Source organism: Dasypus novemcinctus, chromosome 30, assembly GCF_030445035.2.
Source record: "Dasypus novemcinctus isolate mDasNov1 chromosome 30, mDasNov1.1.hap2, whole genome shotgun sequence".
In the NCBI taxonomy this organism is placed as follows: Eukaryota; Metazoa; Chordata; class Mammalia; order Cingulata; family Dasypodidae; genus Dasypus; species Dasypus novemcinctus.
In genome coordinates, this window is record NC_080702.1 from 27,325,907 (window position 1) to 27,393,428 (window position 67,522).

Genomic DNA, 67,522 nt, shown 5'->3' on the forward strand with positions numbered 1-67,522 from the left:
AAAAAGAAAAAGACCTCTATATTAATGCCACTGAATGATGCATTTACTGGTTAAGACGGCACATTTTATATTTACGGATATTTTATGACCATGCCATTTTCTTTTCCAGAGGGCATGGTGACACCTTCGTAAACGTTGCAACAACTCTCAGAACTTGCCCGACCTTGTCGACTTCCCCGAGGGGTTGCTTATTAGCTCATCCCCAACTCTGAACCCGTCTAGTAAAGAGAAGCAAGCATTCTTAGCTCCCCTTTACAAGTTGGAGAAAGGCTAATTTACTCGCCCCAGGACTGTCTGAGTCCACAGCGGTGGCTCTTCTCTGGCCCAACACTCTGCTGTGGATTCATGCCCATTTTTCTTTGAGGGTTCCCGTGTCCCCTTTTCTGCTGCTTCTCAGGGTTTCCCCCCAAAACCTGCTGAGAAGGTAATACTCCCTGCCCAGTGCGGTTCTCAACAACCCAAAGTATTGCATTTCACCCCTGGGGGGACCTGCTGAGCCTGGCAGGCCCTTTGAGGGGATTCAGGTAAGTTTCCTGCACGTGCTTTTTTTTTTTTGCAAGGGGCATCTGGTGCTTGGACCTTCAGGCTCAATAGTGAGACACCTGTTTTGGTTTTTTGTTTGTTTCCCATTTGTTTTGATTTCGCTCTGGGGGGAGGAAGCCGCCCTTCTGTGTGTCCAACTCCTTCTCTTAAAAGAATAAATCGATATTTACATCCAGACTCCGGGGATGGGGTCCATTGATTCCAGAGGTGTTTTTTTGTTTTTTTTTTTTGCTCACGATTGTCCCAGAGAACAAAATTCGGGCTGCGCTTTCCTGAAGATTCCGTTGAACCTTCTCATCGATTCTTGTTTAGCACCAACTGGACCCAACCAGACCCAAAACCTATAAAGAATTCCTGGAAAGGAAAAGGCCAGCGTAGACAGAGGCGGGCCTGGAGGGTGGGCAGGCCAGTTTCCATTTCTAAGTGTTTCCTTTTCTGAACCTGTCAGAGAATCATCTGGAAGGGAGGTCGCTCCCGGGGCACCGAAGAGAAACTCGGGGGGCGGGGGGGGAGGATCTCTCGGGAGGTGCATTTGGGGGAGTCGCTTCTTCGCCTGGCTGGGCAGACGCCAGCGACCGGGTCCCCCCCCCCCCCCCCCCCCCCCCGGGCAGGGCTGGAAGGCGAGGCAGGGCGGCACGGGTTAAAAAGCGGCGACCTCACCTCGGGCGTTGGAGACTCCGCCTCTCGCGGGGAGGCGAAGCGCTTGGAAAATCACCCCACTGCAAACCCCGCCCCGCTGCGGGCAGCCGCGCCTTGAAAGGCGCCCGGGGCCCCGGGCCCCGCGTGCAGTCGCCGACGCCGGGGTTCCCAGCTCACGCTCCGCGCGGAGGCTCGGGGGGCCGTGGGGGAGCTGCGAGCATGACACCCGCGGGCTGCGGGCTGCGCTGGGCCGTCGCCCTGCTCCTCGCCGCCGCGGCGGGGGCTGCAGGTAAGGCTGGCTCCAGGCGCCGCGCGCCAGGTCGGGGTGGGGCCCCGGGCTTGGGGAGCCCCCGAACCCCGGGAGCCCCTCAACTTTGGGAACCCTCAACTCGGGGGACCCCTTAACTCCGGGAGCCCCTGACCCCTGGGAACCCCAAAGTCGGGGAGCCCCCTTAACTCCGGGAGCCCCGAACTCGGCGAACCCGTGAACTCCGGGAGCCCAGGAACCTGGAGAACCCTAAACTCGGGGAGTCCCTTAATTCCGGGAGCCCCGAACTCGGGGAACCCGTGAAATCCGGGAGTCCCTGGACCTTGGGAACCCCAAACTCCGCGAGCCCCTGAACTTTGGGGACTGTAAACTCAGGGGAGCCCCTGAACTCGGGAGCCCCCGAAATCCGGGCGTCTCCGCACTCCGGGGGCCCTGAACTCGGGGAGCCCCCAAATTTGGGAAGCAGTCCCCCCCTCCCCCGCCCCGGTAACCAGCATCCGGCCCCTCCAAACATTTTGGGGGGCGTGGGTAGGAGAAAAACCCTTCCAGCCTTGGGAGACTTGTGGGAAAATGGCCCGAGGTCCTGCCCCAACGGTGGCAGGAAGCGCTGAAGGGCGCGCAGGTTTTAGGGGGGGCCCGGGCGCAGGTAACGGGGCGCAGCTGTCCCCGCAGCCTCCGCCCGCGGAGGGAACCCCTGGTTTTCCTCAGAGTTGGGGTTCTGAGGGACCCGCAAGGGGAGGAGCCGCCCTCAGGGGCATCCTAGGAGCGCGGGCGACCGGGGCACCCGAGACGGCCCGGGCTGGGGACCCCCAGGCGCCCGAGCGGGTTCCGCGCGGTCCCAGGACGCAGCGGTCTCTGCCCGCGCCGGGCGCGCTCCCCTGTCTCCGCCCCCCCAGGGCCCGCCCCCGACCTCCTATTGGACGCGGGTCGAACAGGCGCGTTCGAGCCACTCCCCTCGGCCAATGGGAAGCGCGCGCCGGGCGGGGCGGGGCCGGCGCACGCGCGGGGGCGGGGCCGGCGCGGCGCTCCGGGTGTGCGTCACGGGGGCGCCGCGGACGCCTGGCGCGCGCCGGGGGCTCCCGTCAGAGGCGGCGGCGCGTCCCCGGGGGCGCCTCCCGCGCCCGCGTCCTCGGGGCGCCGTCCCCACCCGCGCCCCGGCTCCTTCCTGGGCGTCCCGCGTAGCCTCGGGAAACTCTCTCCCTCCCTGCCTGGGCCCCGGGCTGGGAAGCGAACTTTCCAGAACCCCCCTCGGCCGGGGCGGGCCGAGGCCTGCGCAGACCCCTCGGGGGGGGGGGGGCCCTTGTCGGTGGCTCCTGGGGGCTTCGGGGGAGCTGCCCACGGGATGCTTTTCGAGTTCGGGGACGTTCAAGTTCAGAGCCGAGCCCGTTGGGGGCCAGATCGGGAATTCCTGTCCTCCCTGGGGTCCGCGGGGAGGGGGGGCGGTGCTTTAAATCCGCGCCTGAGAGGACCCCACCCCAGGCCGCGGGGAAACGGGCTTCTCCCTGCTGAGCGCCCCGGCGGGGTGGAGGGTTTTGATGATGAACAGGCTGGCGGGAACCTTTGGGGTTCGGCCGGGAGGCGGGGGAGGCAGGGTGCTGCCCTCCAGCCCCGGGGTGCTGGGAGCCACAGAAAGTTCTCCCTGGGGCATGAAGCCGGGTTTTGATCCAGAGGCCCCTGACAGAGTTGGGGCTCCCCCGGCGGCTGCACATCTTTTAAGAGAAAACGTTTCTGGGCGTTGGGTTTTCCTCTCCGGCTTGGGGTGGCCGAGGGGGTCTTATGTTCTCCGGGGCTGATGGTTTTTTCCCCACCTCTTGGGCCCTGGCTCGTTCCTTAGGTCTTTTCGGAGCCCTTCCAGGGAAACGTCGCCTCTGTTGCCTTAGGAAATGGAGGCAGGCAGTGCAGACTGCGTGTGCTTGAGCGTGTCAAAAGCGGTGAACGGTTGTGTGTACCTGAGTATCCAATCCCTTAGCCTCGCACCCAACTCTGAGAAAGTAGAGAATCCCCCCTGGGAGCTGTTTCTCCAGCACCATGCCCCAGAGGCAGCCGTGTGGCCTCGCCTGCCGTGCTTATCATACTTCTGGGGAACTCTGGTGCAAGATGGGCACAGCCTTTTTGAGACTGGAAACCTTGCAGGCCAATTGTGTGCCTCCTCCTGTCTTGCCAGGCTCTTCCTGTTTCTCTAGGATTCCTCCCCTGAGCCAATTCTAGATGCTTCTGTTACTCTTGTGTTTAGGCTCGAGAGTGCCCATCAGCTTTTTTTGCAGTCTTCTTTCATGTTCCAAATTAACCCCCTTGACGGCATCCACATGTGGCCCAGCTGTCAAGCGAGTGACCCCCTATTTCTGAGAGCCCCTGGAGGTAGCCCGCCGTGGACAGTGACAGTCCTTCGGGGGACAGGTTACCCCTTCCAGAAGGACTGGGGCCAAAAGTCTGGTCGACGAGACCACCCCCTGGAGAAAAGACCTTAGTGCCACCCAGTTTGGGAAAACGCCTTGGCAAGCTGATTTTTTTTTTTTTTAACTTTATTTTTAAAGAAGCTTTATAGATTAAGTTGATTGCTTATTCACTTTGGGCTGAGTCTGGTTAGTTTCTGATTTCCCTTTCCAGCAGTTTTCAGTGGCATGGGAAAGAAAACCTCGTAAGCGTTTCCTACCTCATTTGTATACTGCAGAAAAAAGCAGAAATGACTATTCTTCTTTCCTGTTTCGATAAGGTTGTTTCGGAGTTAATGACTCGTAACACCCATTCGTTTGTGTGTTTTTTGGAGGAGGGGTGGGGAGTGCAGTGCTCATTTAACTTTAGGCATCTCCAGGACAGGGGAGGTACAGAAGCAGGTGCTCTGGTTTGCTGTCGCCAGGATTCAAAACGACCGGATGTGGGAGACCCAAACCTTGCCTCGGTGGCAGTGGTGGCAGTGGGGAAGGACAGGCATGGCTGCTATTTCTCTGGGCTCTGGTATTGGGAACGGGACTAGACTTGTTCAGGAAAGTCTGGCCGGAGGTTGGGGCACCTGACTCCCCCCCCCCCTCAATCCCCATCCCCATTAGCAAGACTTATTTCCCAGCCTCCTGCTATCTGGCTGTGCCTGTGGCCATAAAATCCACTTTTTAAAACATTGCCTGGAGGATTGGCCAGCTGTCAGATCACCTGTCATGACAGGAATAGGTAGTGGTGGGCTCTTTCTGTTTGGGGGGGGGGGGGGTGTCTTTGGGCATCTATGGGGAAGCAAATGTTTGGAGAAATTGTCGTGGGGGGCAGGGGACAACTTGATGTCCAGAGAACACGCCTGAGTGTTCTTTTTCAAAGGGCCTGAAGGTGTTGGCTACCATTTCCAGTCCTTTCCGCTCTGTGAGTTGGGAAGTGAGCCCAGTGGGTTCAAGGTAACCGAAGCTGCTCACCGACTGAGCCTCCTCCTCCAAGGACTGCCCATCGCCTGAACTTCCTTTTCAGTTTTCTCTAGTGTCCTGGGATTCCAAGTGCTTTTCCCCGCCCCTCTACTCTGTGCATGAAGTGGAGGGAAGTGAGTCATTTCCTCCTTTGAGTCAGGAGGGTGTGGGGGTCTAGTAAAACCACCCTGAGTGAGACATCCTGTTCTGCTCAATAATTGGGCAATTGAATTATCAGCATCCGTGACCACAGCAGATTCCAAAGCTCAGCTCCTTCCCTCCCCACCCGTTCTCCCTGTCTCCTGGGCCCTAAACTGCGGCCACCTGGGCACTACCAAGTGCTGAATAATCCCTTACAGTACTCCCTCGTTACCACCTTCATCCTTTTTTCTGTTCTCGTCTCACCAGACCGGTTTCCCAACCTCTGGAAAGCACATTGGACTTCAACTTGGAAACCCCTGCCCGTTTACTTCCTTTTTAAGTTGAGGTCTCATTGACATACTATAAGGTGGACTGATAAGAAGCGAACAGCTGAGCGATTTTGACAAAGACCTGCATCCATGTAACCGAATATAGTGTAGTTTTATCCAGCCATCCTCTCCAGAAAGTTCCCTCACGCCCTTTTTCACTTGTCACCCCCCCTGCCCCCCCAGTATCAGTCATCCCCTGTTCTCATATCTGTCATATATTTGTCCATGTGGAATGTCACATAAATTCATCGAGTACGCACTTGAGCAAAAGGCATAACGTATTTTGGAGATTGACCAGTCATTGCGGGCATCAGTCGTTTGTCCCTCATTCCCGTGTAGCTTTCCGCTGGCCGGATGTGCCACCCACCTGTCGGCTCTAAGCTGACGTTTATTGTTCAGGGAGTGGCCGGGGCTGCTGCTTCTGCGTTCTGTCCTTCAGTCTTCACAGCAGTCTCTAGGAAATAAGAGACTGCAAACAGGGAAACTGAGGCACAGAAGGGGGATCTCATTTGCCCAAGTCATGTTAGTTAAATGGCCTAGAAAGCCATCTAGACTCCCTTCTGCCGGTCTAACTGCCTTAAGAGGGAATCTGCACGGCAATGCTGTGTGAACCATCCAGTAGGAAGGGGTAAAGGAGGATATCATCCCCCATAAGTCCTTTTGCCCAAAATACCAAATCAGATTTCTCGCTCTGCCCACACAAACTTCATATAACAACTGCAATAAATAATTTTTTAAAAAAATGGACCCTTACATTGGAATTGTTCTGCATGATTTTGCAGTGATGGGTACAGGCCATGATACGTTTTGTCAAACCTATAAAATTGCATGGTACAAAGTGTAATCCGTAATGTAAACTATAGGCCATGGTTAGTAGCAGTGCTTCAGTATTTATTCATCAACTGTAACAAATGTACCACATCCATGAAAGATGCTTTTTTTTGTTTTTTTTTTAAGTACCGGGGACGGGGATTGAAGCCAGGACCTCATATTTGGGAAGTGGCATTCAACCACTGAGCCACCTCAGCTTCCCTGAGTTGGTTTTGTCATTTGTTTTGCTTGTCGTTTGTTTTTTCAGGAGGCACTGGGATCTGAACCCAGGACTTCCGTGTGGGAGGCGAGTATTCAACTGCTTGAGTCACATCCACTCCCATGAAAGATGTTATTAATAGGGGAAAATGTGAGAGGGGGAGTAGGTGAGGTAAATGGAAATCCCCTATATATATTTTGAAATTTCTTCTCCTCCTGCTTTCCCCCATTGTCTGCTCTCTGTGCATTTGCTGTGTGTTCTTCTGTATCTGCTTGTCTTCTCATTAGGTGGCTCTGGGAACTGACCTTGGGACCTTGCGGAGTGGGGGAGAGGCAGTAATTCTCTCGCGCCACCTCAGCATCCTGTTCTGCTGCGTCTTCTTATTTTCTCTCCTCTGTGTCTCTTTTTTTTTTTTTAAATCTTACCTTTTTTTTTGAGGTTTTATTTATTTATTTAATTCCCCCCCCTCCCCCGGTTGTCTGTTCTCTGTGTCTATTTGCTGCGTCTTGTTTCTTTGTCCGCTTCTGTTGTCATCCGTGGCAGGGGGAGTGTGGGTGGCGCCACTCCTGGGCAGGCTGCACTTTCTTTTGCGCTGGGTGGCCCTCCTTACGGGGCGCACTCCTTGCGCGTGGGGCTCCCCTACGCGGGGGACACCCCTGCGTGGCAGGGCACTCCTTGCGCGCATCAGCACTGCGCATGGGCCAGCTCCACACGGGTCAAGGAGGCCCGGGGTTTGAACCGCGGACCTCCCATGTGGTAGACGGACGCCCTAACCACTGGGCCAAGTCCGCTTCCCATCCTCTGTGTCTCTTGTTGCATCATCTCGCTGTGCCAGCTCTCCATGTCAGCTGGCACTCCTGCGCAGGGCTGCACTCCCATGTGGGCCGGCACTCCATGTGGGCCAGCTCGCCCTCACCAGGAGGCCCTGGGCATCGAACCCTGGACCCCCCATATGGTAGACGGGAGCCCGGTTGTTTGAGCCACATCCATTTCTCTGAATCCCCTACTTTTTTGATAGAACTTTTCTGTAATTTGAAACTGCTTTAAAAATAAAGGGGAGAAGTGTAAAAAAAAAAAAAAAAAGGGAGGGGGTGGCCTTGAAAAAGTTACTTAGGGGAAATGGACTTTTTCCACACATCCTCTGGCAGTGCCAATACCCTGCCCTCGCTTGTCTAGGTATGGTGTACTCATCTGAGCCGTGAGACCGTTTATGTCCTGAACCAGAGGGTGGTTAATCAAGTACCACAACTCAGTCGTGTCGGGTTGTCCAGGAAGCTGGTTTTCAAACTGAGTCCCAGGTTCAAGGTTGGGTAGAATACTCAAGGACCTACAGAGGTCTCGGGCCTTATCTCTCACAGTTAGAAAGACCAAAGCCAACAGAGGGCATTTGGGGGAAGCAGACGTGGCTCAACGGATAGAGCATCCGCCTACCACATGGGAGGTCCGCGGTTCAAACCCCGGGCCTCCTTGACCCGTGTGGAGCTGGCCCATGCGCAGTGCTGATGTGCGCAAGGAGTGCCCTGCCACGCAGGGGTGTCCCCTGTATAGGGGAGCCCCACGCACAAGGAGTGCGCCCCATAAGGAGAGCCGCCCCATGCAAAAAAAGAACAGCCTGCCCGGGTGTGGTGCCGCACACAGGGAGAGCTGATGCAACAAAAAAAGCAACCTGGTTTCCCAGTGCTGCGTGACAAGAATGCAAGTGGACACAGAACACACAACAAATGCACACAGCGCAGACAACGGGGGGAAGGGGAATGAAAAAAAAAGTCATTCGGGAGGTCATAGCATCAGAAACTAACTTTAACTTTCTCCTTTCCTCCCTCCTTCCCTCCCTCTCTCCCTCTTTCCTTCTCTCTTTCTTTCTCTCCTTCTCTCCTCCTCTCTCTTCCTCTCTTTTTTCTTTCTTCCTCTCTCTCTCTCCCTCTCCTACTCCAGCATTCTTAAAAGAAAATCAAACCCCGAAGTAAAGAACAAAAGAAGCTCCCATGCCTCTATTTCCTTTGCAGAAGTCCTCATGTTTTTTTATACACCTTTTTTTTTTCCGCTATGTATTTTTATATAGATTCTTTATTATCTATTGCTACATTATCAAGTGACTCCAAAACTTAGCAACTTAAAACAACACGTGCTTATTGCCTCCCAGTTTTCTGGGGGTCAGGAATTTGGGAGCGGCAGGGCCGGGCGGTTTCTGGCACAGGGGCTCTCGCAGAGTTGCCGTCGAGATGCCAGAAGGGGAAAAACAAGCTAAAAAAGCATTGGCGGGGACCGCGACCCCCTGAAGGCTCGACTGGGGTGGGCGGCCCGACTTCCGATGGCCCCCCCAGATGGTGTGGGACTCCCCACCGCAGGGTGCTGTCCCCCGGGCTGCCGAGGGGGCCCTCATGGCGGGCAGCCGGCCTCGTCCAGAGCCAGCCCGGGCCTGGCCTTTTGTCAGAGGTCCTGGGTACACCCACGGCCCGGGCCCTCGGCTTCCCCTTTCGAAGGGAGAGTAGCCGGATTTGTGGCCTTGTTTTCAGTGGCCGCAGGTTTGTTTCCTCCTTTTTCTCTAGTCTGATCGAGGCTTGGCTGGTCGTTCTTTGTGCGTCCATCGTCGTGCACACGTGTTGGTATTTCCCTGGGGTCCCTAGAGTTGCGCACTTGCAATTTTTTTGACAGATTCTGCCCCGCTATGGCTCCCCAAAAGGTGACCCGGGAAAGAATGCTCCTTTCTTCAAACCTTTTTTCCAGCTAGGTGGTGGAGCAGGCCCCGATTTCCAGCACGCCTCTTGACCGAAACGACCCTGTCCTTGTAAGGTACTGGCCTAGCCACTCGCAGCAAAAGGCCCTACACTCTCCAGGAGCTCAAGTGCAGGCTGGGAGGGCGGCCGGCCAACAGGCCGTATCGATACAGCCTGAAAGGGGTGGTAAAAGGGGGTTTTAGGAGTTGGGGGGGACACCTGTCCCAGTCTTCTGGCAGGTCAGTGTCCCAGTTGAACCGAAACTCGGAGGAATTAGCCAAGCCCCGAGGCGGGGAGCCGGGCAGGGGCAACCGCGGGCCTCTGAGGCCTGAGGTGGCGAAACATTTACGGGATCGAGTGTGGAGGTGGGTGGTGGTGTCGAGGTCAAGGCGCGACACACCTGGCCCGGTGACAGACGCCGCCTCCTCCGTGTCGTAACTTTCCCTCCTGCGGGTTGGGAGACGGTTGGCGAAACCTTGCGATTTCAAGGGCCTCTCTCTCTCTCCCTCTTGCTCACCGGGAGAGGTCCCGGGGCCGCAGTTTGGAGGGGACACAGATGTCTGTCCACGGGAAGGGACGGGAGGGGAAGAGGGGCTCCGGCCACAAACCCCCCGGCTGGGAGGCGCTGGCCTCCTCCCCGCTGGCTGCAGCGCGCCCAGCATCTCGTGGTCTATGTGGTTTGGACCGAGGATGGGGTGAGCTGGTGACCGGGACACTTCTTCCACCGTGGACTTGACCGTCCTCCTCCTTCCCTGCCACGTCTTCTTTTTGCCCCCCGACGCTCCAGAAATCTTTCTTCGCCTTTGTGGTTTGTTTTTAACAAACCACATCGTCCCGATTCGCCCCACCCTTTGCGTTGAGGCCTCTCTTTTCTCCCATGACCTTTTCTTTTCGGAATAATATCACACTTAGACTGAAAAGTGGCAGGTATCCCAGAGACTTCTCTGATCCCTTACCCATTTCCAGTAATTTTAATATCTTACGTGTATCTGTTATGTAAGAGAAGGTACCTATCTATGGTACAGTGGCCAAAGCTAAGAGAGTAACAGTATTGATTTGAGACGTTATCACCTTTCACCAACTTTTCCTTCAGTGTCTTTTCCTGTCCCAGGATCCAAGGATCCAAGCCAGTGTACCACATTGCACTGGGCACTAAAGCCTTGTCGTCTTTTTTTTGGCACTAAAAGTTTTTTATATAATTACCTAACCCTAATTCTAACTTTCACCCTAACCTTTAAAACTGTAAGCCATAGACAACTACAACCCAATCCACAACGACAAAGCTAAACCTAAGCAAACAGCCTAAAACAAACCTAACCCAAGCCCTAAAACAGACCCGCAAATTAACAATCAACCAAACGCATAACCTACGCTAAACCAGAACCAAATCATAACCATAAACATAATTCTAAAGCTAATCCTAACCTAAAGTCTTTTGATCATGATCTTAACCAGTTGGCCCCCAAAGTTTGGGGTCATGCACCCCACTGGTTAAAAAAAATGTTTGTTTGAGCACGTCCTCCCAATGTAATTTTTATAGTCTACCTGTATGTAATATACATTGCACAACTTAGCCATACACAAAGGCCAGAATATTGTATGTAATGGACATTGCACAACTTCCACAAAAGGCCAAAATCTTGAGAAAGACGAGATAAAAATCAAATATGCTGTCTTTGAAGATACCCTGTTATTTGCAATGGCTGCGTACTACAGTTAGTTAAAATCTCGAGCCACAATGTAGATAGTTAGGGCAAAATTCATCATTCGTGATGGGGCATGTGGCGCCGTATTTCAGATAGCATTCCTGATATCTTTGAATTTGTTTGCTATGCTTCCATTATCTCTCACCTCTGATCAACTTTTTCCTTGTAGGTTGGATGTACTAGAAGTATACTTCTTTGCTTGAATTTGACTTAGCAGCGTTGTCTTCAATCTCTAGTTTTTTTTTTGTTTGAATTTTACTGTGGTAATATTCCTATAGTATAAAATTTGCCATTTTAACTACTCCTAAGTGTACAGTTCAATGGCATTGATTATATTTACAAATGCCGTGCTAGTGTCACTACTATCCATTACCAAATCTTTTTTATCGCCTTCCTGATTTCTTTTTACGTGACTCATCTTTTACGAGAGGTGGCTAAAGCTGATCGGTGCAGCCATTAAATTGGGCACAACATTGTTGCCACACAATGAGAGTGAACCAATTGTCAACTTTTCCGCCCTTTGCTGTAAGGCCGTGACCTGACATTTGCATACGTCCCGTCTAGGCATATCTCATTGGCTTAAACGTCATCCAAGGCCGTACCTAGCTGCAAGGGAGGCTGGGCAGTGACAGACTTAATCGAGTCATAGACCCAGCTAAAAGCATGGAGGTCTTGGAGAAGAGGAGAACGTAATTGGAAACAAAAACCACACAAGAAAATTCTAATATCTCATTGCCCTCACTGGGTCATACTTAAGACTCAACCGCCATCATGTTAAAACCTTTAAAGAATTGTTGATTTTGGAGGCTTTTTTGGACTTTCCTTTCCGCCTTCCATAATCCTTTCGGGTTTGTGAAATTTAATTGGCCGTGCTCAGTTTCCTGGGTACTGGGCCGGTACTGCTAACATGTCTCAGTGTTCAGGGGCTGCTGTGACAAGTACCGCCAACCGGGTGGTTTCATTCAATAGAAATTTAGCCCTTCCCAGTTCTGGAGGCTGAAGGTTCGCAAGTCAAGGGGTTGGCAGGGCCGTGCTCACTCTGCGCCCCATTTCAGGAGCCTACTTTTGCCCCTTTCACGTCCCCGTGGCTTCTGGCTGCGTCACTCCAACCTTCGCCTCCGTCTTCACTTGGTCTGTGCCCTCCGTACCTGCGCCTCCGTGTCCCCACATCCCTCTTCTGATGAGGACACTGTCACGTCGGATATAAGGCCCGCCCTAACCCAGTACCCTACACCAATCGCATCTGCAAAAACCCTATTTCCGAAGAGGGCCACATCCCAGTGTTCCAGGCGGGTGTGAATTTGGGGTGATATTGCTCAACCCAGGTCATCACGTAGCTGGCCGGCCAGAGACACAGGTTGCTTTTTTTTTGTCCTGATCTGCGACTCAAGGGCCTCCCCTCCCCTTCTCTCCCCTCTCAGAAGAAGACAAATGCGGAAGGAGCGGATTCCAGTGCTCCGACGGGAAGTGCATCTCCTACAAGTGGGTTTGCGACGGGGTCACCGAGTGCCAGGACGGCTCCGATGAGTCCCAGGAGACCTGCAGTGAGTGCCCTTTGGGGAGTGGGGCGCCCCTGGCCCTTCCTGGTGGCCACGAGACGAGGGGGGAGACTGGTTCAGGGGCAGCCGTTGCTCAGCCACGACCCAGGAAGCAGGAGAGAATGTTCTACTGTGACTGTCCTTTCAATGTCTCTTTCTAAAAGTTTTAGGGGAGCGGATGTCGCTTAGGGGTTGAGCGCCTGTTTCCCATATCTGAAGTCCTGGGGTTCTATCCCCGGTACCTCCTAAAAACAAAATAAACGAAAACACCAACTCTCATTGGGGAGCAGATGTAGCTCTGGTTGAGCACCTGCCTCCCACGTGCAATGTCCTGGGTTCGATCCACGCTGCCGCCTCGAAAATTTTCTTAATCATGCATTTGATTTGAATATCCAAAACATGATCATTTTAAAATGCAATTCACGGGGGGAAATTATTTAAGCCATTTCACACTCTTGTGGGTTTTTTGTACTAGACCTGTATAATCCAGCGTGTAGTTTACACTTGGAACAATTTGGACAAAGATTCTGGCCATATTTTAGCAGTGACAAGAATAGCCCAGGACTAGTAACTTTTGAGCCCTTGTTCTGTGTCAAGCTCTGTCTGGGTGTTTGGAATCATCATCTTGTAATATGGCCGCGATCCGACTTACAAGGCTAGTTTTGCTCTCCCTCTGTCCCAATGAGGGAACTTGAATTCAGAACTGAATAACTTGTCCCAGATCCAAGAACTAGTTGGAAAAAAGGAAGAGGGTCTGAGCCCAGGTTTGCCTGACTCCAAAACTGCCAGAGCAATTGTCAGCTTGTTTGTGTGGGAAACAAGAAGTTTACAAAATGCAGGTAAAACAGGGGCCATCTAATTTAGCTTTGGAATATATCCTATCTCGGTCATCTAACCATTAAAATATCCATCTATTTGTTTTTGACTTTTCACCCCCAACCCTAAGATCTTGTGAAAAATTGCAATTTGTGTGTTTAGGTTTCTGAAGTTTAAAAACATAATTTTTTTTTTTTGAAACATATAATATTTAATAACTTTTCCCTTGATTTGTTCTCATTCTTTTTGTTCCTACTCCTTTCCCCCTTTAATATGTTTTGAGTTTTTATTTCATTTTATAACCTGAATAATTCCTGGGATAATCTAAACTCCATACCTGGTTAAAAAAAAATGCTCGCAGAAATAGGGTATTTTTGTAATCAATTTTTTTAAACAAATCAATTTTATTGATACATATTAATAAAGCAAACAGTCCATCCCCCAAAATACAGTATTTTTAAAAATATGTTTTCTGAGAATAGAGACGTTTCCTTTCCGTGATCACCCAGGTTCCAAAAAAAACACCATAGGATATATATTCCTCTATGACCATTGTTTTCAACCATCTCCATCAGAATGCCCCTTTTGTTCTATTTTATTTTTAGGAGGTAGCGGGGATTGAACCCAGGACCCCGTACGTGGAAAGCAGGTGCTCAACCACCGAGCTCCATCTGCTCCCCCAGAGAGAGCTGGTGTTTTCATCTGTTGGTTTTTAGGAGGCGCCAGGGCGCGAACCTGGGGCCTCGTGCCCGGGAGGCAGGCGCTCAACCGCCGAGCTGCCCCCACCCCGCGGACGCCCCTCGCTTTGACCCACTTCCTGAAAGCTCCGGGACTGGCAGGTGGGGCGGGTCCTCCCTTTGAAGTAAGGCTCGCTCCCGTCTCCCCTCCCTCAGTGTCCGTCACCTGCAAATCGGACGACTTCAGCTGCGGCGGCCGTCTCAACCGCTGCATCCCCCAGCTGTGGAGGTGTGACGGCCAGGTGGACTGCGAGGACGCCTCGGACGAGCAGGACTGTGGTGAGCGGCCTGGGCCCCGGCGCTGGGTCTGGGGGCGCTCGGGCCAAGCCCGCCACCCCTCACGTTCCACCTAGACCGGGAGGCGGCGTGGCGTGACCCGCCCTCGGCACCCTTCCCTCTTGTTCTGGAAGGCGGAGGGCACCTGCGCCAAGAGGCCACTGCCTGTTTCTTCGTGTGTAAACTGGGGCCGCAGGGGGTGCCTCCCCTTTGGGCCAGCCTGGCTCTGGGTCCAGCACGTGACCCCCCCCCCAATCCGCCACTGGCCACGGGAGCCGCTGCCTCTCCCCACCCCTCTCCTGTGACCCACTCGCCCAGCTAATCACTGAAAAAAGAGTGTCGACGACCCGGGATTGTAGGCTCAAAAGTGGTTAAAATGGGAAATTGGACGTATTTGTCAGAATTTCTAAAAATCACTTTTGTTTATTAGAAAAACACCAACATTGCCACCAGAGGGGGGATATGTTACGAAACGAGGCCTACTGTCCTGAGAACAATTTTCTGATTTTGGTTTCCCAACTTTCCCTCCCTTCACTTTCTGAGCTCTCTAGTTCCTCCAAATCCTCGCCAACAGGTTCTTTGGAATTCTAGCATGTTCAGTCAGTGTATAGCGGTAACTTGGTGGTTCCAATTATATTTTCCTGATCGGTGATGCTACTGAGCAGTTACTCACATGTGTAGTGGCCATTCGGCGATCCTCTTTCGTGAAATGTCTAAATGTCCGTTTAGATCTTGTGCCTGTTTATAATCGGGTTGTGAGTCTCTTTCTTCTTATGAGCATCTTTTTTTTTTTTTTGAAGGTTCCAGGATTGAACCCTGGACGGTGCTCAGCCACGGCGCTCTCCCTGCCGCCCAGTCTTTTTCTTATTTATAGGTTGCGATTCTTTATAGATTTTGGAGCCATCTGCTTTGTTGGAGATGTACGTCATACATGTTACATTCTCTACATCTGTGGCCTATCTTTTCATTCTTTTAATGGCCTCTTTGAAGGAACAGTTCTTATTTTCAATGAAATTAAATTTATCGATATATATATATTTTTTTAAAAAAGGAAATAAGGCCAAGATTCTTGAAGGCATTTTGGGGCTCTCTGAGCTCTTTTTTTAAATTTTATTTTAACCCTTTTTATTGTAGTAATAACTGTAGAGCTCAGAATCTCAGAATGTCCCATCTTTTTTTTTCCTTAGCAAATTTTTTTGTCTTTATTTTTTTAATATTACATTAAAAAAATATGAGGTCCCCATATACCCCCCACCCCCTCACCCCACAGCTCCCCCCATAGCAACTATCTCCTCCATCATCATGAGACATTCATTGCATTTGGTGAATACATCTCTGAGCACTGCTGCATCTCATGGTCAATGGTCCACACCATAGCCCACACTCTCCCACGTTCCACCCAGTGGGCCATGGGAGGACATACACTGTCCGGTAACTGTCCCTGCAGCACCACCCAGGACAACTCCAAGTCCCGGAAATGCCCCCACATCACATCTCTTCCTCCCACTCCCCACTCCCAGCAGCCACCATGGCCGCTGTCTGCACACCAGTGCCACGTTTTCTTCGATTACTAGAATGTCCCATCTTTAACCCCACTTGAGCCTACAGGTCAGTCGTGTCAGTGACGGCCCCTTAGACCCACCACCCTGACATTTTCATCATCTCAGACAGCTCGCCTTCGCTGCCCTTAGCTCCAGCAACAGTAATAAAAATAACAGCAACAAACTCTTAGAGGGTGCTTGCTGGGCCCCAGCCTGCGGGCTTTACCTCTGTTAACTCACTAGCCCTCACAGCGACCCCGGGAGGCACAGACCGGGGGGGAAACTGAGGCGCAGAGCGGGGCAGTGACCGGCCTGGGGCTCTCCGCGCCTCAGTTTCCCCGTCTGCAGCACGGGCTGGCGCGGGGAGGCGGGCGCCCCTCGGTGACCGGGTCGTCTCCCGCAGCCCCCAAGACGTGCGCCGCTGGCGAGTTCCGCTGCCTTGACGGGACATGCATCTCCCAGGAGTTCGTCTGCGACACCGACCGGGACTGCCTGGACGGGTCGGACGAGGCCTCGTGCCCCGCGCTGCCCTGCGGCCCGGCCAGGTTCCAGTGCAACAACTCCGCCTGCATCCCCGAGCTGTGGGCCTGCGACGGCGACCCCGACTGCGGGGACGGCTCGGACGAGTGGCCGCAGCGCTGCGGGGGCCGCAACACGTCCGCCGCCCGGGAGGGCAGCGGGCCCTGCTCCGCCTTCGAGTTCCACTGCCGCAGCGGCGAGTGCATCCACGCCAGCTGGCGCTGCGACGGGGGCCCCGACTGCAAGGACAAGTCCGACGAGGAGGCCTGCGGTACGTGTGGAAGCCTCTGGAAGGCCTCGGCGCGTCTCCAGCTGTGGCCCGAGCCGTGCCTTGGGGTGGTCAAATGCTTTTGTGTTTGTGTTTAAGAGTTATTATTTATTTCTCTCTCTTCCCCCCCCCCACCCCGTTGTCTCTGTGTCCACTCACTGTGTGTTCTTCTGTGTCCGCTTTCATTCTTGTCAGCTGCACCGGAAATCTGTGTCTCTTTTTGTAGTGTCATCTTGTTGTGTCAGCTCTCCGTGTGGGCGGCGCCATTCCTGGGCAGGCCGCGCTTTCTTTCGCCCTGGGCGGCTCTCCTTACGGGTACACTCCTTGCACGTGGGGCTCCCCTACACGGGGGACACCCCTGCGTGGCGCGGCACTCCTTGCGCACATTAGCACTGCGCATGGGCCAGCTCCACACGGGTCAAGGAGGCCCCGGGGTTTGAACCGCGGACCTCCCATGTGGTAGATGGATGCTCTATCCATTGAGCCACATCTGCTTCTCTCTGCTAGCTTTTTGATGAATTCCATGTTCTAAAAAATTCAGGTGAGGAAAGACTAGAAGGAAATCTGGGAAAATCTTACTGGTGGTTGTTAGGGCCTAAGATTTGGGGTGATTTACCCCCCTTCCTACTCTCTAAACTTAGCTTTTGCTTTAATAGTAATTTCCGCTGAGTCATCGTCTTGAGGAACAAAAGTACTGGTGTAAAAGAAAATCTTCTAAAACTAAGATTAGGTCAAAATTAGAATATGAAGACAGGTATGCTTCTGCCTCGGGCCTTTTTTTTTTTTAAGAGAAGTTGTGAGCTTACAAAATGATCACGGATAAAGTGCAGAATTCCCATACAGCACCCCTCCACCAGCACCGCCCATCGTTATGGAGCATTTGTTCCAGATGAGGAGAGACCCCCATCGTCTCTTACTACTAACTATGGCCCATGGTACACGCTTGGTCTCTTTTCCATACCTCCCTATCGTGAACGCCACGTGTTAGTGTTGTCCATCCGTTCTAGTTCACAAGAGAACACTCATCTTGTTGGCCACAGCCCGTCTCCCGCCACACGGCTCATCGTGTTATACAGTCCCTCGCCTTGGACAGTTCCTCCAAAGTGCACGCTCCCTGACTCTCACTTCCGTCACCGAGCTGTGCACTCCTCGCCCCAGTGCGCCTCATTCCTCCCCGACCCGCTTTTCCCAGCCGTTCCTTCGAGCCAGGAGGACGAGCTGTTTACTTCTGCCAGTGGCCGAGGCAGGGGTGGCTGCCCCCGGAGCTCAGAGGGCCGGCTCCTCGTAGCCTGTCGGGAAACGGCTGCTTCAAAGGTGCCGGGGTTTGTTTTTTTTTTCCTCCTGTGGCCTCTCCTGGAAAGCCAACACCCTCTGTCTTTCACAGCGGTGGCCACGTGTCGCCCGGATGAGTTCCAGTGCGCTGATGGTAGCTGTATCCACGGCAGCCGGCAGTGCAACAAGGAGCACGACTGCAAGGACATGAGTGACGAGGTCGGCTGCGTCAACGGTGAGTGGGGCTGCGGGTCGGGGCGTGCGCAGGGCGACAACTGGCCACCCGGCTTCCTGTCCTTTGGGGGACGGGGGTCCCAGATGAGGGAGGCGTTCCCAGGGCTCCTTGGGCAAGGAACCCCCCGCCCTGAGCCCACTTCGCGTTGTCTCTAAATGTGCACCAAGCACTTAACTCCAGGGCCACGTGATTCCACGAGGCCGGTGTGTCCTGACCCAGTGTCCCTTGGCATGTGGTGACATGTGCAATAGGATGGTGAAGCAGCTCCCTGGACCTAAGAGTCCAGCAGTTGCACAACCATGAACAGACGTAAGAGAAATCCACCCAGAGGCACTGATTTAATGGCCAGAAACCTGGAAGTGGCCCCTACGGCCCCAGCCATTGAATCGGCTTTAATGTGGCGGCACCGTCAACGCAGCGGGCCAGCGTCCAGCCAAGGAAACGCATGGCCACGCGGCTAAACCTCGGCGCCCTCACGGGGTGTCTTGGCTTGCCACAGGGCCGCCGAGGCAAATTAACCAGAAACGGGGCGGCTTTGATAGTAGGAATTTCGTAAGGGGTAAATGGTGCAGTTCAAGGCCACGACAGGTCGAGCTCCAAGCCCCATCAAGAGATGCTTTCTCAGCAAAGCGGCTGCTGGCGTCCTGCCCCGTGGCCATCCAGCCTGAAGCAGGGCTCATCTCCTTGCCCTCTGGCCGCTCCGTGGGCGCAGCCCCCCGGGGGCCTCTCTCCGTGCCCCTGTGATCTGCTGGTTCCAGGCTCCGGGACCTCTCTTGGCCCCGCGGGGCTTCTCTTCCTTTCAGTACTTGTAGGTGAACCTGGAATCCTCTCTCTCTCGTGGCAGCGTCAAGGACGCAGCTTCCTTTCTCTGCGTCCTTGTTTAGATAAGACCGAGCAAGAGGGCGGAGACAAACGGAGCCGCGCCTCCCCAACGTGGTCCAATCGAAAGGGCCTCACGCCCACAGGAGTGGATTAGTTCAAGGGCATCTTCTCTTCTTTTTGGGACTCATAAGATAACTTCACACTGTCACACACGGGGAGAAAGAAGCAAGTTGCAGGTGACGGCATGTGACAGAGCTCAAAACCAAAAGCAGTTAATTAAACGATGCATTCCTCTTTACCGCATGCTGGCTAGAACTATTAGTGAAAAAAGAAGGAAATGGGGAAGCGGACTTGGTCCAGTGGTTAGGGCGTCCGCCTACCACATGGGAGGTTCAAACCCCGGGCCTCCTTGACCCGTGTGCAGCTGGCCCATGCGCAGTGCTGATGCGCGCAAGGAGTGCCCTGCCACGCAGGGGTGTCCCCATGTAGGGGAGCCCCATGCGCAAGGAGTGCGCCCCGTAAGGAGAGCCGCCCAGTGTGAGAGAAAGTGCAGCCTGCCCAGGAGTGGTGACGCACACACGGAGAGCTGACACAGCAAGATGACGCAACAAAAAGAAATGCAGATTCCTGTGCTGCCGACAACAACAGAAGCGGACAAAAGAACACGCAGCAAATGGACACAGAGAGCAGACAACTGGGGCTGGGGCTGGGGCGGGGGTGGGGGGAGAGAAATAAAAAAAAAATCTTAAAAAAAAAGAAGAAGAAGGAAATGGTAAATTCTGAATTCAGGATAACCGTCATCTCTGGACAGCTTAGCAGGCCGACAAGGATGGGGCTGTCTAGGGGCGCGCAAACCTCTTCTGTAAAGGGCTGGAGAGTCCGTTTTTTGTGGCTTTGCAGACGCCACCTGGTTTCTCTGGTAAATGCTACTCCCCTTGGTAGCGGGAAAGCAGAGGGACCCGCGTAAACGACTGGGCATGGCTGTGTGCTGGTAAAATTTGGTGTAAATCAACAGGCCAGCCAGATCCCCAGGCTGCAGTCGCTGGCCCCTGCTCTCGGTGACCCGCGAGGCCTCAGGCTGTTTCTGGCTCCCCAGTGGCCGGTCACTTTTCACGTTTCCTCACTTACTCCGTCCGCACGGGTTCTCGTGCAGCTCAGAAGCCCCTGACGCCTCCTCTCTCTGGCTCTTGCAGTGACGCTCTGCGAGGGAGCCGACAAGTTCAAGTGCCACAGCGGGGAGTGCATCACCCTGGACAGAGTGTGCGACAAGGCCAGGGACTGCCGGGACTGGTCGGACGAGCCGCTCAAGGAGTGCGGTGAGCCGGGCCGCGGGGCGCGCGGGCACGCGGGGGCCTCGGCCCCGGGCCACGGTGTTCCCGCACAGCCGCTGGTGTGGCTGGCACGGCCCAGCGCCGTGGGGTCGGCGGGTGTGACGTCTGTCCCAGGCGCAGCCTGGCACGTAGCGAGCTCCCCGTGAGCCGCAGCGGGGACCTGCCGTGAATGGTTCTGTTTTTTTTTAGGAGACTTCCTCTTAAAAAAAAAAAGTGAATTCTTTTCTTTGGTTTTAATTTTTAAATTAAGGTAATGAGGCAGTTTTAGTAAAGGTGCCCGGCCCTCTGTGTGCTTGACGCTGTAGCAGTAAGGATAGAATAAAGCAGGGGTTGGCAAATGTTTTCTGGAAAGGGCCTGAGGACAGATACGTTGGACTCGTGGGCCACGCAGTCTCTGCCACGGTAGCCCCAGTGCAGCCCCAGACGATCCATAAACGAAAATATGTGGCCGGACGCCAAGAAAACATTACTTCTGGACACTGAAAGCTGTTTATATCATTTTTCAGGTGTCGTGAAATATTCTTTTTCTTTTGAGGCTCCTATTTATTTCTTTTTATTTTTTTTTAAAGATTTATTTTTTATTTATTTCTCTCCCCTTCCCCTTCCCCCCAGCTGTCTGCTCTCTGTGTCCATGTGTGTGCTTTTGTGTCCGCTTGTCTTCTTATCAGCAGCACCGGGAATCTGTGTCTCTTTTTGTTGCATCTTGTTGTGTCAGCTCTCTGTGTGGGCGGCGCCATTCCTGGGCAGGCTGCACTTTCTTTTGCGCTGGGCGGCTCTCCTTGCGGGGCGCGCTCCTTGCGCGTGGGGCTCCCCTACGCGGGGGACACCCCTGCATGGCACGGCACTCCTTGCGCGCATCAGCACTGCGCGTGGGCCAGCTGCACACGGGTCAGGAGTCCCAGGGTTTGAACTGGGGACCTCCCGTGTGGTAGACAGATGCTCTATCCATTGAGCCCCAAATCCACTTCCCTTCTATTTCTTTCTGATTATTTAAAAAGGCAAAGACTATTCTTAACTCACGGGCTCTACACAAATGGGCAGTGGGCTGGATCTGGCCAGTCACCGAATCTGGCCCTGCCTTGGTTTCCCCGCTGTAAAACGGGAAACATTTGTTCGGCTCCCTTTGGGATTGTTGGATGAAACGACATACGGGGGAAGTGGACTTGGCCCAGTGGTTAGGGCGTCCGCCTACCACATGGGAGGTCCAGGGTTCAAACCCCAGGCCTCCTTGACCCGTGTGGAGCTGGCCCACGCGCAGTGCTGATGCGCGCAAGGAGTGCCCTGCCACGCAGGGGTGCCCCCCACATAGGGGAGCCCCATGAGCTGCCCTGCGCGAAAGAAAGTGCAGCCTGCCCAGGAGTGGTACCGCACACATGGAGAGCTGACGCAACAAGATGACGCAACAAAAAGAGACACAGATTCTCGTGTTGCTGACAACAACAGAAGCAGACAAAGAAGAACACACAGCAAATAGACACAGAGAGCAGACAACTGGGGCAGGGGGAAGGGGAGAGAAATAAAATTTAAAAAAAAGAAATGACATACAGACTCTAGGAAGCAGTGTGACCGTTTAAGTCCTCTCGGGACCAAGTCGTTGTGGGTGCGATAAAGGTGGCAGAATAACCAGGAGCGGGCGGGGCTGGGATGGCAGGAGGCCTGGGCGTAACCGGTCTGTGCCGTCCCCCGCCTGCCCCAGGGACCAACGAGTGTCTCGACGGCAAGGGCGGCTGCTCCCACATCTGCAACGACCTCAAGATCGGCTACGAGTGCCTCTGCCCGGAGGGCTTCCGGCTCGTGGAGCAGCGGCGATGCGAAGGTGAGCCCCCAGCAGGGCCGGCCTCCCGCCCCCCTGCGCCCCGTTTCCTCCTCCGGGCAGCGGGGGTGAGCACAGCCCACGCCGAGCCCCCCGCGAGCTCTGCGGCAGGCCCTGCCTCTGGAGTCAGTGATCACGGGGTCTGCTCTCCCGGCACAGCTGCTCCCTTCGGGCCGCGTCCCCGGGGTCACGGCAGGCGACGGCCCTCAGCCCTTCCTGGGTGGTGTCTCTGACCCTGCCCCGAAGACCGCTCCCGGGGGAGATGGGCCTCCCCCTCCTGCTGTCGGGGCGTCAGGCGCCTGGGCCCGCGTCGGAGGCGCCTGGAGCCTGTCGCTCCGAGATGCCCACGGTGGCCCTCTCCGCGTCCCCCCCTCGCAGATATCGACGAGTGCCAGGACCCCGACACCTGCAGCCAGATCTGCGTCAACCTTGAGGGGGGCTACAAGTGCGAGTGCCACGAGGGCTTCCAGATGGACCCCCACACCAAGGCCTGCAAGGCCGTCGGTGAGTGCCGGGGCGGGGGCTGGGGGTGGCCTTGGCCGCCCGAGAGCAAACGCGTCCGGGCGTTTCCTCACCCGAACTCTGCCACCGGGGCCAAAGGGAGCGGAGCGGGGGGACCTGGCGGGCAGACGTTTGATCCCGAGGCCAGCTGGCAGGTGGACGAGCCAGCTGCGCACACCCGCCGCCCCGGGTCTGCCCGTGAGGCTGGCCACACGTGGCACCGCCACGGCGAGCAGCGGGCGGCGCCCGGCCCTCCCGGCAGGGCCCAAACCCCGTTTGTTCTTGGACAGTTTCAGGAAAAGCTTCAGGGGGACAGATAACTCATTGTCCCAATAGCCCGCACCCCCCAACTGTACTTTTTGCTTTAGATTTATTTTATTAATCTTTCCCCACTCCCTTGTTTGCACTTGCTGTGTTTCTTTATCTTGCTTGTTTCTTTAGGAGGCATCGGGAGCTGAACCCGGGACCTCCAATGTAGGAGGGTGGCGCCTAATCGCTTGAGCCGCCTCCGTTCCTGCTTTGTTGTGTCCCTCATTGTGTTTTTCTTGGGTCTCGGGCCTTCTTGTTGCGTCAGCTCGCCGCGCTTGCCCGTCCCACCAGCTCGCTGTCTCCTCCAGGAGGCACCGGGAACCAAACCGGGGGCCTCCCATGCGACAGGCAGGAGCCCAATCGCTTGAGCCACATCCACTTCCCCCAACCGTTCTTAGTAACCGAAGACATGTTATACCCAGAGAAGCAAGTCTTACTTAAAAAAGAGACCAAGACATAATAGCAGATTACGAAACACAGCAGTAGAAATCGTTCCTGCGTGTTTTCTAAGAGCTGCCGTCACGTAGTACCACAAACTGGGCATCTCGAAACAGCAGAAATGTATCATTTCCCAGGTCGGGAGACCAGAAATTCAAAATCAAGGTACAGAGCCATGCTCCCTCCCAAACCTGTAGGGGAGGAGCCTTCCTGGCCTCTCCCGGCTTCTTTGTCCAGCTGTGGGGTCTTCGGCTCGTGCACGCAGCCCCTCACTCGTGCCTCTGTCCTCCTCTTCTCCCTGTAAGGACCCTGGTGGCACTGGAACGGGCCCCCACGGTGTGGCCTCGTCTTTGTTGAACAAATTCCCTTTCAGTCCAGAAGCTCCCCTTCTGTCCATGGGCATTAGCCGTAGCCCTGGCCTCGTAAGGTCATGAGGATTCAGTGAGGGAAATGTTCTATGAAGAGCACGAAGCAGGGCTCCCAGCCCTTGGGAGCGGCTCTGTGGACACAAGCTGTGACCATGGCTTTTTCTAAGATTTATTTTTCATTTATTTTGCCTCCTGCCCTCCGCCGTTGTCTGCTCTCTGTGTCCATTTGCTGTGTGTTCTTTGTCTGCTTCTGTTGTCGTCAGCAGCACCAGGAATCTGTGTCTCTTTTCGTTGCATCATCTCGTTGTGTCAGCTCTCCGTGTGGGCGGCGCCATTCCTGGGCAGGCTGCACTTTCTTTCGCGCTGGGCGGCTCTCCTTGTGGGGTGCACTCCTTGCACGAGGGGCTCCCCTACGCGGGGGACACCCCTGCGTGGCAGGGCACTCCTTGCGCGCATCAGCACTGCGCATGGCCAGCTGCACACAGGTCAAGGAGGCCCTGGGTTTGAACCCTGGACCTCCCATGTGGTAGGCGGACGCCCTATCCACTGGGCCACGTCCGCTGCCCCCGTGACCGCGCCTTCATCTTTACGTTCTAAAACATGAAACGCCCAGAGCCGCGGAGGGATTTCCACCCACCGCCCCCCAACGGCCCTTCCCACTCCCCAGGCACCGTGGCCTACCTCTTCTTCACCAACCACCACGAGGTGCGCAAGATGACGCTGGACCGGCGCGAGTACACCAGCCTGCTCCCCAATCTGAAGCACGTCGGGGCGCTGGCCGCCGAGGTGGCCGGCAACAGGATCTACTGGTCCGACCAGGCACAGAAAAAGATCTACAGGTGAGCCGCGGCCCCGCGCCCGGCGCCCAGGGGGAACACCCGGGCGGCCCCGGCCCTGACGCCCCCCTCGCCCCGCAGCGCCCGGCTCGACCACGCCCACGGCCCCTCGGCCTACGACACCGTCATCGGCGGGGGCCTGCAGGCGCCCAACGGGCTGGCCGTCGACTGGGTCCACGGCCACATCTATTGGACTGACTCTGCCCTGGGCAGCGTCTCGGTGGCCGACACCGCGGGTCTGCGGAGGAAGACGCTCTCCAGGGAGCAGGGCGCCAAGCCCCGGGCCATCGTGGTGGACCCTGTCCACGGGTACGTATACGCGCGGGGCGGGGGGATCGCGCAGCCGGGGACCAGGGCCCTGGCCTCACGGGGCTTTCCCACACCCCCCGGGTGGCCACGAGGGGCGGGCCCTCCCCGTGGCCGTCGTTCACCCCGAGTGGGAAGTGGAACCCCGAGAAGCCCGAGGAGTAGAAGGGAAAAGTAGGAATTAAAAACCCAAACGGCCGGGACGGCGGGGGCTCCCCGCGTGTGGCCAGGTGGTCCTGGAAAGGAGGGCGGTGGGGTGGCCCCCGGCCGGGCGTGGGCAGGAGCCGGCCATGACTCAGCAGCCGCTGCAACCACGTCCCCGCCCCGTGGACTCTGCACACGTCAGGCCACAGCCGCCACCCTGGCACCCCAACCGGGGGAATTTCCTAATTTCGGGAACAGCCGTTTCACACGCCCTGGCTGGGCAGCTGCCTGGCTGTCAGAAAGGGGGCGTTTGGTCTAGAGGGGACGTCAGGGGAAAAGGTTCTAGAAGGCACACTTGGCCGTCTTTGTCTGGTGGTCAAGAGGGAAGGGGCCGTCACCCGGAGGGCAGCAGGCCCTGGCCCCCGGGGAACAAGGCGCACGCCCGCTGGCGCTTCAGATCACGTGGTGGAGGCCGGCGGCTACTGCGGGGAGAGATTTCCAACCTGCTTGGCTCTGATGCGGCTGTGTGCATGGGAGGGCGCTGTCTGCTTCTTGTGTCTTTAAGATTTCTTTTTATTTATTTCTCCCCTCCCCACCCCCAGTTTCTGCTCTCTGTGTCCATTTGCTGTGTGTTCTGTGTCCCCTTGTATTCTTGTCAGCGGCACAGGACTCTGTGTCTCTTTTTGTTGCGTCATCTTGCTGTGTCAGCTCTCTGTGTGTGCAGCCCCACTCCTGGGCAGGCTGCACTTTTTTGTGCTGGGCGGCTGTCCTTATTGGGTGAAATCCTTGCACGTGGGGCCCCCATATGCGGGGGACACCCCTGCATGGCACCCCTTGCGCACATCAGCACTGCACATGGGCCAGTTCACCACATGGATTGGGAGACCTTGGGTTTGAACCCTGGACCTCCCATGTGGTGGGCGGACGCTCTATTCGTTGAGCCAGATCCGCTTCCCTCTTTGCCTCTTGAAGGCTCTAGAACCCCTCCGGGGTCCCTTCCCGGTGACCATTTCTGGTCGGAGTCCTCCTGGCTGCTTCGGGCAGAAGCTGACCTTTGACCTTTGGCCCTGGCCTGTGGCCTCCCCCCAGTGTGCGTTTTCACGTCTGCTCCTCTCTCTTCTCCCGCCAGCTTTATGTACTGGACGGACTGGGGCACCCCAGCCAAGATCAAGAAGGGGGGCCTGAACGGCGTGGACATTTACTCGCTGGTGACGGAGGACATCCAGTGGCCCAACGGCATCACGCTGGGTATGACCGGGGTCGGGGTGCTGGGGGGCCCATATCGGCTCCCAACAGGGCCCCAAAAAAAGCACCTCCCGGCTGGGAAAACATCACCACGGCGGGGTGGGACAGTGGGCAAGAGGCCGCGGCGTTGGCTTGGGCTCCGCACGCCAGGGGTGTGTGTTCCAGGTTGCTCCCCTAGGCTCAGCTTCTATCGTGGGGGTGGGGGTGGGCAAAGGCCAGGAACCTCAGGGGCTCCCTCCCGAGGCGTGCGGGGTGGCCGAGTCCCAAGGCCCCCTGGCCTCGCCGGCTGACCCCCTTTTTCCGCCTCTGGGTTCCAGATCTTTCTAGCAGCCGCCTCTACTGGGTCGACTCCAAGCTGCACTCCATCTCCAGCATCGACGTCAACGGGGGGAACCGGAAGACGATTCTGGAGGATGAGAAGAGGCTGGCCCACCCGTTCTCCCTGGCCATCTTCGAGGTGAGCATGCATCTGGATGAACGGGTAGCCGCCATCCGCCCAGGGCTCCTTCACGTGCGGCCGAGTTCACGGGGCTGACCCTGCCTTGGAGAACGTGCCTCGACGTGGGGTCTTAGACCTGGCACGGCCTCCGTGTTCTCCCCATCAGATGTCTGGAAGTCCCTGGGGTCTCACCCAGAGGACATATGGCGCTTTCTGGAGACTTTGGCTCTCACAGCCGGGAGGGGATGTGCTAGAAACATCTAGAGGTGGGGGCCAGGAAAGCAGCTCGACACCCCCGGGGACGGGGCGGCGCCCTGGAGAAGCAGCCGGCCCCAGATGGTGCCATCGGGGTAATCCCTGTTCCACACAGTGCCCCTGCTGGAACCCCCGAGGCTGGGACGTCGCGCTCTGTGCCCTGCCCCACTGGTGACTTTTTTAAAAAAAACTTTTTCTTCTGAAATGATTTCCGACCTATAAAAATAGAATACAAAAGCGATACCGAAAACTCCCAACCTACCCCTGCCCAGGCCCAACCTCTTTTATCCCTTTGCCACTTGTGCCCTATCAGCCTATCTTTCCGTCTACCCGTCCGCCTGTCATTCGTTCATTCATTCATTTTGAGGTACCAGGGCCGGGGATTGAACCTGGGACCTCGTACGTGGGAAGCCGGTGCTCAGGCGCTGCGCTCTACCGCCTGCCTGTCTTAGGGTGTGGCCTCCCGCCCCTTGGCCACAGAACGGCGCCACGCACGCTTCCTCGGAAACAGGCGTTCACTCACCCGCCACGGCGTGCGCAGGCCGCAGGTTCCGCTCTCACCTTTCCCCTTCCCGCCCGTCTAGGATAAAATCTTCTGGACGGATATCATCAACGAAGCCATCTTCAGCGCCAACCGCCTCACCGGCTCGGACGTCCATTTGGTGGCCGAGAATCTGGTGTCCCCGGAGGACCTGGTCCTGTTCCACGACCTCACGCAGCCGAGAGGTATACCGCTGGGGCGGCTGCGCCCCCCCCTACCCGCCCCGGCCTCCCTGGAATCTTCCAGCCCGTCTGACCCGTGTCTTGTTCTGCCTCAGGGGTGAACTGGTGTGAGCGGAGCCACCTGCACAACGGCGGTTGCCAGTACCTGTGTCTCCCGGCCCCGCAGATCGGCGCCCACTCTCCCAAGTTCACCTGCGCCTGCCCTGACGGCCTGCTGCTGGCCAGGGACATGCAGAGCTGCCTCACAGGTGAGGGGCGCCCGGCGCCGGGGCAGCCGGGACCCGGCGTTCCTGACGTGCTGGGCCTGCCGGTGTAGAGCACCCAATTCAGCGGCACGGGTGAACTCAGGGCCACCCGTGGCTCTTTCTGCTCAATGCTACCTCCCGCCAGCCCCTGGGAGCCCCTGGCCTGCTTTTGGTCTCTGTGAACTTGCTTATTCTCGTCACCTCCTAGTAAGTGGAGCGTCCTAGTGTTTGTCCTTTAGCGTTTGGCTTCCGTCTCTCGGCGTTATGTCAAGGCTCGTCCACAGGGGACGTGGGCCGGAATCTCATTCCTTTTTTATGGCTGGGTAATACTCCCTTGCGTGAGTGGGTCCCTGTGTTGTCTGTTCACCTGTTGACGGGCGCTTTGTGGCCCTTTGGTTTTACACGTCAGGAGAGGCAGCGGCTCCTTTTCCAATTCTTATTCTCTTGAGAACGTCCTGATTCGGGGATCGTGTGTCTGTGACACCTTTAACATTTATGATTCCTTTTTTTTTTTTAAAGATTTATTTTTTATTTATTTTTTATTTCTCTCCCCTCTCCTCCCTCCCCCCCCACCATTGTCTGCTTTCTCTGTCCATTCGCTGTGTGTTCTTTTGTGACCGCTTGTATTCTCGTCAGTGGCATGGGAATCTGTGTCTCTTTCTGTTGAGTCATCTTGCTGTGTCAGCTCTCCATGTGTGCGGCACCATTCCTGGGCAGGCTGTGCTTTTGTCACGCTGGGTGGTTCTCCTTACGGGGTGCACTCCTTGCGCGTGGGGCTCCCCTATGTGGGGGACACTCCTGCGTGGCAGGGCACTCCTTGCGCGCATCAGTACTGCATGTGGTCCAGCTCACCACATGGGTCAGGAGGCCCGGGGTTTGAACCCTGGACCTCCCATGTGGTAGGCGGACGCTCCATCAGTTGAGCCATGTCCACTTCCCTGAATCCCCCTTTTAACAACAACAGAAAGCAACAGTTAAGATCCTAACGACGTGGGCGTCGTTAGGATTTCGTTCTCCCTGTGTTCGTTTTCTGCGGTCTCGTGGCTGATGGCCCTCGTTGCTCCGCGTCCTCGGAGCGCAGGTGGCACTCAGGAAACGGTTACTCTTTCAGAGGCTGAATTGGACACAACTACCAAGGGAACCTCCCTGGCGCCGTCCCCAGATGGGCGGACGGTCAGCTCTCCAGCTGCAGCGCCAAAACCCACATCCAGCCACCTTGCCCCTGGCACCTCCGGGCAGCCCGTCACCACCCCCGAGCTCACCACGTCTCAGGCGGCTATGGTGTCCCACCAAGGTAAGTGCCGGGAGCGTCTTGGGAAGGAGCTGGGGCCACGCCTGCTCCTGGGTCCCTTGCTCTTTGCCTCTTGAGCTGCGCTAAAGCCTCCCTTTCCCCACCTATAAAACGGGGCTGACCACATCCCCGCCACCACACCCCGCGGTCAGAGCTCAGCTGCCAGGCGCTGGGACCTGGGGCTCCGAAATGTCACTGAGCCCCATTTCAGGTGTCTGCCCAAGTGGGCGGGCCCGTGAAAGACCCAGCGAGCCAGTGACTTGTTAACGCCTCGTTAATTTTAAATAAAATCCTCCAACTGTGGCCCGGCCACCTGCTGCTTTTTAGGAGGCCCCGGGGATTGAACCCTGGACCTTGTACATGTGAAGCAGGTGCTTGGCCACTGGGCTCTCTGCCTGCTCCGCCGGCCACCTGTTTTCAAAAATAAAGTTTTATGAGCACCAAGGTTCTAGTGAGGCTGGGTGGTGCCTGGGTAAGGTCAGGTGCTGTCTGTCTTTGAAATTCTGACCTCTTGTTCACCATGGTCCTTTTGCGTTTTTATTTTTTTTTTTACTTTTTAAAATTTTATTTTTAAAGATTTTTTCTTTCTTTCTCCTCCCTTCCCCATTGTCTGCTCTCCATGTCCTTTCACTGTGTGTTCTTCTGTGTCCACTTGCATTCTTGGTGGCACCAGGAATCTGTGTCTCTCTTTGTTGCGTCTTCTTGCTGTGTCAGCTCTCCGTGTGTGCGGGGCCATTCCTGGGCAGACTGTACTTTCTTTCACGCTGGGCGGCTGTCCTTACGGGGCACACTCCTTGCGCGTGGGGCTCCCCTACGCGGGGGACACCCCTGCGTGGCAGGGCACTCCTTGCGCGCATCAGCACTGCACATGGGCCAGCTCCACACGGGTCAAGGGGGCCCGGGGTTTGAACCGCGGACCTCCCATGTGGTAGGCGGATGCTCTACCAGTTGAGCCCCGTCCACGTCCCAGTTTTGATTTTCTGCAGCCCTGTCCTGAGGCTTCCCTTGAGGGCCGAGTCTAGGGGTGCGCCCTTAGTTTGTGCCTCGCCCTCCTCACCCGGCCCCGCCCAGCGGTCCCCCCTGCCGCATCCCGAGGGTCCCGGCCACAGCGGCCGCGGTTCACCTCTTTGCCCACCAGGGGGCGCCCGGCGCTCTTTGAGCGGCCCCGCGGCTGCGGGCTTTTCCAGCCAGCGTGAAAACGGCCCGTCAGCAAGTTCCAGGCTGCGTTTTTCAGGGTAGCTGAAGCCTTTGTTTGACGATTAGTGAGATCAAAGAGGAACTGGTGTGGCGGAGGGAGGCCATCTGGAGAAAACCACCTCACCAGCGCGCCCCTCTGGGGCTCAAATTGGGCACAAGGGTCCTTTAAAGGGAAAAAAATTCCCAAGGAATGGAAGTGCCCTAAATCGGTGTTATCCCAAGGCTGCTTTTTTTTTTTTTTTAAGATTTATAGTTTATTTATTTCAACCACCCTCCACCCCGCCCCCTGTTGTCTGCTCTCTGTGTCCACTCGCTGTGTGTTCTTCTGTGTCCACTTCTGTTGTTGTCAGCGGCACAGGAATCTGTGTTTCTTTTGGTTGCGTCATCTTGCTCTGTCAGCTTTCTGTGTGCGGCGCCATTCCTGGGCAGGCTGCACTTTCTTTCACCCTGGGCGGCTCTCCTTACGGGGCGCACTCCTTGCACGTGGGGCTTCCCTACATGGGGGACACCCCTGCGTGGCAGGGCACTCCTTGCGCGCATCAGCACTGCGCATGGGCCAGCTGCACACGGGTCAAGGAGGCCCGGGGTTTGAACCGGGGACCTCCCATGTGGTAGGCGGACGCCCTATCTGTTGAGCCAAGTCCGCTTCCCCCCAAGACTTCTTAAATGGGGTGTAAACTACTCCCGTGCCGCCCTCTGTCGCCCCCGGAGCCCAGAGAGGCACCCGAGATGGCTCTGAGCGGGACGGAGGATGGTGCTCCCAGCTGTGGGCCCGTGGGCCCGGTGACCCAGGCCCCCCGGCCTTGGCGCAGCCCGAGCTGGCCCGGAGGTGGCTGAGCGTTACCCTTTTCTTGATCTGGAATATTCTTGTTTCAATAAAACGCAAAGCCGGGTCGCAGAGGGCCCCGGGCGGCTCTGGTCCCAGAACCTTCCTCGGCTCCGCAGCAGGCGCGTCTGTCTTTGCCCCTGGGGCCGTCCGCGGCCTGCCTGTGGGTGGTGGCTCCCCACACCTGCTCGCGGCCCCTCCCCGGTGCTGAGCCCCCTGCCCCCCGTTCTCCTGCAGCCCTGGGCGACGCCGCCAGCAGAGCCGACGGGGAGCAGCCCAGGAGCGCGGGGACCTTGGCCATCGTGCTGCCACTTGGTGAGTGCGGAGGCAGCCCCGGCGCCCCCACGCCCCGGCCCCGGCCCCGCAGGACGTCCGCCCTGCACAGGGCACTGGACCGCGTGCCCCCCCCCCCATTTCTGCCTTTGCTCGCTTAGTGATGTCACTGAGTGCCTACTGTATACCCAGCCCACTGCTGGGCACGGGGGACCGGCCGTAAGAGCCGAACCCATGCTGCCTCCTCGGAGCTGGCGATGAAGGAAAGCAGCGGGGTGGCGGGTGGGGGGCGGGAGAGCAGGCGGGTTGCTCTGGGGACGCGCCGGGGACCTCGTGGCATAAGGTGGCACTTCTTGGCCGAGGTTGCCTTCGCAGGCAGCCCCCCTCGCCCCCTGGGTGACCCCAGCCCCGGCCCGCTCCGTCCACGCGCCCCCGCGGGAGGAGATGCCATCCTGCCCAGCGCAGAACGAGCCCCTTTCTGAAAAAGCGGCGGCGGGCGGCGGGGCGGGGGTCGGGGCCGGCCGTGGCCTCCGCCGTGGTGGCCCGTGGCCCCCGAGGTGACGCCCGCCGCCCTGCAGCGCTGCTGGGCCTGCTGTGCTGCGGCGCCGGCCTGCTCTGGAGGCACTGGCGGCTGCGGAGCGTCAACACCATCAACTTTGACAACCCCGTCTACCAGAAGACCACGGAGGACGAGGTGCACATCTGCCGCGGCCAGGACGGCTACAGCTACCCCGCGGTGAGGACGGGCGACGGGCGGGGGCCAGGGCGGCTGCAGCCACCCCGCGGCGAGGGCGACAGGGGCGGGGGCCAGGGCGGCTGCAGCCACCCCGCGGTGAGGGCGACAGGGGCGGGGGCCAGGACGGCTGCAGCCACCCCGCGGCGAGGGCGACAGGGGCGGGGGCCAGGGCGGCTGCAGCCACCCCGCGGCGAGGGCGACAGGGGCGGGGGCCAGGGCGGCTACAGCCACCCCGCGGCAAGGGCGGGCACGGGGCAGGCAGGCGGCAGGGGCCTGGGGGCCAGAGGGCACTGGGAGGCGGGGGACGCGGCCCGGGCAAAGGCCCTGGGGCAGGTCACAAGCGGCCGGCATGGCTGCACTTGAGGGGACGAGGGGAGGCCCTTGGCCTTCTGCCGAGGGGGCACTGCAGAGGGGGTGCCCCCCCGGGTGCTCGCCGGCGCCCTCCGGCTGCAGGGGGAGCAGGTGGGCGCGGGGCCGGTGGGCGGGAGGCTGACGTGTCGGGCGCGCCCCGCTTTCTGGACAGAGACAGATGGTCAGCCTGGAGGACGACATGGTGTGAGCCGCCGCCTCGCGTCCCGTGGCCACGGCGGGAAGACGCCTCCCTCCCCGGCGCCCACCCCGGCCCTCCGCGGCCCCCCTGCCCAGCGCGAAGAGAGGAAGAGGGAAGGAAAGAAGAGCCGGCCCGCAGGCTGGACCGCAGCCGCTGCCCGCCCGGAGCTTTGTGTCATATATTTATTCGCCTGGGAGGCAGGACAGGCGGTCACCTGCGCGCGCCCCTGCGGGGGTGTTGTCTTCAGGAACGCAGCAGCCAACAGCCGGCCGGGCCGGGGCGGCGCTGGGGACTTCGGGACAGCTGTCTGGGGCGGGCGGGGTCTGCCTCTGACCCTCCACCTCGTGCGAAGGGACCAGCAGGCGCACGGACGGGGGACACGGACGGAGGCGCAGCGAGTGGCTGTGACCACCCGCGGCCGCCGCGCCCCCAGCCCCTGACTCGGGACCGAGCGCCTTCACCTGCGCCCGCGGGTCTGGGAGCCCGTCGCCCCCACATCGGGGCGGCCCTGGGGTCCGCTGTGGTGCCGTGTCCCCTCCCGAAGCCGGGAAGGGGTGGCAGCAGCCGCGACCCCGGGGGAGCCCGGGGCACGGTCGCCCTGGGCGGCTGAAGTCCCTGGACGCGCGCCTCGCTCCCCGGCTCTGTCCCGTTGTGCGTTCTCCGCTCGGGGCTGTGCGTTCTGAGTCGGGGTGGCCTTACATCCGTGGCACTCGCCCTCTGTGTCCCGGCTGCCGTGGCGTCTCAGGGCCTCAGGCGGTGGCGGGGCATGGCCCAGGCCCCCCCGGGGAGATGTCGCACGAGGGGTCCCCACTGCCTCCAGCACGTGGCCTTGGCGTGCAGGATGCTCTGGCCAGCGGCCCCGACGTGCCTGTGGTGTCGATGACCGGAGAGGGCGGCGGCCGCCTCGGGCTCCCGCTGAGCACGCCGGAGGGGACAGCACGTCACTGCACCGGCGGGAGCCGCTGCCCCCGACCCCGGGGCCCACGGGGGGGCCTGTCCCCCTCGGGCGCGCAGGCGGGGGCTGGGCCTCGCCACCTTTGCACTGTGGACACTTCTGTATAAAGGAAGCCCTATTTATTTTTGCAAATCTGGTGGCTGCGTTTGTTTCAGTCGCCGGCGGGGTCCTGCGCGGGGGTGCGGTCACCTTGGGTCCGTCACCTGCCCGGAGACGCGCGTCCACGCCGTGGGCACAGGTGGCCGCGGGGGACGGTCTCTTTAAGCCGCTGCAAAGGGGGTTTCCAGCTGCGCGCCGGAGCCGGGAGCTGGGAGGTTACTGAACGTGCCCCTGGGGCCGCCTGGCGCCCCCCGGCCTGCGCCGCCTCGTCCCTTCACGGGGGGACCCGGGATGGGTCCCTGGAAGCCTCCCCAGAGCCCAGGCCGGCGGGCCAGCCCCGGGGGCATCGGTGCCCTCCGCGCAGCCAGGGCTCTGCCAAGCCCGTGCGCGACTCGCTTGACAAGCACTTATGGAGCGCCTGCTGTGTGCCGCGTCGTGCTCTGCGCACAGGGGACGCCGCAGTGGCTAAAAAGGCCCGAAGGCACCGGCTTTCTGGGAGGGGAGCCAGAGGCGCCGCACAAGGACTTTTCCCCATGAACGTTGCTAGTTGGCGGGACGGGGGGGGGGGGGGGGGGGGGGGACTTCCCGGAGGAGGCGATGTTGGAGCTGAGCCCAGGGAGGGCGAAAGCGGCGGCCACGAGGGACCCGGGAAGGAGACGAGGCTGGGGGACAGCTGTGAAGGGCTTTTCACTCACGCTTGGGCCCCGGGCGGCTGGAGACGCGTCCTCGCAGGGGGCGGGATGAGCACGCTGCACCCCCCGGGCGTCCCATCACGGGCTGCCCCATGTCTGTGGCCGCAAGGCCGGGCGAGCGTCGAGGGCACCGGCCGCCGCCCTTGACCCCTGCTGGGCCCGCGCCCTGACTCCAGGGGGCCGAGGAGACGGGGGCGGGGCCGGGGGTAAATACTGGCCCTGTCACCTATTAGCTGGGCACGAAGCAGCCTCAGTTTACCCTTCCAAAGACTGGTCACCCCCATGCCCTGGGCTCCGGGCGCATCGGCCACGGCCGGTGGCGCGGGGCAGGGGCTCTGCAGGTGCAGGGCTTGGGGAGGGGCTGGGGTCTTCTCTGCCCACTTCCTTCCCCCTTTTCTCTGGGAGCCGAGACGGAACAGCCCGCAGCCGCTGGCCCAGAGGCTGTGGGTGTAAAGGGGGACCGGGGGGCGGGCACACAGAACGGGGTGCCCACGCAGGAGGGGAGCAGGGCTGGGTGGAGCTGCAGGCCTGGGGGTCTGGGGGTCATTTCGGGGCCCTAGGTGTGGGGGCTTTCGGCCAAGCCTTCAAAAGAGCAGTTAGGAAAGGGGGGTGGCGGGGCTGGGCCTGGGGCTGCTGTCGCTGGGTGGGGGGTACGCCTCAGACAGGAGCCCGCATCTGGCCTGGGCGGGTGGGCAGGGGGGGTCCTGGGGGCCGCCCCCCGACGGACACGCCCCACCTGGTCCCTGCGGCCGCCTGGCCTGGGGCCCCGCTTCCTTTCCAAGCCCTCAAACCCCAAACCTCTGCCGCCAGGGGCGCCCCCCGTGGCCTGCAGTGCATCCGCCTGGAGCTGGGGCAGGAGGTGTCCCGGCCTGGGGCCCCCACCCCGCACCCGGGGGTCAGGTGCCACTGAGAAAGGGCGGCTGAGGGGTGAGCCGCGGGGCTCTGCGTGGAGACGCCCTCCCTGGCCCCTGGAACACGCCCCGGCCTGGGCCCTGGGCTCCGCCTTCCTGGGGGATCCCCAACCCTGAGACAGCCCCCTCGCGCCTGAAGGGTGTGTGCGTGCACCCCAGCCTCGTTCCAGCCCCCGCCCCGCCTGCGCCAGCTGGGAACCCGGGCGCCGGGACCCCGGCCTCTGCCTCGGTGTCTCCGCCTGTGAAGCGGGGTGCACAGCAGCACCCGCTGCGCTGGGGGCTGACGCGGCGCCCTTGGCGCTGGCCGTGGGGCTGTCCCAGGCTTGGCAGCAGCTCCGGGAGAGCGCGGCTCGCTGAGGGCGCCCGGCAGGCCGAGGCAGCGCAATCCGGGCTTCTGAGCAAGCGGGGCTCCCTGGCCGCATCAACGCTCCACCAGGGCCCCGAGGGGACACCCCGGGTTGCACTCCAGCCTCGTAGCTAGCTCTCCGCTCCACACACCCTCTCCGCCTCCTGCCTGCTGTGCGGTCGGGCCCTGGCACCGGGTGGGCCTCAGGGCCGGGCTAGGCCACCACCGCCAGCTGTGCCTCACGCCCCGGGGGAGCTGCCACGGCACCAGCCTGCACCACCCGGCCCGACTGAAGCCCAGCCGGGAGGGGAAGGAAGATGCCCGTCTCTGTGCCCGGCAGCCTTGGGCTAGGCTCCGGCTTACGGCGCTGACTCAACCAGGGGAGGGTCATCACGAACCGGGGTGTCCGAGGTGCAGATGCCCGGCTGCCCAGCGCCTGTGGGCAGCGAGCGGGGGTGCCCCCGGCCTCTGCGCGCCCAGCCTGTCCGAGGCCAAGGGGGCAGCCGACACGCCGGCCACGCTGCTTGCCCCACGGTCACGGCGCCTATGTGCCGCCTCCACGGCAGGCGCGGCCACTGGCATGGCCTCCAGGGCCCCAACACCGGGACGCCACAGACCAGCGCCTCGGGCCGGGGCCTGGACCTTGCTGTGCCTCGGTTTCTCCACCTGCACAGCAGAAGCCCCCGGCGGCTGGGAACAGTGCTAGGCCGTGGCCGGCGTGGTCTGCCGTGACGTGAACCCTGAGTCCACGCGCAGGCCCCGGGGGCAGGATGGAGGGCGCAGGTGCGCGCCTCAGCCTACGGGCGCACGGGCCACCGGCCAGGGCCTCGCCCCGAGGACCCGGGGTGGCCGTGGGGCCCCGGTCCGGGCCGCGTGGGCCCCCGGGAGGCGGTGGGGGGGGAGCCGTGGGGCAGGCCGGGCCGCCCGCAGGGAGCAGGAGCGGGCGCAGCTGGCCCGGGCAGCCGGCCAGGGCGGTGAGTAAGGCCCAGCTCGCGGGCCCCGCGCCGCGTTCCTCTCCCACTTGCTCACTCCCCGGGTGGTGGCGGGGGGGGGGGAAGGGGGTGACACCGAGACAGCGGGCCCAGGCGGTGGGGGCGGGGAGCTGGCCAGCAGGGCACCCTCCTGGCCTCGGTCCCAGGACCCAGCGAGGCGGCTCCTCCCGGAGGGAGGCAGGAGCGAGGGCCGGTGCGGGCCACGGGTGGCGCGAGGCCCGCTTTCGCCGAGGCTCCTGGCGGCCTATGTGGGTCCCATCACCTCCCATCCCGGGCTCCGGTGTGGGCCCGGCTCGGCCCTTCCCCGCCACCCCCTGAAGTTAGAAGCTTCCGAGCGGCCCTGGTGAGCGGCTGAGCCGTGCGGGGCTGTGTGAAACTCGGGACCGAGAGGTGCGGGGCGCACGCGTCGGGGGCCTCGGGCAGAGCTGTGTCCAGGGGCAGCTGCTGGCGGCGGCCCCCGCTTCCCTGCCCGCCCCCAGCCACCCTTCGCTGGCAGAAGGAACGCTCCCCGCTTCCCGGCTGTGCCCCAGGCACTGTGGGCGAGAGGGGCGAGCCCGTGGACGGGCCAGACCTGGCTGGGTTGCGCACCCCAACACGGCTTACTCTACTTGTAACAGACAATCCAAAACAGTAACGACTTCTCCAGCACAGAAGGCGTTTTGTATTTTTTTACACCTCACTTGAAATAAGTCTGGCCCTGGATGCTGGCTCCACATCATTAGGGAGCTGCCTCCCTCCTTACGTGTGGCAGCATGGCTGCCAGGGCTCCAGCTGTCACACCTAAAGCCTCGAAACTAGAGAGGGGGGAAAGGATGTACTCCCCTGCCTTGTAAGAACCCCGCTAGAAGCCTCACACGACACGCCCCCTTGCATTTCACGGGCCTGAACTTGGCCGCAAGGGGGGCTGGGAAACCCTGTAACTGGGAAGCGAGTGGTACCCCCTTGATAAGGACAGAGGCGGGAAGCGGATGTGCTCAGCCACCGGGCCCCCGCCTACCACACAGGAGCTGCAGGGTTCGAGGCCCGGGGCCGCCTGGCGAGGGCGAGCTGGGCCACGCAGGGTGCCGGCCGACGCGGAGAGCCGGTGCAGCAAGATGATGCAACAAGAGACGCAGAGGAGAGACAAAAAGATGCAGCAGAACAGTGAGCTGAGGGGGCGCGCGAGAGTGAGCGCCTCTCTCCCACTCCGGCAGGTCCCAGGATCGGTTCCCGGAGCCGCCTGAGGAGAACACAGCAGACACAGGAGAACACACAGCGAGTGGACAGAGAGCAGACAACGGGGGAACTAAAAGTGAATCTTACAAAAAAAGGGGGAGGGAAGAACAGAAGCCGGGAAGGCAGACGGTGGCTTCCCGACACAGCCTAGTTGAGCCGAGGACGGGCCTACATAAGACGCGTACGGAGAACGGGGGAGCAGGGCCCCACAGGGCCCCGGGGGGGGCGGCCGCAGCGGGACCGGCCGTGAACCCTGCTCCCCGGCAAGCCGCCCGGCGGCTCCCGCGCTGGCCTGCCCGCCCGCCTGGCTGCCCCTCCACACGCGGCCCGGGACCGCGCGGGCGTCGCTCCCGCAGCCGCAGGATGCCCCGTGCCCGCCCGCCCCGGCTCTCTCCACCGTCACCTCCGGGAGCCCGGGCCCCGCGGCACTCGGACTTCCCCGGGGCTCGGGTGGCACCTGACGGCGCAGTCGGCCGCGCCACTGGCCGGGAAGGGCCCTCGCGCAGTTCCAGGCACCCGGGGGCACGCGGGGGGAGGAGACGGGGCTTGAATCGTGCGTGGCCGACGCCGGTCACCTTATGTGCGGCGTCCCCTGTGCGGTGCCGTCACCCGGCCCCCGGTGCGGCGAGCTCGGCGGGTGCCGCCCGAGGCCGGGCCGGGATCTGAGGCCGAAATCGCCGGGAGAAGAAGTGCAGCCTGGAGCCCGGTCCCGTTTCCGTGTCAACGTTTCATTGTGCGCCGCCCCCCCCTGCCCCTCGTGTGCGGGCCGCGGCGTCCCCGCGCTCACGGCCGCCACTCCGTGTCCACCAGGCTCCAGAGGTAGTCGCTGATGAACTTCCGGGAGAGCTGCGCGCCGTCCAGGTGGATGGGCTGCGCGACGCGGGGGCCGTGGTGGACTGTGGCGCGCTGTAAGGAGAACCCGGGGGGCCGGCCCCGCGCCCCCGTGCAGCCCCCCATGCAGCCCCCGCGCCCCGCGCCCCCCGCGGCAAGGATACTGCCTTTGACGAGGCTGGGCGCGCAGTCGTAGTCCCACTCGATCTCGCTGACGCGGCGGTAGAGCTGGGCCACGTACCTGCGGGGGGACACGGTCACCGGCCTGGCCTCCCGCGCGGAGCGGCCTCGGGCACGCGCCCCCAGGGCACCTACACGGCCGCCGGGATGGTGACCGTCGTGTCTTCGTCCAGCGCCCTCTCCTGGCCCCGGAGCTCGGCCTCCAGCTCCTTCAGCTCCTCCAGCTCCCGGGAGAGCTCCGTGGGGCGCGGTCAAGGGCCACCGCGCAGAGGTGCCCGGCAGGGCCACCGCCCCCCCCCCCCCCCCCCGGAAAGGACATCGGAGGCTGCCCCCAGCCCGCGCCCGCCCCCCCCCCCAGGAAAGGACATCGGAGGCTGCCCCCAGCCCGCGCCCGCCCCCCAGGAAAGGACATCGGAGGCTGCCCCCAGCCCGCGCCCGCCCCCCAGGAAAGGACATCGGAGGCTGCCCCCAGCCAGGCCACCACCCCCCAGGAAAGGACATCGGAGGCTGCCCCCAGCCCGCGCCCGCCCCCCAGGAAAGGACATCGGAGGCTGCCCCCAGCCCGTGCCCGACCCCCAGGAAAGGACATCGGAGGCTGCCCCCAGCCAGGCCACCACCCCCCAGGAAAGGACATCGGAGGCTGCCCCCAGCCCGTGCCCGCCCCCCAGGAAAGGACATCGGAGGCTGCCCCCAGCCCGCGCCCGCCCCCCAGGAAAGGATATCGGAGGCTGCCCCCAGCCCGCGCCCGCCCCCCAGGAAAGGACATCGGAGGCTGCCCCCAGCCCGCGCCCGCCCCCCAGGAAAGGACATCGGAGGCTGCCCCCAGCCCGCGCCCCCCCAGGAAAGGACATCGGAGGCTGCCCCCAGCCCGCGCCCGCCCCCCCCCCCCCAGGAAAGGACATCGGAGGCTGCCCCCAGCCAGGCCACCGCCCCCCAGGAAAGGACATCGGAGGCTGCCCCCAGCCCGCGCCCGCCCCCCAGGAAAGGATATCGGAGGCTGCCCCCCAGCTGGGCGTCCTCGGCGCCCGCCGCCCGCAGCTCGGCCTCCAGCTGCCGCAGCTCCGCGCCGCCCTGGCGCGCCCGCTCCTTGGCGTCCAGCAGGCTCTGCGCCACCTCCTGCTCCGCGGCCAGGATCTCTGCGGGGACAGAGGGACGGCTGGGGCCCGCCCTGCACCCCCACCTGCCGACAGCTCCCCGCTCGGTCGGCGCCCCCCTGCCGGGAACAAAGGCAGACGCCCACCCCGCGGGCCCCCGGCGGCCCTGCACGCCCCGTCCTCAGCTCGGCCGCCCCCCCACGTCCACAGCCCGCCAGGCCCGCAGCGCCGCGCCCCCCCCACCTCAGGGGCGTCCCCCGCGCCCCGCTCTGGCCTGCCCCTGCGCCCATCCCTTCTCCCCCGTGTCCGCTGCCTTCCTCGAAGACCTCCCGGGGCTCCCCGGGGCCCCCAGGGCCAAGCCGGGCCCTGCAGCGTGTCCCCGCCGCCCCCAGCCCCTTCCCCGCTTCCCACCCCACCGTGTCCTAGAAGAACCCCTCAGCTTCTTGCAGGCCCGCCCCGTGTCCCTCCCCGGGCGAGGCGCCCGCCACCCTCTCCTGGGGCACGGCGAGCACGTCCCCAGCTCCTTCGCTGACGCACATGGCGCCTCGCAGCCACCATCTGTGTCCAGCGCCCGCCCGGAGCGAACACGGATTGAGCAAAACGCCCAGAAGGATCAGAAACATCTTAAAAAGGCACCGGTGTTCCTTCCGGGCAAGCTGGGAAACCTGTCCCCTCGAGAAAGCCCAGGTTATAACGCCTCCCCGGAGGCCCCAAAGGTTGTGTTTCTTTTTTTTTTAAAAGATCTATTTATCTCCCCTCCCCGCCTCGCTGATTTTTGTGTTCACTGCGTCTGTCTGCTCGTTGGTCTTCCTTCTAAGGAGGCGCCGGGAGCCAAACCCGGGACCTCAGAGGGGGCGCCTGATCCTTTGAGCCGCCTCCGCTCCCTGCAAAAAGTTTTCATTTCTCTTGAAATCGACATGCTATCTTTTAACTTCTGGTGGAAGTAAACGTACGTGGCTGTACACATTGCGGCACACGTGCCCACAGGGCCCCGCTCTCCACCTCCCTACAGCAGCCGTTTTCGACCCTTCGCTGTTTGCGCTGGCGCGGACCAGATCTGAGATCGCTTCTAAGTCACCTCCTTGTGAGGCTGCTTCACCGTCCGTCCCTTTCCGTCGGGGCCTGCTGACTTCCTGCTGTGACAGGAGCCGTCTGGGTCTCCAGACAGGCTTCCTGCCCCTTCTCCAACCTTCCTTCCCCTCCCGATGGGACAACCAGGTCCTCCTTGATTCTTCCGAGGTGGGGGCAGCGGTCCCTGGAGGCCTCTCTTCCCCATGGGTGTCCAGCAGGACGTGCCGTTAACTGAGTGTGTACTAAGCGCCGCGCGATGGCTGAGGAGCTGCCAGGCATTTTATGCTCACCGTGACCCTCTGGGGGAAGAGTCTAGCCCCTTCTCACATTCGAGAGGTGAGGGGCAGCCCAGAGGCGTGCGGGCACTTGTCCACAGGCACACAGCCCCAGAGCGTGGATGTGAGCCAATCCATGTGCCTCAAAGCCCTGGCACCCTCCCCGTCCCCAAACCAGGGCACCCTGCCGAAAACCCAGAGCGGCTGGACGGCAGGGGGAAGAGCCTGATGGGAGCGCCAGGCTGAGGATAACACCCCAGCTCCTCGAGGGGGGTCCCGAGGCCTGGCAGGCTGCAGGTCCCCTGCACCTGCGTCGCTTCTGCGAGGAAGCCTCCTCCCTCCAGCCGTCCCAGGGTAAGTCCTTCACGTCTCAGCTGCCTCCTGACAGGCCTCGGTAAAGAGGCACCGCATGCCCCTGGCGCGCTCCCGGCCGCACAAGCCCGACAAGCCGTCCCACCCGCAACGCGGCCAGAGGGGCCGGCCACAGGCCCATTTCACGGATGGGGAAAGTGAGGCTTGACAAGGAAAGCCACTCCGCAACGGGACCGCAGGGCGCCGGACGGAGCCGGAATCCAGACTGGGGGCTCTGGGAGAGCCCCTCGCTCCTGCAGGGGCCGCAGGATCCAACTCCAACTGCAGCGCGCGAGGGCGGTGGGTGTTCGGCCGCCTTCTCCTTACCTCGAGGCGCTGGGATGGTTTTTGGCAGCCTTCTCCTTACCTTGAAGAGCCGGGCATCCCCCGGCATCTGAGATTCCGTGGAAACGGCCCGATACGGAAACCACGAGGCACTTTACCCCCGTTACTTCGCCCTCGCCCCAACCCTCGCGTGCTCATCTCCTGCTTTGTTTCAGCATCGCCTTCCCAGAAGGGCCTCTGTGCCCCCCGAAACAGCACCATTCCTCGCACAACCTACTTCCCCCTCGCCCGCCGCCTCCTGAGACAGCCGCGTGCCTGGCTGATCCCGACTCCCCCGCGAGCGTGTCACCTCCCCCAGAGAAAAGGGAGATTGTTTTGTTCCCCGCTTCCCGCGGCTGGCATACAGCAGGTGCTCAATAAAACAGCCGGACTACCTAAGGGCGGCGGTGCGGCCCATTACAAGCGTTTTACAGCCCAGGACACGGAGGGGGGCGCAGAGAGCTCCCGTAACGCACCCCCAGCTCTCATTCTGAGATTCGAACCTGACGCTTTGGCTCCTGAACCCCGCTTCAAGCTGAGGCCCCCAGCTCCTGCTCGCCGGGCAGGCCCCGCGGGCTCCTACGTTAACCACTAAACCCTGGGAGGGGCTGGTGTGCCGAGGAGCCCGTGGCACGGACGGGGACACGGAGGCTCCCAGGGGGGGTGGCCACGCGCCCTCGCCGGTCCCTCCGCGGGCTGGAGCGGGGGATGGGGGGGGTCCCGGGTGCCCCCACCCCCACCCCGCCGCGGGGCCCCGGCCCTCACCCCGCAGCCGCTGCTCGGCGCCGTCCTGCGTCTCCAGCAGGCGCCCCAGCAGCTGCTCGTGGCGCCCCAGCAGCCGCCGCTGCTGCGCCTCGGCGCGGTTGGCGCCCAGCAGGCTCAGCAGCCCCTGGCTCAGCTCCTCCATGTCCCGGAAGGCCGCCATGCCCGCGCCGCCGCCGCCTCCCCGGCGCGCCCGCGCAAACTTAACCCGGCGCGGGGCCAGCCCCTTCCGGGAGAGGCCCCCGCCCCCATTGGGCGGCTCTGCCGTCAGTCAGCGGCGCGGGGCGGGGCCGGCCTGAGGCGCCGGCGCCGGCGTCTCCGTCAATCATCGGCGGCGGCCAATGGGCGCGGGGCGGGGGGGGGGACGCCTCCGGCTGTCGGCCTGATGCGCCTGCGCAGGCTGGAGAGCGCCTGAGCCAGCCCGGAGCTGTTTGTTTTCTGCATGGATTGAGCGCTTGCTGCATGCGGCGCGCGGTGCTAGGGACCGAGGACCGCTTCTCGGGGAGCTGACGTTCTCCAGTTCTCCAGTGTGGGATTCTTACAATAAACGTTACGAATAAGTGAATGCTCTAAGAGGCTGCACAGCCATATGGGCTCTGCCACAAGATGCATTGGGTTCCAATCTCAGCTTTGCCACTTGCTGGCTGTGTTGCCCTCGGCAAGTTGCTTCACCTCTCTGTGCCTACCCTTTATTCTGAGTCAAATGAAGGTCATACCTCATGGCTGGCATGAGGACGAGGTGAGCATGGCGCCTGGTATTCAGTAAGTGCCACATAAGTGTAGAATAATGCATATGGCACTCGCTAGCGGGTACAGTGCCTACCATGTGGCAAACAAAGCCCTGTATGCAGTTACAGCAGAGAAAAGACAAACTGCACCCCTGCGGCCAGCAGGTCTAGCCTGCTGTCATCGCGACCAGCAACTTCTACAGAAGAGAATTTTTTAAAAAGCCTGTCCCTGGCATCCAGAAAGGTAAGTATCGTTTTGGGAAACTCTGGACTCTACATTTGTGTATTGTATTTTCTTCTTTTTTTAAAAGATGTATTTTATTTATTCCCCACACATCGTTTTGCGCTCGCTGTCTGCTCTCCGTGTCCATTCGCCGAGCGCTGTGTCTGTCCGGCTTCTCTTTAGGAGGCACTGGGAACCGAACCTGGGACCTCCCACGTGGGAAAGAGGCGCTCAATCACCTGAGACACCTCTGCTCCCTGCATTGCATTTTTAAAAATGGCTACAGAAGTGTCTCCATGCTTGCCACACCCCATCAAGAGGCAGGCTCACTTCCCCTCCTCTTGAGTCTGAGAGGACCTGCCAATTGCCTCAAAAAAAAAAAAAATGCGTTGTGGCAGAAGGGACGCTGTCTGACCGGCTAAGTCATAAGCCAGGATACATCCTTCGCCCTTCCCTTCCTGGCTCGCTCTTTCTCTGGAACCCAGCCACGGCGTCGTGAAGGAAGCGCAGACCACATGGCGAGTTTCCCACGTAAGCCGATACGGCCCCAGACGAAGCCAGTGTCAACTGCCAGATGAGCCAGTGATCCTTCCAATGATTCCGGCCCCATCCTGGCCTTTGAGCCATCGCAGCTGACACCAAGAGGTGCCAGACTTGTGAGCGCGAGAAATGTCATTGTTTGAAGCCGGGAAAGTTGGGGGCAATTTGTTACGCGGCCATTAAAGCCCAGATCACTGGGTCATGATGCCAAATGTGCATCTTGCTGCAGGTCACGTAAAAAGCTTAGAGTCACCACCCTGGGGGCATCACTTTACTTACAGTGAATTGCAAGGAAACAAACGATCGAGATCATTTTAGACAGTCAGCCCTTCTGTGACAGCAGTAAAATGGTCATAAGATAGAGTCACTGGGGGGGGGGGAGGGTGTTGCTCAGTGGTTGAGTGCCTGCTTCCCATGTATGAGGTCCCTGGTTCAATCCCCTGTACCTCCAAAAAGAAAAAAAAGTCATTGGGATGGGGGGTAGGGGAGAGTAGCAACATCACTTTAGATCAGGTGGTCAGGGAAGACCTCTGAGCAGAGGACATAGGAACTGGGACCCGGGTGAGGAAAGGGTCCTGTGCTAAGCAGAGGTCATAGCAAGTGCAAAGGCCCTGCGGTAGAGACAACTGGAAGCACAGAACGGATTTAGGTTGGGGGAGTTGGAAGAACTCGCCGGCAGAGGCAGGGAGGGAAGGTTCCTGGCCAAGGTGGGGGAGAGCAGGGAAGGGGTGGTCTTGGAGACGAGGGGCTGTTTGGGGGAGGAATTCCCCATACCTGGAGAGCAGCCAAGTGGAGCCATCAAGACGGCCATCGCGTGGCTCAGAGGAGCCTGCAGAGACATTTGGGCTGGGGATAAAAGTCCCAGAGTTGCCGTGGCGCAGCCAGCTGAGACCACCCTGCGGGAAAGCGTGAAGAGGAGGGGGTCCCAAGGACGGGATGAGCCCTGAGACCCTCCAACGGGCAGATGTTGGAGAGAAGAAAAGGCAGCAGAACAGAAGAGGCACGGCCAGACCGAGGACGGAAGCCAGGATTTCAGGGAAACGCGATGGAGATTGACCCCTGACTCTGGGCCTCAAGCCACTTTCCTTCTCAGATCCGACTTCCATGAGCTGCCAAGACCCCTGGGCCACTTGTGTTTTGTCTTGTTTTTTAAAGACCTATTTCATTTGTTTATCCCCTCCCCGCCTTGCTGTTTGCAGCTGTTGTCTGCTCTGTGTCCATTCACTGTGTGCTCTCTGTGTCTGCTCGTCTTCTCTTTAGGAGGCACCGGGAACCGAACCCGGGACCTCCCATGTGGAAGAGAGGCGCTCGATCACCTGAGCTGCCTCTGCTCCCTGGTTTGTTGTATCTCTCTTTGTCTTTCCTCCTTGTGTCTCTTTTGTTGCGCCAGCTCGCCTTCTCCAGGAGGCACCGGGAACCGAACCCGGGACCTCCCACGTGGTAGGCGGGAGCCCAATCGCTTGAGCCACATCCACTTCCCCCACTTGTGTTTTTAATGTTTTTTTTCAGTGGTCACACAGACTTCCCCTGGGACTAATACATTTATCCTCTTCTGGGTCTCAGATCCCTTCGAGAAAAATCCCTTTCTTAAAAAACATACCCAACATCCATACACATCTTTGAAATTCCTGAGGCTTTGGGAAGGTCCAGGACCCCAAAAGGCCGCCCCAGATATTCAGATCAAGAAACCTCTCCGGCTCTAGAACAGTCTATCTCACGGAGCAGGTGGTGCAGGTGGAAATGACACCATCTGTGTTTCCTGCAGAAATACCCGCCCCGGGTGGTGGCAGGGCCCTGCTCGCCCTTCCCCCATGGCTGGGCTGTCAGGGCTGAGCCTGTGCCAGGAGCTCTGGAACCAGCTGGGTGACCTCTGGGGCAGTGGCTCACCTCTGGGCTAAAAGCGGTGACTTACATAACACCGCCTGGGCAGAGGAGATAAGACCTTGGGTTCCGTTTCAGCTTCTGCCCTTTACCTGTGCCCTTGGCAAATGCTTCACCTTTCCAAACCCCAGCTGCTAAGGATAGCTCGCTCTCCACAGCCAGGGCCAATGTCAGAGAGATAAGCTGTGTTTTAAGATTGTGCAACCAGTCTGAGAGAGATAAACGTCCCATCTCCCTTCCAGAAAGCAAAGGAAGAAACTGAGGGCAGGGTGGGGGGATGGAGCTGAGCTGAACAAGACAACAATGACAATAAAAATGGCAAAATGGTCCCGAGCAATCGCTTGCGGGAAACACTTTTTTGCCCTCCCTTGAAGATTCTGGGCTCTCAAACTCCTCTGGGAAACTGAAACTTGATGGGAAGAGAAATACACTCCTTTGCATAAAATTTCTGGAACTTCCTAAAACCTCTGGAAGCCACCCATTATCTCTGGGTTAAACAGCCCAGAGGAAAAAAACGGAGGAAGTGAGAACAGGGGAGTGATGGCCCTCAGGGAGAGTGAGTGGAAGGGCAGAAGCTGCTGGGGGCTCCAACTTCCTGAGCTGGTGTGGCTGCAAACAGGCTGTCAGTTAAGCCTGGAAGCTGTACCCTTCTGTGCACACAATGCCCACCTATTACATCTCCATGAAAACAAATGGGGAAAAAAACTAAGAGCCAACCTATTCGAAAAAGTGTTGGCAGGATGCACTCCAAAGTGCTGACAACAGCATTTCTACCAAGTGGGTCCATGACCTCGGCTATGCCAAATGCTCCAGGGTTGTTTGAATTTTCTTTCTTAATAAGCTTTAGAAATTATTTTGTAATAAGGGAAATAATCAGTAAAAGAGCTACTTTTTCCAAGGTGTCAATAGTCGGGTGTCCAATAGAACTTTCTGTGCCGATGGCCACGTTCTGTAGCTCCACCGCCCAGGACAGTAGCCAGCAGCCACCTGTGGCTATTGGACACTAATTAAGTGTAATTACTTTTCATTTAAAGGGAAATAGCCACCTGTGGCTAATAGCACAGGGGAATGGACAGTGCCCCATAGAGCACAGCATAAGGGAGTTCACTGAAATCCTGCCAATTTTCTGTAGGCTCGAACCCTTTTCAAAATGAGTCCATATTTAATAAGAGACGTTTCACAGCTTAAAGGGCAGCAGGAGATAAAGGCAAGACACCGAAGCATCGCCTTTATCGGTAGCTTTATTAATAAATCCATTTACCTTCTGAAAAAAAAGATTACAAAAAGGAATACTTCATTTATGTGTAATACTGTCTTCGTGGAACGTACCGTGGTCGGAAAGTGAAATTCAAGGTCACGAGTATACGTGAGAAATGCAAGGCACGAGGGCAGGACCCCTGGAACCTACCATGGCGAGCCCCTTAAGGATGGGTAAATAGGGCCTTTATGTGGGGGTCCCTGGTTCCAGGGGCCAGTGAGCTGCTTCTAGGAGTTTAAAATAAACACGTTCGCCAGCCGGCCGCTGGCTCCAGGGTGGAAGACCTAGGCACACAATTTTTGTACCGCTTTTCGTCGCTGCCCAAAGCCTCATCCTCCATCAGACGTCCGTCCCCACCAGCTGGGGTGCGGTTTGGTTTTTCGCTCCAATTCCTGCACCCACACCCTATCTTATTTGCCTCCTTCTGGCCATCCTTTGTTGTCGGTACATCCCTTAAATAAAACAATCAAAGCAAGCCGGGCTACATCAAGCTAAGAAACCCATGCTTCCGGGAAGGCAGCCAGCACGTAGCTTTATTTCAGGATCGTGTGAGCTTTTTTGGTTCTGCTAAACTTCAGCCTCAAAGCCCCAAAGACGTGCCTTTATCGGGATCTCACGCCCCAGTTAGAGGTTCGACAGCCCTGCCCTTCCATCCACCCCTGTTTTCTTTTCTTTTTTTTTTTTTCCTTTTTGGTTCACGAAGGAAAGAAAACGATCTTGAGGTCTGGGGGATGAAACGGGCCATGCTGGAAAGCTCTTTCCTCCCACCAGCCCCCGTTTCCAGCAGGCTCCCGGCCAGGCAAGCCTCGAGGCGGTAGAAAAGCCATTTGTCTCTCGTTGGGTTGGTTTCCGCAGGGCCCTGTCTCTTTAAGTTTGCCTCGCGGGTCCTCTGGGGGCAGCCAACTTTTAATCGAGCACACATGGGATTTTTTTGGAGCCTGTCCTGGGCTTTGCCAAGAAGCACATGCCCTGTTTGCTTTGCTTTGAGGGCAGAGGGGGGCCTCAGGGGGGAGGAGAGAAAAGGCTCTGGTCTCCTGTGGGTCTAGCCACTCTCGATCTCTTTTTCCGCCCCTCCTGAAGCGTTTACAGGAAAACGAAGAGGTGCCGAGTCATGTGGGGAGGGAAAGGATTTCGGGGGGGATTTTCTGGACGTGAATCGATGACCCAGATGTCACTTCACCTCGGCCTCGGGGGGATGGGGGGAGCACTGGCGGTGGCAGCAAGAAGGCAAAAGAAGGGACAGCTCTTCTGTCCCGGCGGCAAGGACAGAATCTGTCTTGTAAAGGGCCCAGGGGAAAATGACCCCCGACCAAAGCAGTCTGGGCGAGCATGGACAGAAGGCCATTCTATACCAAACAATTGAATGTGGGGGGGGCTGGGGGGGTCGCGCCCCCTCGAGACCTCGCCTCCCGTGCAGTGACGCTCAGGATCAAAAGCAAAATGCGCGATTCCAGTGACATTCAAATTCGGCCACAAATGTTATGACTCCCCCGTCCCGCTTGGTAATGAATCAAAAATCCTTTTTTCTCTTCCCCCCCTCCCACTCCCTCCAACCAGGACAGCCAATGTAGTGTCCTCAATGGGCATCATAAAACGCACGCCCCAGCGCTGGCCACCCGCGCCAGTTTGTACAAGAGTTTAGCTTTCGTCTGCGCGGTGGCGGCTCGGAATGGGCGTGACTCCCTGCGCCATGGGGGATTTACCCAGGAAGCAGAAGAAAAACCCACTTGACTTCGAGACGGGGGGCCTTGGGGAGGGCAAAGGGGGGGGTGGCCGGTGGGGTGGGGAGAGGGCAGGGGAGAGAACGGGGACAGTCCACTCCGGCTACTCTTCAGCGGAGAAGGATGCTGGGCTCTCGTCGTCGGACATCGGGGCGAACTGAAACGAGAGGGTGGGGTCCTTTTGCCTGGCATTCCTTCAGAAGTCCGCATGGTGCCGGCTTGGCTGCCGGCAAGAGGCGTGGGCCTCGAGGAGGAGACTTTCTGAGGGAAGATGCCGCGAAGAGGCCAACGAGGAGGCACAACAGAGGACGGTCGCCGGGTACAAGGGATGGGCGGGGGGGGGGGGGTGACGTCTGAGCCGACCGTGCAGAGGGGTCAGCGTGAAGGGTCTGAGGGTGGCGGAACCTGCAAGCGCAAAGGCCCTGGGGTCAGAACAGGGAAGGAGCAGCAAAAAGGCCGGCGTGGCTGGAGCGGAGGGAGCCGGGGGTCAAGGAAAGAAGCGTGAGGAGAAGCGAGGGCAGGGAGCGCGCAGGTGGCACAGGTCGTGCAGGGCCGGGCGGGCCACTGGGGGGACAGGCTCGGGCTTTTGCTCCGGGGGAGGTGGGAGCCCTGGACGGTTCAGGGGAGAGGGGGGACGTGCCCCGGCTTAGGTGCTCCCGGCGCCCTCTGGATTTTCTGTGGAGGACACGAGTGGGAGCCCCAGACTAGGCTGGGGGCACCTGCAGTGGTCCAGGGGGTGACGAGGGAGGATGAGGGCTCGTTCCCCGGGGGTCCCTGGGGGCAGGAACACGGAGCTGACGGCAGAGGACAGCCCCCGGCCTGTCCCCCCCCACCTCGCGGCTGAGGAAACAGCGGTCCAAGGCTGATCCCAGCAGCACCAGGGCGGGCCCACGCACCGGCCTGTAGAGCCGGGGAAACCTGGACCTTCGAGAAAACCCTAGAGCAGAGTTCAGGGGTTGTAGCTCAGTGGTTGAGCACCTGCCTCCCACACATGAGGTCCCGGGTTTGATTCCCGGTACCTCCTAAGACAGACCAAAAAAACTCTCATTGGGGAGTGGATGTAGCCCAGTGATTGAGTGCCTGCCTCCCACGCATGAGGTCCCAGGTTCGATTCCCGGTACCTCCTAAGACAGATAGACCAAAAAAAACTCTCATTGCAGAGCGAATGTAGCTCAGTGGTTGAGCATCTGCCTCCCACGTATAAGGTCCCGGGTCCAATTCCCAGGACCTTGTAAGACAGACCAAAAAAACCTCTCATCGCAGAGCAGATGTAGCTCAGTGGTTGAGTGCCTGCTTCCCACGTGAGGTCCTGGGTTCAATTCCTGGTACCTCCTAAGACAGACCAGAAAAAGCACTCATTGGGGAGCAGATGTAGCTCAGTGGTTGAGCACCTGCCTCCCATGCACAAGGCCCTGGGTTCAATTCCTGGTACTTCCTAAGACAGACCAAAAAAATCTCTCATTGGGGAGCGGGTGTAGCTCAGTGGTTGAGCACCTGCCTCCCCACACATGAGGTCCTAGGTTCAATCCCCAGTACCTCCCAGAAATGAATGAATGAACGGACACCCTAGAAACCTGGTGGAGAGGGTTGGCTGATATGCCAGCGACCTCCCCTCTCCGGGATTCTGGGGAGTCGCTGTGGTCAACGCCCGCCGTGCCACCCTCGACCGGCTCCAGACGGGCTCTCAGTACCCTGTCAGGCTCCTCCGTCAGGCTCTCAGTACCCCGTCAACAGCATTACCCGTCTCCAGTTAGGCTTCTGGGGGAGCGTTTTGCCAACAGGCGTGGTTAAAAAAAAAAAAACACCCAGAATTTTGCAGTCAAAGCGAGAGCGACGCTGGGTTAGAGACGCGGAGGTGAGATCTGTCCGCGGTGGATCCTCTCGAGACTTTGAGGAGCCCTGAATCCTTCCCACGGCTCCCACAGCCTGGCACAATGACCCCCGCCTCCCTCCCCTCCTGTCCCCCCTCGCAGCCAGCCAGGATTCCTCCAACGCGGCTGGCACGTCCCCGCCCCAGGACCTTTGCACCGGCCGGTGTTTCCGCCTAGAGAGCCACACGACTGCGCTCCCTCGCCTGCTCGGGGGTCTTGCTCTAACGTCACCTCATCGCGGGCGTCTCGAACACCTTCCCCCTCGTGAGCCCTCCTATTTCTTAGCAATCTCTGGTTATCGGGTCCTGATTTGCTTCTCGGTTGTCCGGCTAGATCGTCTGCTTCTGGGGGGGCTGGGACTCACCGAGCACTTGATGTTCATGTGGGAGTACAGCATGGAGGCGATCTCGCTCTGCCCGGCGTCCAGGGCCACCATCAGCGCCGTGCTCCCGTCCTGCAAGGCAGCGGATGCTACGGGGCCGCGCCGCCCGCCGCCCCCCCCCCCGCCCCCCAGCGGGCCGCGCCGGGGACTCACGCGGTCGGCGAGCGCGATGTCGCAGCCGGGCGCGGCCAGCAGCAGCGCCGTGACCTCCCGGTGGCCGTGCCCGCAGGCGCACATCAGGGCCGTGGAGCCGTCCTCGTCCTGCGCGTTCACGTCCGCCTCGCAGGCCAGCAGGGCTCTGACCACGTCCGCCCGGCCGTGGCTCGCGGCCAGCATCAGGGCCGTCTGGCCGGCCTGGGCAGCGGGGAAGAGATGGGCTGAGGGCCCAGGGCGGGTTGGCCCCGCTCCGGAACCTTCCGTGGCTCCCCAGTGCCTCCTCCGGGCTCTCGGACGTGACAGCCTCCCCACCTCTGTGCCTCTGCTTCTCCCGCTGGCTCCTGGCCGTCCTTCACGTTGTAGCTTAAACATTTCCTCCTTGGAGCTCTAGCTAAAGCAGAGTCCTAACTCACAGGTGTCCCGAGCTCAGGTCAGGACGCTTTTCTCTACGTCGGTTAAACCTCAACAAAAATTAAATGGGGGGGAAGCAGCTGTGGCTCAGGCGACTGGACTCCTGGCTACCACACGGGAGGTCACTGGTTCGGATTCCGGTGCCTCCTAAAGAAGACAGCAAGCTGACGCGACGGGCAGGCACAGCAGGCTGACACAAGAGACACGAGAAGAAAAACCATAATGAGAGACACAGCAAAGCAGGGAGCAGAGGTTCTCAGTGCTTCCTAAAGAAGACAGCGAGCTGATGCGACGGGCAGGCACAGCAGGCTGACACAAGAGACACGAGAAGAAAAACCATAATGAGAGACACAGCAAAGCAGGGAGTAGAGGTTTCCGGTGCCTCCCAAAGAAGACAGCGAGCTGATGTGACGGGCAGGCACAGCAGGCTGACATAAGAGACACAAGAAGAAAAAACATAATGAGAGACACAGCAAAGCAGGGAGCAGAGGTTCTCAGTGCTTCCTAAAGAAGACAGCGAGCTGATGCGACGGGCAGTCGCAGCAGGCTGACATAAGAGACACAAGAAGAAAAAACATAATGAGAGATACAGCAAAGCAGGGGGCAGAGGTTCCCGGTGCCTCCAAAAGAAGACGGTGAGCTGATGTGACAGGCAGTCACAGCAGGCTGACACAAGAGACACAAGAAGAAAAAACATAATGAGAGACACAGCAAAGCAGGGAGCAGAGGTTCCTGGTGCCTCCTAAAGAAGACAGTGAACTGATGTGACGAGCAGGGGCAGCAAGCTGACACGAGAAGAAAAACCATAATGAGAGACACAGCAAAGCAGGGAGCAGAGGTTCCCGATGCCTCCTAAAGAAGACAGTGAGCTGATGTGACGGGCAGTCACAGCAGGCTGACACAAGAGACACAAGAAGAAAAAACATAATGAAAGACACAGCAAAGCAGGGGGCAGAGGTTCCCGGTTCCTCCTAAAGAAGACAGCAAGCTGACGCGATGGGCAGGCATGGTGAGCTGATGCAATAAGAGATGTAGGGAGGAAAACATAATGAGAGACACGACAAAGCAGGGAGGAGAGGTGGCTCAAGCCAGGCACCTCCCTCCCACATCAGAGGTCCCAGGTCCAGCTTCTGGTACCTCCTAAAAAAAAGAAACAAGGAAGATGAACAGACGAAGCAAGTGAAAAACAACAAGGGAGTGGGGAGAGAGATTTTAAAAATTAAAAAAAAAAAACCGGGGAGCAGATATAGCTCAGTGGTTGAGCACCTGCTTCCCATATATGAGGTCCCAAGTTCGACTTCCAGTACTTCCTAAAAAAAACTAAATCTATGTCCATCAACAGATGAATGAATAAACACAGAGTAGAGCCAGAGGACGGACTATTACTCGGCCGTAAAAAGGAATGACATTCTGATACACGCGGCAACACGGGTGGAACTTGAAATCAGACACGAAAGGACAGATATCATGTGAGCCCATTCAAATAAAACGTCCGGAATCAGTCAATAAAAGAAAACACATTGGTGGTCACCAAGGCCGGGCAGAGACAACTGGGGAGTGGCTAATGTAAACTATGGACTTTCGTTAATAGTGTAATTCTAATAATATTGGTTCATCGATTGTAACAAAGATGCAACGCTAATGCAAAATGTTAATAATCAGGAAACTGTGTGTGTGAGGGGTGGTATATGGGAACGCTACTTTCTGCGTGGTTTTTCTGTAAACCTGCAACTGCTCTAAAAAGCAAAATAAAATTTTAAAATCTTAAGCAAAGGGTGAAGACCTCTACATGGGACCCTGCCCTCCCCTTTTCCCCCTGAGAAGGTCCTATATTGGCATGTTTTTTGTTTGTGTGGTTTTTTTTTGAGGTACCAGGGCTGGGAATTAGCGAACCTGGGACCTCATATATGGGAGGCCAGCACTCAACCACTGAGCCCTATCGGCTCCCCTGAGTTGGTTTCTTTCCTGTGTTTGCTTGTTGTTTGGTTTTGTTTTTAGGAGGCACCGGGAACCCAACCCGGGACCGCCCTGTGGGAGGCAGGCGCTCAACCGCTCGAGCCACAGCCGCTCCATGTTTTTTCCCTTTTTTTTCTGTATTTTTTTGGGGGTGGGGCAGGCGTGTATGTAAGAAGCAGGTTCTGGAGTATTCCAGCGCCTCTGGCTTGGGCCTGGAGGAGCCAACTCTGCTTCTCAGAGCCTCGGTCTTCCCGGCTGGGGAATGGGGACACGCCCGAGATCACGGCTGGGCTCGGCCCCCGGCCGGTCCTGGAGCACCCGGGCAGGGCGTCCCGAGGGGCGGCGCACGACAGCCAGTGGACCCCTACCTGGCTGGCCTTGGCGTTGACGTCCCCGAGCCGGAAGAGCTGCAGGACAGTGTCCAGGTCATCCTGGCTCTCCAGCGCGGCCAGGGCGGTGAGCATGAGGGGGCTGTAGCCCGCACGGTTCTGCTTGTCCACCTGGCACACACCTGGGCGGGCGGGGCAAGGTGGGCGTGAGTCGCGGGCCCCGCCAAGGCAGCCAGGCCAGCCTCGGGGCAGGGCAGGGGCAGATCCCGAGGACCAGGCCGTGTCTCCACCATCAGACTCTCACATGCTGGGGGGGGGGGGTGTTTGCCTCCATCAGTCTAGGCTAATTTCTCCTTTTCCTCGGATTGACGATACCCATCTCCATCTCCCCTGCACCACCCGCCAGACCAGGGGCTCCTGAAGTGGAGACGCGCCTCCCCCATCAGACCAGGGGCTCCTGAGGTGGAGATGTGCCTCCCCCATCAGACCAGAGGCTCCTGAAGTGGAGACACACCTCCCCCATCAGACCAGGGGCTCCTGAAGTGGAGACACGCCTCCCCCGTCAGACCAGGGGCTCCTGAGACGTGCCTCCCCTATCAGACCAGGGGCTCCTGAGGTGGAGATGTGCCTCCCCCATCAGACCAGAGGCTCCTGAAGTGGAGACACACCTCCCCCATCAGACAAGGAGTTCTTGAGGTAGAGGCGCACCTCCCCCGTCAGACCAGGGGCTGCTGAAGTGGAGATGCACCTCCCGTCAGACCAGGAGCTCCTGAGGTGGAGGCGCGCCTCCCCCGTCAGACCAGGGGCTCCTGAGGTGGAGGCGCGCCTCCCCCGTCAGACCAGGGGCTCCTGAGTGGAGACACGCCTCCCCCATCAGACCAGGAGCTCCTGAGTGGAGACGCGCCTCCCCCGTCAGACCAGGGGCTCCTGAAGTGGAGACGCGCCTCCCCCATCAGACCAGGGGCTCCTGAGGTGGAGATGTGCCTCCCCCATCAGACCAGCGGCTCCTGAAGTGGAGACACACCTCCCCCATCAGACCAAGGGCTCCTGAAGTGGAGACACGCCTCCCCCATCAGACAAGGAGTTCTTAAGGTAGAGGCGCACCTCCCCCGTCAGACCAGGAGCTCCTGAGGTGGAGGCGCACCTCCCCCGTCAGACCAGGGGCTCCTGAGGTGGAGGCGCGACTCCCCCGTCAGACCAGGGGCTCCTAAGTGGAGACGCGCCTCCCCCATCAGACCAGGAGCTCCTGAGTGGAGACGCGCCTCCCCCGTCAGACCAGGGGCTCCTGAAGTGGAGACGCGCCTCCCCCATCAGACCAGGGGCTCCTGAGGTGGAGATGTGCCTCCCCCATCAGACCAGAGGCTCCTGAAGTGGAGACACACCTCCCCCATCAGACCAGGGGCTCCTGAAGTGGAGACACGCCTCCCCCGTCAGACCAGGGGCTCCTGAGATGTGCCTCCCCTATCAGACCAGGGGCTCCTGAGGTGGAGATGTGCCTCCCCCATCAGACCAGAGGCTCCTGAAGTGGAGACACACCTCCCCCATCAGACAAGGAGTTCTTGAGGTAGAGGCGCACCTCCCCCGTCAGACCAGGGGCTGCTGAAGTGGAGATGCACCTCCCGTCAGACCAGGAGCTCCTGAGGTGGAGGCGCGCCTCCCCCGTCAGACCAGGGGCTCCTGAGGTGGAGGCGCGCCTCCCCCGTCAGACCAGGGGCTCCTGAGTGGAGACACGCCTCCCCCATCAGACCAGGAGCTCCTGAGTGGAGACGCGCCTCCCCCGTCAGACCAGGGGCTCCTGAAGTGGAGATGCACCTCCCCCATCAGACTAGAGGCCCCTGGAGTTGGATCCCCCCTACATTTAGGGCCAAGAGAAGCTGGAAGTCCCCCGCTAGTCTAGAAGGGCCATGCACCCTCGAGATGGGCCCTGTCTCTTCTAGACCGTGGACTTGGCCTCCCCCGTCAGTCTGGGGAAGGACAGGTTTCTCCCTGTCTCGCTGAGGACCACGTCTTCTCTCCAAGTCCCAGACGGGAGCCCGTGGCCTTGCCCACACAAGGCTTCTGGGTGTCCACTGGGGGCCCGTGGGGACGGCAGGAGGGCCCCAGCTCTCCATGAGGCCCGTCTGTCCCATTATACCAGGGCTAAAGGCAGAGCCCACGTCTCCCACATCGGGCCGGAGGGGCAGCGTCTCCCCCGTCAGACTGGGAAGGTGGCGTCTCCCCTCATGGACTGGACCAGGAGGGTGGTGTCTCCCCCATTGGACTAGATAGCATCTCCCCCATCAGACTGGGAGGGTGGTGTCTCCCCATCAGGCTGGGGAGGGTGGTCTCTCCCCCATTGGACTGGACCAGGAGGTCGGTGTCTCCTCCATTGGACTAGATGGGTACGGCAGCAACTTCTCCAACAGACTGGAAAGGTGGCGTCTCCCCCATTGGGCTGGGAAAGTAGTGTCTCCCCATTGGACTAGACGGATAGGGCAGTGTCCTCTCCACCAGACTGGGAAGGTGGTGTCTCCCTCATCGGACTGGGAAGGTGGCGTCTCCCCCATTGGGCTGGGAAAGTAGTGTCTCCCCCATTGGACTAGATGGGTAGGGCAGTGTCCTCTCCATCAGACTGGGAAGGTGGTGTCTCCCTCATCGGACTGGGAAGGTGGCGCCTCCCCCAAAGGACTGGACCGGGAGGGTAGTGTCTCCCCCATTGGACTAGATGGGTAGGACAGCATCTCCTCCATCAGACTGGGAAGGTGGCATCTCCCCCACTGGGCTAGGAAGGTGGTGTCTCCCCCATTGGACAGGACAGGAAGGGCAGTGTTTCACCATCAGTCTGGGAAGGTGGCATCTCCCCCATCAGGCTGGGGAAGGTGGTGTCTCCCCCATTGGACTAGACGGGTAGGGCAGCATCTCCTTCATCAGACTGGGAAGGTGGCATCTCCCCCATCGGGCTGGGAAAGTAGTGTCCCCCCCCATTGGACTAGACGGGTAGGGCAGCATCTCCTCCATCAGACTGGGAAGGTGGTGTCTCCCCCATTGGGCTGGGAAGGTGGCATCTCCCCCAAAGGACTGGACCGGGAGGGTAGTGTCTCCCCCATTGGACTAGATGGGTAGGGCAGCATCTCCTTTATCAGACTGGGAAGGTGGTGTCTCCCCCATTGGACAGGACAGGAAGGGCAGTGTTTCATCATCAGTCTGGGAAGGTGGCGTCTCAGCCAAATGACTGGACCGGGAGGGTACTGTCTCCCCCATTGGACTAGATGGGTACGACAGCATCTCCTCCATCACACTGGGAAGGTGGCATCTCCCCCATCAGTCTGGGAAGGTGACGTCTCCCCCATCAGGCTGGGAAGGTGGCGTCTCCCCCACTGGACAGGACCGGGAGGGCAGCGCTGCGCCATCGGGCTGGGAGGGTGGCGTCTCCCCCATCGGGCTGGGAAGGTGGCGTCTCCCCCCTTGGACAGGACCGGGAGGGCAGCGCTGCGCCCGCCACTGGGCTGGCAGGAGGTGCCTCCCGGCCCCGCGGCGCCCCGGCCCGGCCGCTCACCGCTGTCGAGCAGCTGCCGCACCACGGGGAAGTTGGCGTGCGACACGGAGTAGTGCAGCGCCGTGTTGCCGTTGCCGTCGGCGATGTTGACCACGTAGTCCAGCAGCCGCGCCGACATGGCCCGGAAGGCGGCCAGGTGGCGCCGCACCAGCTCGCAGTGCGCGTCGCTGCGGCTGGCCAGGCGCAGCCACTCCTGCAGCACCGTGGTGTAGGCGACCTTCTGGACCGGGGCGAGGGGGGACCTGAGGGTGGGCGGCGCCCCGGGCCTCCCCGACAAGGCCCCCCTCCCTGGCCCCTCTCCAAGCACCCCCCACCCCCCAGCTCCTGGCTGGGATCCCAGGACCCCCAAAAGGCAGAGAGAGGGAGGTGGGAGTGGCTCAAGCGGTTGGGTGCCCGTCTACCACATGGGAGGTCCCGGGTTCGGATTCCGGTGCCTCCTAAAGAAGACGAGCAAGACGGCGAGCTGACGCAACAAGAAGATGCAATGGGATGATGCAACAAGGAAACACAAGAGATACAACAAGCACAGAGCAGAGGCGGCTCCAGTGACTGAACTTCTCTCTCCCATGTGGGAGGCCCCAGGTTCAGTTCCTGATGCCTCCTAAAGGAAGATGAGCAAGACAGCGAGCCGATGTGACAAGCAGACATGACAAGAAGATGCAACAAGATGATGCAACGAGGAAACACAATGAGAGGCATGACAAGCATGGAGCAGAGGCGGCTCCAGCAATTGGACACCTCCCTCCCGTGTGGGAGGCCCCAGGTTTGGTTCCTGGTGCTTCCTAAAGAAGACGAACAAGACAGCAAATGGATATGACGCGCTCGTGCGGTGAGATGACGCAACAAGAAGATGCAATAGGATGACGCAATGAGGAAACACAATGAGAAATAGAGCAAACACAGAGAGCAGAGGTGGCTCTAGTGATTGGACACCTCCCCACCATGTGAAAGGCCCCAGGTTCGGTTCCTGGTGCCTCCTAAAGAAGACGAACAAGACAGTGAACTGATGTGATGGGCTCGTGTGGCAAGCTGACGCAACAAGAAGACGCAACAGGATGACGCAACAAGGAAACACGAGAGACACAACAAGCACAGAGCAGAGGCACCTCCAGCGACTGGACTCCTCCCTTCTACATGGGAGGCCCCAGGTTCGGTTCCTGGTGCCTCCTAAAGAAGATGAGCAAGACAGCGAGTTGATGTGACAAGCAGACACGACCAGAAGACGCAACAAGATGACACAACAAGGAAACACAATAAGAGGCATAATAAGCATGGAGCGGAGGCGGCTCCAGTGATTGGACGCCTCTCTCCCATGTGGGAGGCCCCAGGTTCGGTTTCCGGTACCTCCTAAAGAAGATGAACAAGACAGCAAGCTGACACGACGGGCTGATGCCACAGGATGACGCAACGAGGAAACACAACGAGAGACATGACAAGCACGGAGCAGGGGCGGCTCCAGTGATTGGGCGCCTCCCACATGGGAGGTCCCAATGCCTCCTAAAAAGAAGACGAGCAGACACACAGCATGCAACAAGCAGATGCACAGCACGCAACGAGCAGACACACAGCATGCAACGAGCTGACACACAGCATGCAACGAGCAGACACACAGAGCAGACAGAGAGAGCAAACAATGGGGAGCAGAAATACATAACAAGAAGGAAAATGGCGGAGGGAGGCGCGAGCGGGCCGGGGCCTGTCGTACCAGTTCCCGCTCGCTGAGGGCGTTGGGGTCGTCCAGGTACTTTTCCAGGGCCTGGCAGGCCGAGACGAGGTCGGGGCTCAGCTCCATCCTGCTTAGAGGAGGCACAAGACGGGGGATCTCTCTGAGGCGCCCCCCGCACCCCCCCTGGGATGCTCAGGGAAGGCCCCAACTCCCCCCGAGTCCTGCCCAGGTGGGACTTCAGGGCCTCAGACCCTTCTCCAGGGACACGCCGTCACGCCGCGCCCCCGAGAAAGGGAGCTGGCCAGGCTAAGGTTTCGTCCCAGGGGCCAGTGACGAGGGACGGTCGTTTCCAGGCGGCGGGTTTTGCGTCAGGGGACAAAAAGGACGAAAGCTGGAAGGGCCCAGAACTAAGAGCGGGTGGCTTAAGGATTAAACCTCGCCGGCCCGCCCCCCCGAAACGCTCAGGCCCCTTCCGGTGCCCAGAAGGAGAAAGGGCGCGGTCATGACTTCAGACTAAAGTGTGCATGACTGATAGGACGGTCCCTCCGCTGGTGGGAACTCGACCACCCACTCCCTGCCTGCGTCCCGCCCACCCAGGACACCGACCGGAACTCCTCGTCCTTCGGGGGTCCTGCCGTCCCCTCCGCCGCGGGCACGGGCTGGGACTCTGGAGACAGCTGGTGCTCGTGCCGGCCGCCCTGGGGGCCTGCCACCCCCGCGGGCCCGGGCCGGGGGGCTTCGGCCACCACCCCCGGGACCCTCTCGGCCTCGCCCTCCGTGCTCTCGTTTTCCGAGAAGTTCTCCGCCGTGCTGGAGTCCTCGGACGACGACTCGTATCTGGGGACGGAGGAGAGGTGGCGGGTGGCCGGCGGCACGGGATGTGACCGCCGGCCTCAGTTTCCCCATCCGGTATCATAAACGGACATCGCGGCAGCATCAGGGGAAGTGCTTTATAGAGGCCGGTACACAGTTGGCGCTCGATAAGTGCACGCTGGTTTTCGGGGGGCTGCGGGCATTGCTGCTTCGGACCCTCGTCCCACTGCGCATGCAGGACCCCCGCCCGCCCCCCCCCGCCACCTCTGGACAAATCGGGGCTCCTAGGCCCCGGCGTTCGGGGCCCCCCGGGGCCGCCGTGGGACCTCAGGCCTCGCCGTGCCTCAGTGGGACCAGTTTGATGGGGCAGAGACCCGGGCGCTCGGGCACCGGAGCAGGGGGCCGGGGGGTCCCCTCTCACCCGCCGTTGACCCCCACGAACTGGAGGCTCCTCGGGGGCGCTGCGGGGCCGGCGGGATCCTCTTGCCGCTTCCCATCGGGGCGCACACCTGGGGGGAGGAGAGCCGCCGTGAGGGTCCCTGCCGGCCAGACGCCACCCCCCCCACTGCCTGGGCCTCCCGGGGTCCCCCCTCTCCGCAGCTCACCAGGATCCCCGGGCTCTTCCGCCGTGCACGGGGCTGCATGCCCGGCCGGCTTCCTGGAGGTGGTGTCACTGGAGAGCGCCAGGTTTGCTTTCTTCTCCGGCTGCTCCGGGCAGGTGGCCGCGGGCCCCGGGGGTGACGAGGACAGTTCCACAGGACCCCGTGGGAGACCTGGAGGGGCAGGGAAAGAGGCATGCACCCCCCTGTAAGTAATGGCAAAATACCCGTGGTAGTAGCTGCCTCAGTGGGGCGCAGACCGGGGCCCCGGCGCTCTCCAAATTTTCCCTGGGATTTCTTGTATCCTCTCGTCAAGTCTCCCTTTATTTATTACAGAAGAGGAGCCTGAGGCCCAGGAGCAGGTGAGCAGCAGAACCCAACCCCAGGCTTCCTTGGACTGGCAGTCATTAACCGGAACCCTTATCTCTGTTCCACCACGAAGCTGCTGTGTGACCTCAGGCAGGTTGCTTAACCACTCTGTGTCTCAGGCCAACGACTTCCCGGCACGGCCGTGCAGCCTGAAGGATGTGGTAAAGGGCTTTCCAAAGCCTGTACACGGAGAGAGCCCTCGAGAAGCCCCTGTTAATTGAGGAGAACCGTAAACCCTCATCTGATGTGATTTATTGTTGTTTTTTTTTAAAGTCTTCTTTACATATTGTGGCTATTGCTTTGTATCCCGCTTGCTTTCCTTCTTCTGTAGGTAACACTCAGCGGGTGTCATATTAGCAATCAGGACAGAGAAGGGACTGCTAGAAAAATGAGATGGAAACCCCACCCAGGGCTACCCGTTTCAGCCACAAGCACATTTATAAACCAGGAGCGTTAGTTACGCTCGTTGTAACGCGCTACCGTCCACGCCACCCATTGCTGCGTACTTACAGGCGACTTTATTAAACATTCTACGGACGTTCAGCCTCGGATCCCCCTTCTCCACCCACATTCTGTCTCCTAACACCAGACGTTTAAACATCGTATTTCACTCCCATCCGCGAAACCGTACAATATTCATCGAGGGAGGTTGATTTAATTGAAAGACAATTAGAGGGTAATCTGGGGACGGTATAACCGCGTGATTGTGGTGGTAGATGAGGATAATAACATAAATACTAACGTTAATAACGTAAATACTAACGTTAATAACGTTAATAACATAAATACTAACGTTAATAACGTAAATACTAGAACGTTCCTCTCCTACAAGGTGTTAAGAAGATGGTGATTAATGGGAAAAATACAACTAATGTGACCTTTAGACTGTACTTAATAGCAATATGGTAATAATTTTGCAGCAACGGCAAAGAGGATACTGTATCGATGTTAAATGTCAAAAGGAAAGAAAATGGGGTTTAGTTTCATGAGATGTGAATATGATCAAGCTTTTTTTCCCCCCTTCATTTCCTTTATCAACAAGGAGACCTTGGCCCTGTCATTCAACCCATCTGTGCTCGTTTATGTGTATTTCTGAACCCTGGAGGAACAACTGAGGTCATGTTTAGGATCAAATGAGACAAATGTGCCTGGAGAGGGAAAAAAAAGTATGTATCGATACATTTATTTATTTATTTTGAGGTACTGTGGGGGCCGGGAATTGAACCCGGGACCTCGTATGTGGGAAGCTGGTGCTCAACCACTGAGCCACATCGGCTCCTCTGCATCGGTGTTTTTGTTTGTTTTTTAGGAGGCACCAGGAACCGAACCCGGAACCTCCCATGTGGCTTGAGCCACATCTTCTCCTCCAGATTTATTTCTGAGGAAGAAACAAAAAAAAAAATTAACCCACCCAGGTTGGCTGAGGATAAAGGTGACATCTTGGGGATCAGAACGGGGACAGGGAGTGGGGACGGGGGTGAGCCGGGAGCTCTGGGCTCCAGGTCTTCAACCTGAACAACGTAATAAAAATCTCAGTCGCATGAAGCGGACGTGGCCCAGTGGTTAGGGCGTCCGTCTACCACATGGGAGGTCCGCGGTTCAAACCCCAGGTCTCCTTGACCCGTGTGGAGCTGGCCCACGCGCAGTGCTGATGCGCGCAAGGAATGCCCTGCCATGCAGGGGTGTTCCCCACGTAGGGGAGCCCCACGCGCAAGGAGTGCACCCATAAGGAGAGCCGCCCAGCGTGAAAGAAAGTGCAGCCTGCCCAGGAATGGCACCGCCCACACGGAGAGCTGACACAGCAAGATGACACAACGAGAAGAAACACAGATTCCCAGTGCAGCTGATAAGGATACAAGCGGTCACAGAAGAGCACACAGCGAATGGACACAGAGAGCAGACAACTGGGGGGCAGGGTAGAGAAATAAAATGTTAAAAAAAAAAGCCTCAGTCGCCAATGAAGACGCCCAGTTCCCCCCACGCAGGCCACATGCTGCGGCCGTGTCTCCACTTCCCCAGGATGTCCCCTTCCTGCCACTGGCCACAGGCTCTGACGGCCAGCTAATTTTAATTCCCTTCAGCAGCTAATTTCTTTCTCTTTTTTTTGATCTGCACAGTTACCACTTCCTCAAGTCTGCGGGGCCACGTTCAACCGGAATAACAAACGGGAGAAAATGCTTGCCCCGTGCAGGCGACAGCCGCGCCACCAACACTCCACAGCGTCCCCGGGGCGGGAGGTGGCAGATTCCAGAGCAGGCGCCTCGGACGCCGGCAGAGAAGGGAGTTCTGCGACACGCCCGATCTGTTTGTGAGACGCTGGCAATAAATGCCCGTGAATCCACTCAAAAACACGCCGTGTGGCCAAAGGGAACGGGGCAGGAGCGGGGGGGACGGGCCGGTCCCGAGCTCAGTCTCTGCCCCCAACTCCGGGGCTCCCCGACCTAAATGTCCCAGGATGCAGAGAGGAGAGGACCTGAGCGGTTGAGCACCCGCCTCCCACACGGGAGGTCCCGGGTTGGTTTCTTGGTGCCTCCTGAGAAAACGAACAAGAAACGACACGCAAAAACGAAGACGAGAAGACCAACTCAGGGAGCCGAGGTGGCTCGGTGTTTTGAGCTCTGGCTTCCCACATACGAAATCTGGGGTGCAATCCCCGCACCCTGATACCTGAAAAAAGAAAGCCCTGGGAGGGTCAAAAAACAAGGTGAGGCCATGCCAAGAGCAAAGTGGGCGCTGCCTTCCAGGGCTCAGCCCTCTCTCCTTCCAGATGAGGCATTCAAGGTTGGACGCGGCAAGGCTAAAAAGAATCATAAAGAATGTAGGTGGGGCGGTGGACTTGGCCCAGTGGTTAGGGCGTCCGTCTACCATATGGGAGGTCCGCGGTTCAAACCCCGGGCCTCCTTGACCCGTGTGGAGCTGGCCCATGCGCAGTGCTGATGTGCGCAAGGAGTGCCCTGCCACGCAGGGGTGTCCCCGCGTAGGGGAGCCCCACGCGCAAGGAGTGCGCCCCACAAGGAGAGCCGCCCAGCGTGAAAGAAAGTGCAGCCTGCCCAGGAATGGCGCCGCCCACACGGAGAGCTGACACAACAAGATGACGCAACAAAGAGAGACACAGATTCCTGTGCCGCTGAGAACAACAGAAGCGGACAAAGACGACGCAGCAAATAGACACAGAACAGACAACTGGGGTGGGGGGGGGGGAGAAATAAACAAATAAATCTTAAAAAAAAAAAAAAAGAATGTGGGTGGGATATGGACCCTCTGGAGAAGTTATTATCCCTAAAGGGGCGGCTCCGTTTCCACTCAGGACATGGGAAGACGCTCCTTGCACTGTGGCCAAATGGAATCAGGGACCCGCCTTGGAAAGAGAAGCCCGAGATTGGAGAAAGACACGGAGGAAAGCGAGGACAAGTGACGGAGACGCAGGCCAACGGACCCAAGGAGTGTGACAACGGCAAACCCTGCCCCGGGACGCTTTGGATGTCGTGGGGGAAATGCACGGCCCTGCCGGCCCCTCGGTCTGGCACTCCTGCCCTCGGAAACCGTGAGCCAGCCGAGGTTTGTTCTTTACGCCACCTCACCGGGTGCTCCTCGTCATAGAAGCTCCGGCAAACAAACACGAATCATCCGACGAACGCGTATTATTGTTACCCCAGCGGGGAATGCGGCAAAGCGATACCAAGATTTAGAGGGACGGCGTGAAACCCATGGTGAGCAAGACGATTTTACAAAGGGGGAACTGAGGTGGGGAGCCCGGGCGGTGAGGGGGAAAACGTAATCCAGAACAGTGGGGTGTTGCCACGGGAGCGGGGAGAGCGAGAAGGGAAGAGGACACCGGGGCTTCCACAAATCAGTGGGAAAGGCTGGATCCCACGGCGAACAGGTCTAGAAAAGTGGTTTCCTGTACGCGAGAAATATCAACCCGGATCCCTACCTCACACCTCGCACACAAACACAGATCAATTCAAGGATTGAAATGAAAGAACAGGGAAGCAGATGTGGCTCAAGGGATTGCGCTTCCGCCTACCATATGGGAGGACCTGGGTTCGATCCCTGGGGCGAAAAAGAAGAGAAAGCATGCCTGCACAGTGAGCCAGTGCCCATATGAGTGCCCGCGTGGGGAGCCAGTGCCCGTGCAAGTGAGTCACGCAGCAAGATGATGACACATCAAAAGAGACAAGGGGAGAGTCAAGGTGAAGCGCAGCAGAGACCAGGAACTGAGGTGGCACAATTGACAGGGAACCTCTCTCCCCATCACAGGTCCCCAGGGTCGAATCCCGGTGAATCCTAGAGGAGAGAAAATGAGAAGACAACACAGGGAAGTGGACATGGCTCAACTGACAGAGCATCCGCCTACCGCATGGGAGGTCCGCGGTTCAAACCCAGGCCTCTTTGTCCCGTGTGCAGCTGGTCCATGCGCAGTGCTGATGCGCGCAAGGAGTGTCCTGCCACGCAGGGGTGTCCCCCGCGTAGGGGAGCCCCACGCGCAAGGAGTGCACCTCATAAGGAGAGCTGCCCCGTGTGAAAAAAGCACAGCCTGCCCAGGAGTGGCGCCACACACAGAGAGAGCCGATGTAGCAAGATGACGCAACAAAGAGACACAGATTCCCGGTGCTGCCAGATAATGCAAGTGGACACAGAAGAACACGCAGCAGATGGACACAGAGTGCAGACGAGAGGGGGGGAAAGGGGAGAGAAATAAATAAAATAAATCTAAAAAAAAAAAGACAACACAGACAGCAAAAACAGCAGGGCGGGAGGAGGGGAGAAAGGGGGGAATAAATAAAATAAATCTTAAAAAAAAAAAAGGAAGAACAACTATCAAGCTCCTAGGAGAGAACGTAGCAGAGTATCGGGGTCACCAGAAGAAGAAAGGTTCCTTTGAAAAGACTCCCCAAAGCACAGGCCATTTACGAAAGATCTGACGGGCTGAATTATAACCAAAGTGAAGATTTCTATTTGGTAGAGAATGTCACAGAGCTGTGGAAAACAGCATGGGAGGTCCCCAAAGAGTGAAACATCGAATTACCATATGACTCAACAATTCCACAACGAGGGTACGCCCCAAAGAGCTGAAAGCAGGGACCCAGATACCCTTGCACCAATGTTTACAGCAGCGTCATTCCCAACAGCCAGAAGGTAGAAAAACCCCAATGTCCATCACGGGATAAACAGGGCAACAAAAATGGACTATTATTCGGCTGTAAAAAGGAATGAAGCTGCGATGCAGGCTACGGCATGAATGGACCCTGGAAAACATTAGGCTAGGGGAAAGAAGCCAGGCACAGAAGATTCCATTCATCCAAAAAGTCCAGAAGAGTTCGATTTGTAGAGCCAGAATGCAGACTAGTGATTGCCTGGAGCTGGGGGAAAGGTTTAATGGGGTTTCCTTTTGGAGTGAAAAGAATATTCTAGAGGGAAGTGGACGTGGCCCAGTGGTTAGGGCGTCCGCCTAGCACATGGGAGGTCCGCGATTCAAACCCCGGGCCTCCTGACCCGTGTGGAGCTGGCCCATGCGCAGTGCTGATGCGCGCAAGGAGTGCCCTGCCACGCTGGGGTGTCCCCCGCGTAGGGGAGCCCCACGCGCAAGGAGTGCGCCCCGTAAGGAGAGCCGCCCAGCGCGAAAGAAAGTGCAGCCTGCCCAGGAATGGCGCCACACACACGGAGAGCTGACACAGCCAGATGACGCAACACACAGGGAATGGACACCGAGAGCAGACAACGGTGGGGGAGAAAAGGGGAGAGAAATAAAATACAATAAATAAATAAATCTTAAAAAAAAAGAATATTCTAGCACTTGACAGAGGCAGTGGTTACGCCATCGCAAACACACTGAACGCCCCTGAACTGTACCCTTTAAAATGGCTAGTTTTGAGTTATGTGAATTCCATGCCAATTTTTAAAAATGTTTAAAAGGGAGCAAGCAGGGAAGCCGATGTGGCTCAAGTGATTGGGCTTTTGCCCACCACCTGGGAGGACTCGGGTTTGGTCCTTGGGGCCCCCTGGAAAAAAAAAAAAGCGTGCCCCTATGGCGAGCCGAGTGCCCGCGCGGCGAGCTGAGTGCCCGCACAAGTGAGTCACGCAGCAAGATGATGACGCATCAGAAGAGAGACAAGGGGAGAGTCAAGGTGAAGCGCAGCAGAGACCAGGAACCGAGGTGGCGCAATTGACAGGGAACCTCTCTCCCCATCAGAGGTCCCCAGGATCGAATCCCGGTGAACCCTAGAGAAGAGAAGACAAAGAGAGAGAGAAATAGATACAGAAGATCACACAGCGAATGGACAGAGACAGCAAAAACAGCAGGGCAGGTGAGGGGAAGGGGAAAACAATAAAATAAATACTTACAAAAATAAATTTTAAAAAAATTAAGCAAACCA

At 59.0% G+C, this 67,522-nt stretch overlaps 3 protein-coding genes across 12 annotated transcripts in view; 1 reads left to right on the forward strand and 2 right to left on the reverse strand.

Annotated features, from left to right (window-relative positions):
* The first annotated feature begins 1,267 nt into the window (after positions 1-1,267).
* LDLR (low density lipoprotein receptor) lies at positions 1,268-33,696 on the forward strand. 3 transcript variants are annotated; one of them, XM_071212744.1, is made up of 20 exons: positions 2,517-4,970; positions 6,385-6,507; positions 9,064-9,129; positions 12,181-12,303; positions 14,007-14,129; positions 16,071-16,457; positions 17,839-17,961; positions 19,977-20,099; positions 21,811-21,930; positions 22,306-22,431; positions 24,211-24,382; positions 24,461-24,688; positions 25,959-26,077; positions 26,392-26,531; positions 27,353-27,494; positions 27,587-27,739; positions 28,848-29,030; positions 31,288-31,365; positions 31,902-32,059; positions 32,583-33,696. In XM_071212744.1, coding segments are annotated over exons 4-20 (2,412 nt in total). In that variant the 5' UTR covers positions 2,517-4,970; positions 6,385-6,507; positions 9,064-9,129; positions 12,181-12,302; the 3' UTR covers positions 32,619-33,696. The 3 variants fall into 3 exon arrangements, with proteins under 3 accessions (XP_058146496.1, XP_071068845.1, XP_071068844.1); XM_058290513.2 differs by lacking the exons at positions 2,517-4,970; positions 6,385-6,507; positions 9,064-9,129 and adding an exon at positions 1,268-1,471; XM_071212743.1 differs by lacking the exons at positions 2,517-4,970; positions 6,385-6,507 and having other exon boundaries at positions 8,511-9,129.
* A 3,546-nt stretch (positions 33,697-37,242) lies between these two features.
* On the reverse strand, positions 37,243-42,896 carry SPC24 (SPC24 component of NDC80 kinetochore complex). The gene is made up of 5 exons (XM_058290199.2): positions 42,711-42,896; positions 39,822-39,966; positions 38,966-39,070; positions 38,815-38,891; positions 37,243-38,715 (listed from the first exon to the last, which is right to left on the reverse strand). Exons 1-5 carry the CDS (start codon positions 42,868-42,870, stop codon positions 38,603-38,605), a joined length of 600 nt encoding a protein of 199 aa, XP_058146182.1. The 5' UTR covers positions 42,871-42,896; the 3' UTR covers positions 37,243-38,602.
* A 4,406-nt stretch (positions 42,897-47,302) lies between these two features.
* The window catches only part of KANK2 (KN motif and ankyrin repeat domains 2), a 29,564-nt gene continuing 9,344 nt past the window's right edge, over positions 47,303-67,522 (reverse strand). For 4 of the 8 annotated variants that reach the window (XM_071212745.1, XM_071212748.1, XM_071212746.1 and 1 more), the window contains 10 exons: positions 60,783-60,950; positions 60,599-60,686; positions 59,971-60,201; positions 59,404-59,491; positions 57,699-57,918; positions 54,203-54,345; positions 51,465-51,665; positions 51,294-51,383; positions 50,301-50,390; positions 47,303-49,215 (listed from right to left, as the gene is read on the reverse strand). In XM_071212745.1, the coding sequence (XP_071068846.1) occupies positions 50,334-50,390; positions 51,294-51,383; positions 51,465-51,665; positions 54,203-54,345; positions 57,699-57,918; positions 59,404-59,491; positions 59,971-60,201; positions 60,599-60,686; positions 60,783-60,950 (1,286 nt within the window). In that variant the 3' untranslated portion in view covers positions 47,303-49,215; positions 50,301-50,333. Of the gene's footprint in view, positions 49,464-50,300; positions 50,391-51,293; positions 51,384-51,464; positions 51,689-54,202; positions 54,346-57,698; positions 57,919-59,403; positions 59,492-59,970; positions 60,202-60,598; positions 60,687-60,782; positions 60,951-67,522 lie in introns of those variants that run through there. The other 4 variants (XM_071212750.1, XM_071212749.1, XM_071212751.1 and 1 more) reach the window with 4 other exon arrangements.

What these genes read in the sequence shown, in the direction of transcription:
- LDLR (XM_058290513.2), top strand. Translation starts at nt 1,402, where the DNA reads ATGACACCCGCGGGCTGCGGGCTGCGCTGGGCCGTCGCCCTGCTCCTC. An exon ending in CTCGGACGAGCAGGACTGTG is followed by an intron (nt 14,130 to 16,070) that starts GTGAGCGGCCTG and finishes CGTCTCCCGCAG; the next exon opens with CCCCCAAGACGTGCGCCGCT. An exon ending in CGAGCCGCTCAAGGAGTGCG is followed by an intron (nt 20,100 to 21,810) that starts GTGAGCCGGGCC and finishes CGCCTGCCCCAG; the next exon opens with GGACCAACGAGTGTCTCGAC.
- SPC24 (XM_058290199.2), bottom strand. Translation starts at nt 42,870, where the DNA reads ATGGCGGCCTTCCGGGACATGGAGGAGCTGAGCCAGGGGCTGCTGAGC. An exon ending in GTCACCATCCCGGCGGCCGT is followed by an intron (nt 38,892 to 38,965) that starts GTAGGTGCCCTG and finishes GTCCCCCCGCAG; the next exon opens with GTACGTGGCCCAGCTCTACC. An exon ending in GCCCAGCCTCGTCAAAGGCA is followed by an intron (nt 38,716 to 38,814) that starts GTATCCTTGCCG and finishes AGCGCGCCACAG; the next exon opens with TCCACCACGGCCCCCGCGTC.